The sequence below is a fragment of the Paroedura picta genome, chromosome 13 (genome assembly GCF_049243985.1).
Source record: "Paroedura picta isolate Pp20150507F chromosome 13, Ppicta_v3.0, whole genome shotgun sequence".
NCBI lineage: Eukaryota > Metazoa > Chordata > Lepidosauria > Squamata > Gekkonidae > Paroedura > Paroedura picta.
In genome coordinates, this window is record NC_135381.1 from 21,910,165 (window position 1) to 21,977,513 (window position 67,349).

At 43.3% G+C, this 67,349-nt stretch overlaps 2 protein-coding genes across 5 annotated transcripts; both read left to right on the forward strand.

Moving 5' to 3' along the window:
• Window positions 1-3,435: 3,435 nt before the first annotated feature.
• ADGRG4 (adhesion G protein-coupled receptor G4) lies at window positions 3,436-46,094 on the forward strand. 4 transcript variants are annotated; one of them, XM_077308389.1, is made up of 24 exons: window positions 3,436-3,615; window positions 6,710-6,814; window positions 8,972-9,601; window positions 14,184-14,249; window positions 17,205-17,618; window positions 19,428-19,522; window positions 20,694-20,758; window positions 23,296-23,343; window positions 25,902-26,044; window positions 27,334-27,466; window positions 28,515-28,633; window positions 29,340-29,550; window positions 32,087-32,252; window positions 32,822-32,971; window positions 33,260-33,382; window positions 33,876-33,921; window positions 35,339-35,442; window positions 37,812-37,933; window positions 38,592-38,860; window positions 39,519-39,606; window positions 40,831-41,114; window positions 42,084-42,182; window positions 42,781-42,936; window positions 44,281-46,094. In XM_077308389.1, exons 2-24 carry the CDS (start codon window positions 6,724-6,726, stop codon window positions 44,406-44,408), a joined length of 3,750 nt encoding a protein of 1,249 aa, XP_077164504.1. In that variant the 5' UTR covers window positions 3,436-3,615; window positions 6,710-6,723; the 3' UTR covers window positions 44,409-46,094. The 4 variants fall into 4 exon arrangements, with proteins under 4 accessions (XP_077164504.1, XP_077164506.1, XP_077164507.1 ...); XM_077308391.1 differs by having other exon boundaries at window positions 17,250-17,618; XM_077308390.1 differs by lacking the exon at window positions 3,436-3,615 and adding an exon at window positions 5,407-5,545.
• A 9,262-nt stretch (window positions 46,095-55,356) lies between these two features.
• On the forward strand, window positions 55,357-62,629 carry BRS3 (bombesin receptor subtype 3). The gene is made up of 3 exons (XM_077308983.1): window positions 55,357-56,009; window positions 58,968-59,319; window positions 60,062-62,629. The coding sequence occupies exons 1-3, from the start codon at window positions 55,573-55,575 to the stop codon at window positions 60,455-60,457; spliced, it is 1,185 nt and encodes a 394-aa protein (XP_077165098.1). The 5' UTR covers window positions 55,357-55,572; the 3' UTR covers window positions 60,458-62,629.
• Window positions 62,630-67,349: the final 4,720 nt, after the last annotated feature.

Consider the following 67,349-nt stretch of genomic DNA (forward strand, 5'->3'; position numbering starts at 1 on the left):
AAATGAGTATCCAGCTTGCTGGGGGGTAAAACGGTAAAACGGGGAAGGGAATGGCAAACCACCCTGTATTGAGTCTGCCAAGAAAACGCTAGAGGGCATCACCCCAAGGGTCAGACATGACTCAGTGAAGGACCGTTTGTAATGCACTTGGGGTTGCCAACAGGTCTGGAGAAAAATGCCCTGTCCCTTTAACAGAATCCAAATGTGTGTAGGTGGGCAGTGGAAGCTTTTCATGGAATGGAGGGAAGTATTCTGTAAGTAACATCCTATTAAGTCTCTAAAAGGGGCAGGACATTTTTTGCCAGGTCTGTTAGCAACCAAACTCCAGATGAATCTCCCCCATGAAATGGGAGATTACCTGAAAGGCTCAGCTGTCATTTCAGTCTAGAACTCCAGAGCCATTAGAGCTTGGCACTTTGGCATAAATGGGCTTCCTCTTTCCTTCTTCCTCCCCCCCCCCCCGCCCCCTGATACTATAGGAAAGGCATGACCATTCCCAACTGCATGTAATTCTAGGAGTGGGGGGTAGTGGCAGGTGGAGGGCTAGAAGTGGAGGACTAAGAACTCTTTTACAAGTACCCTTTCCTGCTCTGAATTTACCTGCTTGAGATTACTCTCTAAATTCATTACAGGTAGATAATTTCTGTTCACAGTTGCACATAAGTCCTTGGAAAGTTAAAATGTGGATGCAAATCAACCTTCATGGAAAGTTTTAAGGATTTTAAAAGCCTAAACCATTGATGGTTTTCAATTGACCTGGAGAAAAATGGCCTGTCCTTTTAGCAGAAGCTTAGTGGGATCTTATTTAGAAGATGTTGTTATTTATCTCCATGCTATGAAAGCTTCAGATGCCCATTTCCACACATCAGGTGTGCACACAGGAAAGGACAACGTGCATATACATACATACAACTGCTTCATAACAAGTCAGAACACTGATCTATCAGGATCAGTATAATGTCTAGCTCTCAATTCTCCAGGGCCTCAGGTAGAAATCTTTCACTCCTTGATCCTGGTAATTCTAGAGAGTTATCCTGAGAACGTCTATTTACCATCGAAACTCAGCTGCTCTGTGAGAGGGCATGGGGGATCCTCAAAACCTGGAGTGGAAACTGCTTTAACAGCCACATGGCATATAGAATTGAGCAAACCCCATTCCCCCTTGCATTGATGACTATGCCACATTGACCAAGGGCTCTTCTTTTGGAACTTCAGTCTGCCATTTAATTTTTAAAGATACAGGAGCCCAGTTAGGCGGAAAATACATGGCAACCTCTAAAAGACAGTCAATAAAGTCGTTTCCCCCTTTATGGCAGTGCTCATCTCCCCCTCTCCCTCCTTTATTTACACTAATCTAATCTTTGTAACTGCTCTACAGAGATTAAATTTTATGATCTAATATGTTACTTATCACTGGTATTTCCAGGGTAGTTAAATGCTGTAAAGGTTAATGAACAGAGGTCAGGACTTTCTGAGTTAATTTTATAGAATTAAACAGTTCATACTCTTGCTGAAGCCTCTGCTTTCATTTAGAGTCAAAGATTTAAAGCTTTCCTATGGCTCTTGTGAATAGGGGAGTGGGCTCCAGTGATTAGTGTCAGCAGCCATCCAAATATCTGGGAAAGGCCACATAACCCCTGGGGAGCTCTTGCATAACTCTGCTCTAGTGGTTGATTTGAAATCACTTTATGACCGTTTACGCACTGGGAACTTCACTGCCCCAGCTCCAGTCCAGGAGCACAAATTGGGGGAGGATGAAGTGCACCAGGCCAAATGTTCCCCCACGTGGGTTAAGGAAGAGGTGGGGCAACCTGCCACAACTAAAACTCCAGCCTGCAGCCCGGGATGAAACCTCCAGTGCATAAACGGTCTATGTCTGGCATAAAAAACTGCAGTTTAAAACTTCAGGGAGCTATTTAGGACATATAGAAATGTACTATGGAATTTATCACTAGAGGGAGCAAAACCCTTGTGGAACAGACCTCCCTGCCCCACAATAAAGCAACAGGAACATACAAGCAAGGAAAATTAGAACACAAAAAGCTCATGAGCTGAACTATTGGGTGCTTCCAAATCCCAACCAACAGATTTTCATCTCCAAACACCTCCACAATGTGAAATGATTTAAATTTTCTTGATCGTTCTGGGAAGAAGGATGAAAGCAAATGGTACTATTGGTAAAACCCAGACAGAGATCTCTGCAAGCAGATATTTGCAAAGATTTTATCATATTTGTATAAAGAATGTTAATCCCCAGGGTCTCAGTTAAAGGAGCTGAGGTAGCCATTGTTCGGGGGGGGGGGGCTCTTTGCCTGAGCATCTGGGGGACCTGTTTTACTGGTTGCAGGAGCCATGTTTTGGTGGTGTCATACTTGCTGACATCTCCAGTTCCTGACATCTCCAGTTACAGGAACTCTGATAGTAGTTCTGGAAGGTGTGAAGGAATGAACGTTTTCTACTGGAAAGCTTGGACAGCCGCAGTGAATCAGTGTAGAGAGTAATGAATTAAGCAGATTGACTGTCTGATTCTGTAATTCATACTGAATACCTTATTTTGGAAGTTAATGGGTACAACAGACCTCCCTTCCTCACCACCAATTCTGGGAATCTTTCCCCCCCTCTATATAACAAAATAGAAACTGGAAAAAGTGCCATAAGATGCTGAGAAGACCTGCTAGGAAATTCAACAGCTCTCAAGTTAATACACGTTAGGACATGTTTTCTGAGTTATAGAAAGAGATCCTTGTTTTTCACTCTTCTTCAGTTCTTATAGTATTGGAAGCATTTAAACACTTACTTGGAAATTCCGAGGCAAAAATCTTGTAGTCTGAATATCCAAAGAAGAAGAGTTGGTTCTTATATGCTGCTTTTCTCTACCCAAAGGAGTCTCAAAGGCTAACAACCCCTTTCCCTTTCCTTTCCCCACAACAGACACCCTGTGAGGTGGGTGAGGCTGAGAGAGCCCTAATATTACTGCTTGGTCATAACAGCTTTATCAGCATTGTGACTAGCCCAAGGTCCCCCAGCTGGCTGCATGTGGGGGAGCACGGAATCAAACCTGGCTCGCCAGATTAGATGTCCACACTCCTAACCACTACACCAAACTGGCTTTCAAAGGATTGGATTGTTTGATCTATATGTGGACCTATCAAAATGTTTGATCTATATGTGGATATGCATTGATTATTTTGTGTCCTAATGTTTTCCCCAGTGCTATCAATATTGATTGCATTATTTGAGATACAAGGTTGGGATCAGATTTGTATTTTTAAAAATTCATAGACTACATTAAGCACTGCCCATAAAGCCAAGTCATAATGTGAGCTGTCAAAGAAAGAGCAACGCAAGATCAAGGGCAACAAATCACAGAGAGAAAGTCATAAAAGTCAGAAGGGAAGGGAAGCAGGGCTCATTTACTGCTCTGACATACCTCCAGGCAACTTTTAAGGAGAAGCACTGTAGAATGAGGAAGTCCTGTATGGGACAGCTGCACTCCAAAATCATCCTATCCGGATTATTTCTTCCCCTTTACATTGTATTGGACAGGGTAGAAAATAAAATGGAGTGGAACTGGCAACATTTGATCCCAGATCTTATTAGCAGCCTCCCCATCAGGTAAGCTTTTAATAAGCATCTTCTTTTAATTAAGTTACGGTTTTATAAAAAAAAAATCTTACGCGTTCTCCTATCAGCAGTACCTAATTACCACTATTAGAGATGTCCTCTGTAATTTTTGGGATGTTTCAGTTAATCTAAAATGTTGTATTTGATGAGGAGGATGTAGTAGAGGACTGATTCTTTAGAAACAGCCAAATTAAAAGTAAAATGTTGTATTTGATGAGGAGGATGTAGTAGAGGACTGATTCTTTAGAAACAGTCAAATTAAAAGTAAAATGTTGTATTTGATGAGGAGGATGTAGTAGAGGACTGATTCTTTAGAAACAGCCAAATTAAAAGTAAAATGTTGTATTTGATGAGGAGGATGTAGTAGAGGACTGATTCTTTAGAAACAGTCAAATTAAAAGTAAAATGTTGTATTTGATGAGGAGGATGTAGTAGAGGACTGATTCTTTAGAAACAGCCAAATTAAAAGTAAAATGTTGTATTTGATGAGGAGGATGTAGTAGAGGACTGATTCTTTAGAAACAGTCAAATTAAAAGTAAAATGTTGTATTTGATGAGGAGGATGTAGTAGAGGACTGATTCTTTAGAAACAGCCAAATTAAAAGTAAAATGTTGTATTTGATGAGGAGGATGTAGTAGAGGACTGATTCTTTAGAAACAGCCAAATTAAAAGTAAAATGTTGTATTTGATGAGGAGGATGTAGTAGAGGACTGATTCTTTAGAAACAGCCAAATTAAAATTAGCTGAAATAGGTTCCTATTAGCACTGTTTTATATATATTTCCCAAAATGTGTGCTTCACCTTTCTGCTCTCATAAGAAAATTTGAATCCAGTGGCACTTTTAAGACCAACAAAGATTTATTCAAAAACTCACGCCTTGAATAAATTTTTGTTGGGCATAAAGTTGCCATTGGACTCAAATTATGTTGTGCTACTTCAGACCAACACGGCTACCCACTTGAACCTGCTCTCATAAGGTCTACCAAAGCAGTTTCCCAGTCAAATCAGGGGGGGGGGGGAATCTTTCTAGCAAATGCGGTGAATCTGTAGATGAAGAAATGCTTGATATGTGCTTGTAGGAGAATGTGTATGGCAAAAGCACTTTCCTGCATATGTTGGGCTTCACAGAGCCCGTGTGATGCAGGGGTTAGAATCAGTCAAGGAATAACTCGTCAGCCAAATGACACAAAGAGAAGCTGAAAAAGCCAAGCTGATGATGCAAAGGTTCCATAATATTTATTAAGAATGTACCAGAGTCAAAATGAGTCCTGGATTATATTACTTGTTTTCAATATTGCAATTCGTCTTCTTCAGTCAATATTTGGGGATCAAACAGCAACCAATATCTACACTGGAACTGGAACCATTGTGTTCTTTGAAATTTATTTGATATAAATGTATTATTTCAAAAACACATTGTTTTATTTATTTTATTTATTTTTTGATTTATATACCACCGCTTTTCCTGAGAACCCGTGGCGGTTCACAGAATAAAATGTTAAAAAACAGTAAAACCCCATAAAACTCCCACTTACAATAAATAACAAATGGTGACAACTTCTAATCAATTGGTCCTCTCCCTCCTTGTTCAGCCAGAGGCCAAGTCTTCTTCCACTGGAGAGTGCAGATCTACTAAACCATTCGAAGGGGTCCTAGTTGGAATGCCGGGGTTCTGTCCTAGCTTCAACCATGTGCCTGGCAGAAGAGCTCCCTCTTTCAGGCCCTGTGGAAAGCTGACAAATCCGGCAGGGCCCTTAGCTCTCCCGAGAGCTCATTCCCCCAGGTTGGGGCCAGCACTGAAAAGGCCCTGGCCTGGGTTGAGGCCAGGCAAACATCCTGAGGGCCCGGGACAACTAGTAAATTCATACCCACAGAGTGAAGACCCGTGCAGGAGACATAAGCAACCAAGCAGTCCCGCAGGTAAGTAGGACCCAAGCTGCATATGGCCTTAAAGGTCAATACCAGGACCTTGAACTTTACCCAGAAACAGACTGGTAGCCAGTGCAGATGGCGAAGCACCAGCTGAATATGAGTCTTCCAAGGCTACCTTCATGACCTGTGCCTCCATTGATAGGGAAGCATGCCCAAGTTCCTGCCTCAGGCAAGATAGTGAGTTGCACTCCAGCCAGGGTGGGCAATCACGCTTCCTGATCTAGTCCCTTCCTACCTAGCCACAGGACCTCTATCTTAGAGGGGTTGTGTTTCAGGCAACTGTACTCTAACCATCCAGCTATGGCTTCCAATCATCTGGTGAATGTATCCAGGTGTGGAGTCTGTGTGGCGATCTATCAGAATATATAGCTTGGTGTCATCCACATACTGGTGACAACCCAGCCTGAAGCTCCGAATCAAGAGGACAAATAAAGGTGAGGCTGAACTCAACACTGGAGGCTGGACTCAGACCAGCTAGAGCCTCCTTCAGGCACAGATGAGAAAAGCAATCTGCAAGAGCCATCCTTATTAGGGATGGGTGGTATGAAGCCTCTGAATTGGCCAGGCCTAATATATAGAGCCTCTTGTGGCACAGAGTGGAAAGGCAGCCATCTGAAAGCTTTGCCCATGAGGCTGGGGGTTCAATCCCAGCAGCCGGCTCAAGGTTGACTCAGCCTTCCATCCTTCCGAGGTTGGTAAAATGAGTACCCAGCTTGCTGGGGGGTAAACGGTCATGACTGGGGAAGGCACTGGCAAACCACCCCATATTGAGTCTGCCATGAAAACGCTGGAGGGCGTCACCCCAAGGGTCAGACATGACTTGGTGCTTGCACAGGGGATACCTTTACCTTTTAATATATATTTATTTAGGACATTTAAAACTCGCTTTTCTTTTAAGGTGGACTCAGGCTGACTTCTAATGACCCTGTGGGCCATTAGGCATCAAAACCAAGAAGGGTCTGTAGGTTGGGTTCCGAGGGCCTCCAGATTGTGTGTTGAGTATGGACAGTCATATGCCTAACTTGGTCTTGCTGTTAAGAGATGCCATGAACATCCAACTCTAATTCCTTCTTAGAAGTCTTGTCTTATTTTCAGGGCATTTTTCATTTTCCTTACAGAGAGTACATTATGGAATTTCCTTCTGTCTTTCAGACCATGTTTAGAGAATGAGAAAACGAATGTCGAGTGCGTCTGGTAACTTTCCAGCCAAGATTCTTAGTGGCCTGCTAGTCATTGCTACTTCCTTTCTGCTTTCAGGTATAAACAACTCTGAGTTGAATTTGGGTGGGTGTGCCCTGTGAAAAGAAGGAAATTCATTTGTGTATGATCTATGCATGTAGGTGAATTTTAAAAGCTGTTCCTTTGACTTCCTATGGTGCATCCAGAAGCCATTCTTGTCCTGTTAGAATTAATTTTTAAGGATTAGTTCTGTGGGTTCAGGTTTTATTGTATTGGTTTTAGGGGATTGATTGATTTTATGTGACCCGGCTCAACCCTCCAGGGGGAGGCGGGATATAACTAACTAACTAACTAACTAACTAACTAACTAACTAACTAACTAACTAACTAACTAACTAACTAACTAACTAACTAACTAACTAACTAACTAACTAACTAACTAAATAAATAAATAAATAACAACAACAATGATAATAATGGATGTTAAACCTGGCAAGCATAAAAGCCCTACATTGTTGGGGAATAACAAGATGAGAAAAGTAGAATGCTAATTTATCAGATGGTGGAGAGATACCTAAAAAAAGTGAAGAGCACATTTTTCTAGCTGCTTCATTCAGCATTTGAAATTCAGTATCTAATATTCTGCGTTTTATAGTTTTATATATCGATGTTGCAAGTGCTAAGGCCAGTGAGTCCAAAGAGATGCCAAAGAGATGCCAAGCATTTGGATTTTTCTCTCAATATAATTAAATCAGTTGGAAGTCTGTAGTTCTGAGAGTGGTTCAGAGTCCCACAGTTCAGCTGTAGGTTCATGTTCTGGAATTCCACACTACCTAGGTGTGCATAAACCTGACTAGGGACAAGACTGTTGTGCACTGAGAGACCTCCTCTTAGGGCTGCCAGCTTCCAAGTGAGACACTAAACCCACACCAAACCATGAGCCAGTGCCCGTTACTGAACGGGCACTGAACGCAACGGGATTTACTACTAGTAATTTTATAAATTCTGTCATTATATCCTTTCCTATCTTAATGGTATTCAAGATGTAATTCCCTTCCGTTGTGAGTTTTGTTCATGTCAATAGCAGGCCCAGGCTAGTGGAAGGCACAATCTCAGTTTGCCCTCCCTTCAACATAATTACAGTTGGAGAGGAACCTGCACTGATGTCAAGATTAGGAAAAACAATAATGGAACTGGGTGATTTATGAGAATGCTAAACTTTGACGTTCAGTCATTTTCACTGAAGTCATAAAGGTTGCAACATTCTAAACAAAAGCAACTGCTTTTATCTACTCTGAGGTTTAGATTTAAAAAGTAACAACATTCCCTCATTAACCAATCTATCATTCAAGGCATATCTTCAAATGGAGTTAGAGTACCATGGGTTGTTTCCACAAATATTTGTTGTAACAGCAAACAATACTATTAGATTTACAGGCCTATAAAAAGAGACAGGGGATTTGGTGAGATGGTAATGAAGATACTTAAAGAAACAAGTTAGGAAAACAGCGCATTTCAGGCATTTTTTTAAAAGATTATTTTAATAAAAATAGTTTTCACCTTACGGTCAAAGATTGGTCCCCAAGGCAGATGGAATTATTATTTAAAATAACAATAACATTAAGTTGAAAAACAACCACTGATGAAAACTCACTTGAAAACGGTTATAATCTGGAGGCTGCTTTGGTTGTTCTATTAAAAGAACAGATAAGACATTTTTAGTTACATTTATTGTGGAATTGTTTATTATAGCCTAGGATAGGTTCTTTCTTCTGTTATTATACTCATTTCGAACCGTCCTTTTTTTTCGTGGTGTCACAAAATGTGTGGCAAGTTTCTAGCCCTTGTGGTTGTTTCTACCTGTACATTCAGTGGTGATGTCTCCTGGGCTTTTCTGAAGACCTAAGTAGTGGAAGAAGGCCAGGATTCATTCTTTGCCTGGGAGAAGAGATGCTGGGGGAGAAGTATCAGGGAACAAAACAATGGGCACAGCTGGGAAATCACTGCCCCCAAGATCTTGCCCAACCTGACTACCCTGTGTGTTGTAAATGTTGGAGGTCAAACCTTCTGCACCTAAAACATAGATTCCATCACAGGTCTATCACTCCCCCACAGGTGATGGTGTTTTTCTACATCCAGATGCTTGCTGTTCACAGGTCTTGCTTTCTGTTTGAAAGAAGATAGATTTTTTAAAAATGATACCCTTGTCTTTTTCTCTCTTGACACATGTAATAGAAAACAAGTCTCTGAAAGGGGAATACCTGACTTTACTAGGCCAATCAAATAAATATGCCTCCTTGGATAATCATGAGGTCTCAGAACTCTGTGTGTTTACTGTGTGCATCGATCTGAAGCTGAAGACAGATACGCATTTGAAATGGGCGGCTTTTTCCTATGATACCAGCAGCTCTTCCACAAAGGCTGAACAAGCTGAACTGGCCCTGCTTGGCACACCCAGTAATCTGCAAATACATCTTTTGGGAATTTCACTCCAGTTTGAAAACACATTATTTTCTGGTGAGTTGATTCGACTGTGCTGCATCTGGGACAACAAAACTGGCCTGCTTGAACTTTTCAGCAACGGAAATAAGATGAACAGTTTGACTCTTACTAATACCACTCATAAGTGCCTGAAACCTAATGGGACTTTGGTGATGGGGCATTTGCACAAGAATCAGAATGGTGCAATCATCATACTCTCAGACTGGAGCTTTGTTGGCATTCTGCACTATTTCCAAATGTGGGATCATGTCAGAGATCAGCATCAGATGACAGAGTGCTTCCTGGGGAACATCATTAGCTGGCAAGGTGATTACTGGTTCCTTAGCGATGGCATTACTGCTTCGGCCCTTCATTTTCACTGTGGTAAGTGTCATACAACAGGTAGAGCCAGCAAACACAGTTCCTCTATCTTGTTTCATTGCCATTTTTGAACAACAAATGCCAGAGGATATTCCCTTTGGGCCCTGCCCTGCATAGCCCAGGCTAGCTTGAACTCATCAGATTTTGAAACTTAGCAGGGTCAGCCTTGGTTACTGTTTGGATGGGAAACCATCAAGGGTTATGATGTAGACACAGACAGTGGCAAACCACCTCTGAACATCTCTTGCCTTGAAAACCCTAGGAAATCACCATAAATCAAGCACAGCTTGATGGCACGTTCCACTGCCACCATTCCCTTAGGCATTCCCCATCTCAAATCTTTTTTTCGAACTATAAAACAATAGACCCCATGAACGGGGTCTATTTAAAATGGTGCTCCCCACCCACCCACCGGTTCGCACCCTGGTACCGGGCCACGGAGGCCTCAGTATTGGGCCATGGCGGGGGGAGGGGGGAGGCACGGGCGCCTGCACGCCAGCAAGCGCACCTCCCCACTCCCCCCTGCAGCACATGCTCGCTGCGCTGGGAGTGATCGGCCGCCTCCTGGCTCAGCAAGCACCATGCCGCGGGGGGGGGGGGGCAGGGAGGGCCCGCCTGCTGGTTTGCCTGGGGGTGAAAGTGGGGACGAAGAAGCTCAGAGAAAAAACAGTGCTGGTCAGCAGCCAAAGCAATTGAAAATCTCCCTGTGAAGAAGGTGGGAATTCTATAGCCTGAAGGAAGCATCTTAAAAAGCTGTACCATGAGTATGTGCTGTACATTGTCCTATCCTACCTCCTTTTCTGTTTGTTACAACCATGACAAAGGAACTGTAGCTGTAGGCTAAATTGATTTGTGACCCTGTACAGATAAGAGGTGAGAAATCTATACCAGAGTATATAAAAAGTTCTGTACACTGTGCACTTCCTTCTGGTTTTTTTATAACTCTTCCTGATGAGCCAAAATTTATGAACAACCTATGGTTATGTGGTAATGTTAACATATAATAAGGAATAAAAATCAGACATGAGAAGTAGGAAGAAGTTGATTTATGAGCCTTTTTGTGCAGTCAACTGATGAAGTGTCCATAAAGTGCCCTTTTAAGCTTCATATTGACAGGTTCTGAAGACTGACCTGTACATTCAGGACAAAACTTCCTGTTAATTGGAAACTAGCCTATCAGGGACAATGGCTCTAGCCTGCCATTTTGCCTTATGTGTGCTTGTTTTTCTATAGATAGGAATTCTGCATTAGAGTTTTTAAAAGCATTTTATTTAAAATCTAAACAGAGCCAACTTTATAAGCCTGAGACCAAAGACCCCTAATAGGACCCCTTCCCCTTCCCCGTGGGCTCTTCCAGATGTCCTAATTCCTAGATCCTGGTAGATGCCAGCCCCTGACACTAAGCCTGATTTTAAGGATGGAGAAAAAACTAATTAAAATAAGGATTCAACTATGCAACACCACATCTGTTCAAGAAAGGCTGTAAAGGCAGCTCTTCTGAATGGGTTGACTGGTTAATTGCCTTACTACCTCCTCACTTTTCTTTTCCTGACACTTTACAGAAGCCTCATTGCAACTGCTAGGATTCCTGGAGACACATTTTTTTGTTCACAGGGGTGATCAACCTGTGGTCCTCCAGATGTCCATGGACCACAATTCCCATGAGCCCCTGCTAGCAAACGCTGGCAGGGGCTCATGGGAGTTGTAGTCCATGGACATCTGGAGGACCACAGGTTGACTACCCCTGCACTACATTACTTTTTTTTCAAGGTGGTAAATATACCAAGAAACTTTGTACTGGTTGAGGACCATTTCAACAGTAAACTGAACTGAACTAACAAGAAACTCTCAATAACATTCACCCGCCCCCATTCACTTCCCCAACACAGATCATCAAAGAGAAAACAAAGTAAAACTTGCAGACATTCCAGCAGTTCAGAGTAGAAATTAAGGGGGGAAGGGGAGAGGAGACAATGGAGAAGGGAGGAGAGAGGCGGCAAGGGAGTGGCGGGCTATAAATCTAGTAGTAGTAGTAGTAGTAGTAGTAGTAGTAGTAGTAGTAGTAGTAGTAGTAGTAGTAGTAGTAGTAGTAATAATAATGTGCTTCCAGCTAAACAAGGAGTGGAGATTTATAATTTCTCTAAGAAATACAGGAAATCTTCTCCGATGGAAGTGAAGATTTCGGGAGTTTCTTGTCTGTTGTATGTGATTTTCTCTGTTCTATAGATACCCTGCATATCATTGGCCCAATCATTCACAGATGGAAGAATACAAGATTTCTAGGCCTAGTCTGCACGCAAGAGATAATGCACTTTCAATGCACTTTAGAAGTAGATTTTCCTGTTCTGCACAGGAAAATCCAGCCGCGAAAGCACATTGAAAGTGCATTATCTATTGTATGCAGACTAGGCCCTAGTGATGCAAGATAATTCACTTGAAAACTAAGGTTGCCCTTTGAATTAATAGCAATTGAAGTCTAGGAAGTGCCCATACAGATGGTATATAGCCTAGGGTTATATTTTTAGTTATGAGACATGATTTGGTAGATAATGTAAAATTAGTCTGAGATATGACATCTTGCCAGAAATGTGTGACTTTGAGGCATTCCCAGGGCATATGGGCCAGATTAACTCTGGGGGCCATTTCGCACGGCTTCAAAGTAGCAGAATGGTTGCTATTTGGAAACGCTACTAATTTGACATAACCCACGACGTCGTAGACAATCTGCAACAATCCTGAAACCAATCAGCAAAAAGCGCTTCGTTGTGGCGCTTTCAGGGGAATCCAGAAAAGTGGATTCACCCTCCGGATAGCGATACACTCCTGCAACCAATCTGCAACAGTAGCGCTAAAGATCTGTGCGTTACCATTGTTGCTGGTTCTTCAAAGTCCCTCCCCCTGGCTCTCTCCTCCAAACTTCCGGCGAAGCGATCGCCATTTTTTTTTCTCCGAGCGAGCGGGGATAAACGCACCGGCGAGCCTCTTTCTGTTTAGAGGCTTCCCTGGCTTCAGTCCTTCACCTTTAGTCACTAAGCACAAACAACTGAAAAGCCCGTTTGCTGAAATAAAGTCCCTTTATTTTTTACAAATAAATTCAGCCGAAAATCGTGCCCGTGAGAGGGGGGGGGGATTTTTTTTTTTATCACTCGAGGCAGCGTGCAAATGATCATACAATCAAACGACAGCTCACATTAGGCAGCTGGATGGGTCTCTCCGTAGCAACGAATCTACCTAGATTCATTGCTATGGGTCGTTTTTTTTTTTTAAAAACCTTTCTTAAAGGGAAAGGGGCTGTTTGGGAGCATGCTAACGGCTGCCCATTGGCTGCTTGACGGCCAGGGGCGGGACGAGCTTGGCAATAGCGCTTCCTTTCTAGCGATTTCTGCCGAGACCGGAAGCCTGTGGGAAACGCTAAAAAACGCAACTGATTCCACTACAAAGGCAGGTATGCATAATGACGAATTCCACTATTTTAAATGGCGATTTTTCATTCCGCAAACAATTTGCAACAAAGATCCCTGTGCGAAAAGGCCCTGGGTCTTTGGCTGTGTCAGCAAGTATCCCTCTCAGCAAGATCTAGGTGGCTAAATCTAGGGGAATACTCATGAAAGAGGTTGTTTTTTTTAAAAAAAAAATAAGCCTTCGATGTAAATCCAGGATAGCTGATTTAATGGATTTAAGTATATTTTGCTATTTAGACAACTGGAGTGTTCAGGTTCAGGTTCCATTGAGAATGGGTGGGATCTAGCTTGTGAAACACATTTTATGTTGTCAGATTTAAGGCTTTTCTGCATTTAGAAGAAGAGTTGGTCCTTATATGCTGCTTTTCTCTACCCGATGGAGGCTCAAAGCGGCTTACATTCTCCTTCCCTTTCCTCTCCCCACAACAGACACCCTGTGAGGTAGGTGAAGCTGAGACAGCCCTGAAATTACTGTTCAGTTAGAACACCTTTATCAGTGCTGTGGCGAGCCCAAGGTCACCCAGCTGGCTGCATGTGGGGGAGTAAAAAATCCAGCTCGCCAGATTAGAAGTCCGCACTCCTACCCAGTACATCAAGCTGGAGGGGGTCCCATCTGCTTAGATTTATTTTTGCATACATGTTTGTGCTTTTAGTTCCCCTGCCCCCACTTTTGAGTCCACTTTTACACTGATATTTTTCTGGAAGCCAATTTTGAGTGGTCTTTCCCCTCATATGTAATGTTTCTGCTGGTTTCCTTTGTCCTGCCCAATCCCACCCACCTTCTGCACATTTTAAAATAATGATTTGACTATTGTTATTGACAAACCACTCTCCCACAGAGATTGTGTTTTCTTAAAGCTCTAAAATATTGATATAAGCGTGCACAAAAATTTAAAAGGGTTGTGGTGCTATGATGAAATTGATGATGACAACTGCCCCCTCCCTTGAAAATCCTGATTATTTAAAGCATGTGTTGAAGAAAATAAACTGACTCCATAATTATGAACATGCAGAGGGAAGACAGATGTGCGGAAGAACCATACCCAAATACTTGTAGATTGACTGCCAACGAAATCAAGTGTAAACTGGGTGTGTTGAAAAGCCCTTATTCTCTTTTTCAACAGGTAATGGGGAACTGATTTCTACCGTTCAGCCAACTAAAACTACAGCACGCAATCCTACTGTTTCAGGTATGCCACTGCTTGAAAATTTAGGAATGTATATTGTTGCTTTCTCAAGTATTTACAGCATATGTTTCTGCAGTTTTAATGGAAGAATGTACTGATTAGCATCTTGGATATTGCCTAGGTTCAAAATCTCATTCAGCCATGGTGCTCTGTGTGGTATCGAAATTAACATTTGAACTCAGGCCTGCAGTCAGAAATTTTATAGCAAAGGGGCATGAATACAATGAGACATGTGGGGAAGGTGGCCTGGTCTGCATTATCCCAAACCTAAGACTCATTGGGAAGATTATGATGATGTCATGGATGGGAATTAGTGATGTCATGGGGTAACTGTTGGTTCTGTAGTTCTGCCAAGGATTAAGCTTGGTGGGAAAATCTATTGTGGAGCTTTTGTATATGTTAGGATTGTGTCAGGGATCAGGACAAGCCCTATTAGTAAAGTCTGTGATAAAGGAACGTCCAGGATTTCAAGGCAGGTGAAAATTCAAAGAGTAGCTTTATTAAACAGACAGTACGGAATACAGATGTGCGCCAAGACCCATTGAGCAAAGGTCTTCTTGACAGATACAAAGGCACAATAGACTGAAGTAATGACAGACACAAGGCTTGCTTCTCTCTCTGTGCTAGCTTGCTCTGAAGAAGCTTGGTCTGAAGCTTGCTTGCCTTCTCGAGCAGGCTAGCCTTTTATTTTATTTTCAGCCCAGGAAAGCAGAATTTGCAATATACATTTTAGTCATGAAAGTTTACAGAAGATTTTGGTTGTATACATATTACATTGTTTTCAGAGTGCAAGACATGGCTTAATCTTCACCCAGGAAGGTTTCTTGAGATTAGCTATTTACAGAAATCCCGTCTTTCTGATGATTATACAGAGACCAGAGACTGACCTTTCCTGACCCTGCCCCAACCTGGGTAAACCCAACAGCTAGGAGCAGAGACAAGATTAGACAAATCCATGCAATAGACATTAGGTGATTCTTATAGAGGTGACTCCATAGAGGAGGGGGGCTAAGGTTTAGGCGGGAGAGCAAGAGATACCAAGAGGTGCAAGGTTTCCCAGCCAAGCCAGATGGCTCCGCTTTGATCCTAACAGTTACATTTCTGTTTCGTCTCCACCAGCCCAACAAGGTTGTTGGAATCAGAGAGATAGTGGGGACCCGCAGGGAACTTCAGTGGAATGCAGGGGAGGCTAGGAACCAGGAAAGGATTTATAGTTTTATTATGCTTGGCCTCGGGAAGACCACAGTAAGGGAGGGGGCATGAATCGGGGTTCATGACAGGTTGGTTGTGGGTTTCTTTGGTTCAATTTTGATTCTTGTACCATAATGCTGGGGTCACAATAAAGAGCTGAAATGAACTCCCAGTGTCCTCGGTGGGTTATGCATGTAAGGATTATGCATGTAAAGGTTTTAAATCATCATTTTTTAAAATGGTCATGTTTTTCTGCAAAGATTATGCATTTGAAAGACAGACTTATGAGGGCAAATGGGGGGAGGGGATTCCTCCATTATGCTAGACGCTCATTGACAGGCTATTGTCAGCTGCAATGTCACATGACCACCACTCTGGCACATGCTACTGGCAGGGCCTTATTTGAATTATATTTCATGGACATGGAAACCTCAACATGAAATTTCCATGGGGGCAAACAGTCTTTTGAAAACACTACAACCTTTCCCTCTCAGAGGTATGCTGTTCCTCATACAGAGTGGATTGAAAAGCTTGCAAATGCTTCAGAGGGAATTAATAATTTCTGCTGGTGTAATGTTATCATAGCAGAGGTGAGAGAGGGTCTGTGCCAAACAAGGGGCGGCTCAAGCTCCCATTGGTGGACTAGAGGCTGACCATTTCCTCCATTGGTGTATGGTGACACAGGGGAAGAGATAAAAACATGCTAGCATTTATGCATGCAAAAACAGACGTTTTCATGACCATTGTAAAAGAAAAGTAATTTTAAAGCTAGTTTTAAATACTGCACTAAAAGGATGCAGTGGCTGCTATGAGGCAGGAATGCTGTGCGTAATCAAAAATACTACGGTGGCTTTTCTGTGGTGAAACCAGCTTCACATACAGGAGTACAGAAATATAACCAGCAACATCTTTTTGGGCAGACTTTTTGCAAGGTTTCCTGCTAAGCCCAGCTCTGTATGGGAAGCATCAAAGTAAACCTCCTGTGGGGAAAACAGCTAAAGAAAGGTTTCATTTGGGAAAAGGATGGACAGAATTGGGCTCCCCTTCTCTATTTAATATCGCATTAACATTACCTGGGGGTGAATCTTTCATCTCCAGTTGGGTAGTGACACCAAGTGGGTAAAATCTGCTGATATTATATCAGAACTGTGTACATTCCTTTCTTTTTTGTATCCCAATCAATCACCATTGCATACGGAGCTGGTGTAGAATGCAGTTTAGAGGCTAAGGGAATGAGTTGCGATCTAGCTTCAATTATAAACCAACTAGTTTTATTAGTCCTGTAATTCCCTCTAATCCCAGACCCCTGGGGATAACAGAACTAAGAATTATTGTAATAACTCTTCTCTGCCTCTCTCCTCTCAGCTTTGCACTGGTTTGCTAAATAGGGTTGCCAGTTCTGGGTTGAGAAATCCCTATAGATTTGGGCGGAGCCTGAAGAGGGTAGGTTTGGGGAAGGGAGGGGCTTAAATGGGGGTATAATACCAGAGAGTCAACTTTCTTCAGGTGAACTGATATCTATTGCCTGGAGTTCCAGTCATTACCTGGAAATTTGCAACCCTATTGCTAAAACATGATCACTTCAAATCAAGGTGAGGTGGATAGTGTTTGTTTCTTATTTCTACTGTATAGTCTTGCAAGAAACCGGGCATTTGTGAGGATCAATGAGATCTGAAATTGTACAATACATTTGATGCTGAAAATGAATAACATAGATTCAATACATTTAAGAATTTTCAGATCCTACTATAAATGTTACACCTGCAGGTACTAGTAAAGATCCTACTGAAGAAACCACTATGTTTACTCCAGGATCATATGGGATAACAACATCAAAACACCTAACAACAGAGATCCCTTCAACCTCTTACTCTGATGTAGTTACAATGATACCTCTCTCTTCTTTTCCTGATGGGACTACAACAAAATCCACTGGGACTGTATTGACTTCTCAGTATGATAGGACAACGTCTGAAAAAAGCCGGACTGTGTCCGCATCCAGCTCTAGCCAGGCCACAACCATTTCCAGTAATCGTTTGTCCACTCCACAGCCTACTCCTCACTTTACCAACACAAAGCCTTTGGCAGAAACTTCTAAAGTGACACCAACTACATCTACAGATATAAAGACCACAGTGTGGCTTTCCAACCCTTCACCTACAATGGTTTTTCCAGTTTCAGGTAATAACCTTGGTTTCAATTATAATGTAAATGTTTTTGCTATAGTTATATTTTATTTAAATTTGCAAATTAGGAGCGAAGTTATTGATGTTACCCAACCTACATTGGAACCAAATATTGACCTGTGCAGATTTCAAGACAAATGCAATAGTGAGATTCTATTTTTCTAAGGGAGGTCAAAACCTCCCTGCCGCTATTAAGATTTTTCAAACTATGCTGATTCCAAAACATTTCTATGGTATACCAGTATGGGGTATAGACCTCCTTGCAGGAGTAGAGAGGCTGCAATACGCTTTCCTTCGTGCATTATTAGGCCTCCTCAAATGCATCTCTGCCCTCACAATATACCTGGAGACCGGTGTCACCCAACTGGCCTCTCTAGCCTCGCTCCGTATTTTTCAAATACTGGCTCTGCCTGAACTTTAGAGCCCAAGCTGGGAGCCTAGTCTACCTTATGCTATCTGATAAGTTTCTATCACCCTGGTTTGTGAAGATTAACACCAAACTAAAGTCTATAGGCCTGTCTATTGAGCTCTTGGAAAACCTTGAGGAGAACCAAGCATACAATATCATCAGGCAACGAATTCTGGATATTGACCATCAGAACACTATCAATGGAGCACACAGAACATGCTCTCCCATCTTTTTTGGAATCTATCCCCCAGTAAGAAGGATCCCGGAGTACTTTACATATTTAAATCACCTTCCCTGAAGCGATTTTTTATGCTAGCAAGGCTAAACCTCCTACCCACAGCAGTAACTAAAGGTCAATACGTTAAAATCTGATATGCCAACAGACTCTGCCCATGTCCTGCAAAGAAACCTGAGTCAGTGGAACACATTCTGCTCTTTTGTGAGCAACACAACCATCTCAGAGAACGGTATATATACCCTCTCATGGGGGCGAGCAAGATTCATGGTCCTGCAACAGTAGTGCACTTTCTTTTACTGGATCATAACCCTCAAGTAACCGAAGGCATTCAAAATTCCTCCATGGGATTTTCTCCAAGTGATCTGGGATCTGAATTGACTTATCTTTTATATAGATGTTTCGTTTTGATTATGCCAATAAAGGTATTTGAATTTTGAAAATTTTGTCAGAGTTTGTGCAATAAAATATTTTAAAACCCTAAGGTAAAGGTAAAGGTATCCCCTGTAAAACCCTAAGCTAAAGGTAAAGGTATCCCCTGTGCAAGCACCGAGTCATGTCTGACCCTTGGGGTGACGCCCTCTAGCGTTTTCATGGCAGACTCAATACGGGGTGGTTTGCCAGTGCCTTCCCTAGTCATTACCATTTACCCCCCAGCAAGCTGGGTACTCATTTTACCAACCTCGGAAGGATGGAAGGCTGAGTCAACCTTGAGCCGGCTGCTGGGATCGAACTCCCAGCCTCATGGGCAAAGCTTTCAGACGGCTGCCTTACCACTCTGCGCCACAAGAGGCTCTTTTTAAAACCCTACTTGGTATCAAATTAACAGATAGGAAAAAAGAGGTCCTTTAAATAGAACAGAAACTGCAAACTGGAAGTTGAAAGGTGTTTCCTTACCAGGAATGCAATCCGGTTTGGTACTAACGGTCCTGATGTGATGTCAAGAATCTAAGATCAGTTTCTCCCAATTTGTCATTTAGCCACCAAAAGCAGTCTTAGGAGTGGGCAGTAGGGATCACATGGTCATGGTCCTTCCATTCCTTTCCCTCAGTTGGAAATGGTTTCTATAAACTGCTTTAAGGCATGGTCAGGGGAAGAAAAGCACAGCTTCTTATAGTGTGCCTCTGAACTCCCCTTTCACAATTTTATTCTTGTTACAGTAAACTTTTACAACATCCAGATGAACTTTTCAGTGTCCAATAAACCTCTGAGGACATTTGATTACTATGATGTTAAGGAACTTTCTACAACCTGGGTAAGTTTCCTTCTTCTTGCATTCCTAAAGTTTACAGTTGGGCAAATATTAAAAGAACTTCCGCACAAGGAATATTTTGCAACATAGCCTCTGAATGGGAAGTGGCAGTAGCAGCAGCAAGGCCTCGCAGGGAAGTGTGTGTGTGTGGGGGGGGGGGGGGCAGCAGAGGCAGCGGCAACCACACTTCAGAAATGCTCATGGAGGAAGTGGGCCAAGGCGACTGGGGAAGGGTGAGTGGCAGGCAGGTAGACCAGTGGATGGGGGGAGGAGAGGGGCAGAATGGATGGGGGTTTGGCAGCTTGAGCAGTGAGACAGCCACAGTGGTGGGGGTTACTTAGGACGACTGAAGATAAAGATGGCAGTTGAACTACTGCAAGGGTGGGACTCTGCCCTGCTGTATTTGTGTGTGTGTATCTTGCATAGCAATGCATATGCATTGCCATGCATAGGTTTCAATTTAAAAAAATTCACACTCGGGGAAACTTTGGAGGCACACAAACCTCTGATTGGTTGTCTCCATTGATTGATAGGCTGAGCAGTGGTGACTAAAAGAGCATGTTGCTTTTGCTGGTGCCTTTTTCACTGCCAGTGAGGAGGGGGAAAGGCAAGACGCTGCAGCAGAGTGTAGAGGGGAGAAATGGCTGAATTTATTATCATGCAATCGTGGGTATGATTTTGGTCCATGCGATTTTGGTCCATGTTTGGAAGTGGTAAAAGAGCTCAGGGCCACTGGCACAATTGGAGAACAACAATGCAACCTTATATAAAAGTGGTTTAAGGTTAATAGGGATTATAGACACAAGCGCAGCAGTGGCCAGTTCATCTTCTGTCACCCCCCCCCCCCCAATATGGAAATCTGAATTGTGCAAATATCAAATGATGCAAATCTATAATAGCTACTTCACATATAGCACTTTTCCAATATTGATATTCTTCAAGGTAGGAAGTCACATACAATGCCTGCAAGCAGGCAGATGTAATCACATAGCCTGAAGTGTATGTGTGACCTCAGTTCCCAGGGAGAGTGTAAATTGAGTCAAACCTTGTTTCAAGGGTCTCTGCTAAATACATAATGATTCTTTTAACCATCTTACAGAGAGCCATTACTGTTAAACAGATTCTGGACAGGTTTTTGGCCAGTTTTCCAAACCTTTGCTTCTCTCTTTTGCAGTTTCAGGAGATATTCTTTAATTCTGAATTTATCGTTACAAACCATAACATCAAGTCTAACATGCAGTAAGTACCTGGCTGGGTATGAGAGATGGTTATGACAGTGCTGATGGAAAATTTAAATCAATCAAAATAGAAATCAGAAAAGGTGCAGATTGCTTTTTAAAATATGGACTGAAAGAGGATAGAAAGCCCAGTGCAGATAAGAAATCATATTCCAACACTCTAACCACTACACCACACTGATGGCCTTTTGTTAATTGCTGTTTTTCTTTCTTATTTCAAACTTGCCCCCTCAGCCTGTACCACTCTTAATTGGCCACTGGGGTGCCTCTCCCTGTTCTGTTTCTCCCACAGGGTTGCCGGATGAGGATGGCAACCCAATCACATTTACTCACAGCCTAATTTACTTCACAGGGTTGTTGTGAAAATAAGATGGAGTGAGGAGTGATATGAGGCACTTTGGGTTCCCTCTGGGGAAAAAGTCTAAAATTCTAATAGATAAATTGATTAATTAAATTAAAATAAAAAGGTATGATCTTCAGTTATTCCCTCTCAAACACTGTTTATGTCCAGGTTTTAGCTTTTTCTAAAGTCCAAGCCATCTCACCAAAGGCCTGATCTTGAATAAAAAAGGGGAGGATCATGAATGATATATGCCCTGTTCTTTTCATTATTCTCCTATTCCTTCTGTGCTTTTGCTCTTTATATTTTTTATAAGAAATTATATTTCTTATATTGATGAAAAGTGAACATCCCATATGAAGCGATGCAAACTAGAATGAGGGTATCATATTCCATTATAGTATCATTTGCATTTCACATATTTGATGTAAAATAATCATTTGCATCCCCCCCACCCCAATCCCTTAGTGTTCTTGGGTCTTGTAATTTAGAAATTCAGTTTCACAATTCTTTCTTGATTGGGTTTGAGGCAGAGGAAATTTCCATGGTAGCAGCAGAAAATGTACCATGGTAACCAGTTTGAGGTGATTAATGGAATACTTGTCTTGTACTTGCACATTGGGAAAGCATCAAACTGGACTGATAACAGCCGTCTCTAATAATGTTTCTAGCTGCCTCTCTACTAGGAGCTATTACTATTCGGTGTCCTGTCTTCCCAAAATATATTGCTGTCAATGCTGGACTCTAAGTTGCCAAACCAAAGACAGAGTGGAATCTAAAATCTGAGAAATATCAACGTAAAATGAATTGTTGGTTTTCATAGCTGGAGTCAAGTAGTTGTTGTGGGTGGCTGTGGTCTTGTAGTTTTAGTCCATGACATTTCAGCATTAGTCCCTTGACTAATGGATTTTCTAGTGAACTCCACCCGTACACAGGAAACACTTCCAAATGGATTTGCTAATGAACTCTACCCATACACAAAAAAACACTTCCTAGAGACTCATGGATAAAACAGGAATATGATACATTACCCTCCCCCCCAGAAATGAAATGCCTAGCAACTGTGAGTGGTTTGGAAATGTGGAGTTTGGAGGCCAAGTTGTTTGAGGAAAGATTGAGGGAGCTTGGTCTATTTAGTCTGGAGAGAAGACAACTAAGAGGTGATATGATAACCATCTTCAAATATTTGAAGAAGTTCCGGAAGAAGTTCCTGACAGTTACAGCGGTTCCTCAGTGGAACAGGCTTCCTTGGGAGATGGTGGATTCTTCTACTTTGGAAGTTTTTAAGCAGAGGCTAAATAGTTATTTGACTGAAATGCTGATTTTATGAATTTAGGCAGATTGTGAGTGGGCGGGCAGGGAGAAATGTGCCAGTGCTTGTCTCTTGTTGCCCTTCCTTGAATACCTAGGGAATTGCTGATCGCCACTGTGGGATGGTAGATGAATTTCCTCCAGGCCAGGCTGGATTCTGGAGATTTTTGATGTGTGTTTGTGTGGGATCACTTGGGCATGAAATTGAGGTCACTGTGGGTATGCAATTAGTTGTGAGTTCCTGCATTGTGCATGGGGTTGGACTAGATGACTCTGGAGATCCCTTCTGACTCTGATTCTATGATGCTATTTACACACTCCACACTTTGCCACATAGAGATTCCCATCTTGCCATGCCCTACCTCTGAAGATGATAGCCACAGTACTAGCAAAACATCAGGGATTAAAACTACCAGACCATGACCACACAACCCACAGCAACCAAAGGAATGAAAACTCGTTTTTTTTCCTTTTCCTTTTTTCCTCATGTGCATAAATATTTTGAAGTACTGTTGTCTGCACCAAATGCTACTGTCAAAAGCTTTCCTGTATCCAAGCAACATACAATTGCCTTCAATTGCTTCAAACTTTTATAGAGGGTAGCTAGCTGAATTCCTTCCACCATGGAGTTGAAAAACTGAATAAGGGAATAATCAGAGCACTAAGGAGATGAGCTACAAGTCATCAAAAAGCAGAGTGCCCTTCAAGAGATCTCAAAGCTCAGTATTATTTACAGCCTAGAGGCTGAACGTTGTTAGTAGCATCGAGAAACAAGCATAACAAGTGTAGTAATCAGAAGCTTTGTATATGATCGTCCTTTTCTTATTATCTGCACAAAGCCAGCTTTTCCAATTCCAAATCAGTAACCCTGTTTTTTGTCTCTTTTGGTTTACATCTTGTGAATGGAAGTTGGAGGAAAAGCAGGAATTGCAAAGGTAGGATGCACACTTTCTAAAGTGGAGGTTTATCAAACTTTCTAACTTCAGGGAACATTTTCTACATCAGCTTCTCTGCACAGGATACTTTGTGCTTCTGCCTTGGACCTGTTATGCATTGCAGGAATTTTGAAAGGATGTTCCAACAGGCACCACTCAGGGCAAAGCCTATGCTGCAGGGTCTGCCGCATACACAATGCTCCCAGGTAGCTGCATAGTTTTGGGAGGAACAATTGGTAGTAGAAAAATCTCAGGGTTTCTCAGAACATGCAAATCTTGAACTGGAGGCCTTAACATTGAAAACAGTCAGTATGAATGGTTGCTGACCACAGATATAACGAGGAAGATGTTCTGCAACATAAGAAAAGATAAAACTTACCACTTCCTCTCCTCAACAGAGGGGCTAGAAACATGATTGCTCCCCCCCTTGCCAAGTTGAAAACCACCAGGTTGTTAGAGATTGCAGCAGACATTTGATTTTGGAATGCCTTGTTAAGCATCTTGAGATAGGAAGAAAAGTAGTTGATAAATGTGGTGTGAATAAATAATTGCAGGGCAGGAAGGCAGATTCTGGCAACCAAGGAAACGCAGCACCATAGATATGTTTCGGCGAAAACAGGGCCACAGCTTTTATTGTCTTACAAATTGAGCGTAGGCACGTGGAAGGTGAGGGGGTGAATTCTAACATGCCCCTCCCCTGCCGCGGTCATCAGATGGCAGCCCCACAGGGAGGGAAACCCACCGGCAGGCCCGTCCGCGGAAATGACTGACACACCATCGAGCATTCCCTAACCATCAGGCCTGCTGCCACTTGGGAAGGTAAGCATAGAAGAAGGGCCATGGGCATCACCTCTCTTGGCCCCCTCCCAGCCACCCCGCAGTGTGAGGCAGTCCACCTCCTATTAGAAGCGGCTCCTGCTCACACCTGCACTAAGGAAGCTCGCACTAACAGCTGCCAACCTAGCCTATGGGCCCAGGTTGCGTCCCATAGGATCCAATCCCCAAACAGAACACCACTGAGCAGGAAGGGGAAACCCCCTCCTCCTGCCAATGCTTAAACTCCACTGAGTCCCAACAAAGCAGCCCCAATCTGACAGATGAACCCCATCCTTCTGGAAGAGGGCCACCAAATAGAACTCAATGTCTGGGTGAGGTAAGACCATGCAGACTTTCAACTAGCAGGAGCCCGACACCACCCTGCAGACCTTGCGCCTAGCCAGGTCCACCTTCCTCAGATCATGAGCCCCACGCCAAACCCACTTCTCGAGTAACTCCCACTACAAGATGAAAGTCCCAGGGCACAGTCTTTGCAGGAGCTGCAGATCCTGAAGCATCGATGTGGCGAGATCCAAGCCCAGCGTGGCAGGTAGGTCGTTCCCCCCGAGTTGAATCACAATAACATCCGGGTGCCCATGCTCCTGCAGCAGATATTTGACAAGCGGTAGCAGGGCTGGCCAGCGTATTCCCCGGACTCTATGCTAGAAGATGACAAAATTACGTTCCAAGCGTAGGTCCACTCCCCACCCAGGCCCAGCTGCATATAACTATTCCCAAAAGACCACGCTGTGGCCAATAATCCATACACACTTCTGTCGATCTTGATGACCTCAGGAAGGAATCAAACATCCACATCAGTGTGAACATAGGATTTATAGGCATTGGAACGCCAGCTTCCCAAAGCCCGGATGCTGTCCTGGCTCATGCCATTTGCTGTCGCTTGAGTGGCCGCCCCAATATGGAATGAGTGGGAACTAAAACCTTGGGGAGGCAAGCCCAGTGCCTGGAAGCAAAGGAGCAGCAGCATAACTGCGCAGTGCCATGTCGAGGGGGAGCCCCAGCCATGGCAGCCGCTGGAGAGCACCAAAGGTCAGCCAGCAGCAGAGTGGCAGGGCAGCCCCTGAGGAGGACAAGGAGGAACCACGGCCCGGTACCGAATGATCCACGGACCGGTCCTGGTCCTCGGACCAGGGGTTGGGGACCACTGCCTTAAACCACTCCTAGCGATTGCGTCTTGTTTCCCTGGAAAAATGGTGCTGTCTGCTGTGCCTGTGAGCATGTACTCAAGTCTGCAATTGCAGAAACAATAAGGCCATGGTTGGAAGCCTTGTTTTCTAAAAAAAGAAAGGTATCTTTGGGGGGAAAAATCATTGGACTCCCTGCTGTGCATGGACTTTCGTTTCACTACAATCTTAAACACACTTCTAAGCCCACTTGCTAGTACACCCTACTTCTGTTTAGGATTGCATTGTGTTTTACTCACTGATTAAAGAAATGTGTTTTGCAATTGTTCAAGGACTGTCCGTGGGTGTCAGAGCTGAGCCCTGGTTTTGTAAACAGATCCCAGGGTTAAAACCCTAGGGTAGGGCTAGTCAACCTGTGGTCCTCCAGATGTTCATGGAATACAATTCCCATGAGCCCCTGCCAGCAAATGCTCGCAGGGGCTCATGGGAATTGTAGTCCATGAACATCTGGAGGACCATAGGTTGACTACCCCTGCCCTAGGGAATCCCGGAAGAAATCAGGCCCTCTCAGATTCCTTTGTGTGCTTGTGCTTTCAGCTATTCCTCTAAAACCATCATCAAAGCTACGTCGAACCAAACAGTAGAAGAACAAGAGAAGAACCTCCGTCTCCTCTTGAGCAGTTGTTATATGGGAGGGGACCTGTCTTTGGAGCCTGAAAATTTCACTGTGACTGCCTTTGGTAATAGATGGGATTGATTGGCTGCTAAATCATCAAGGCAAATGTCCTTTGCCAAGGTTTTTGGTTCACCGAGGGAGACTTGAGATGCTGTCCCTTATAGAAACACTTGACGAAGTCAAGGCACATTGCATTTATCTAATGGTTTAGTGTGCTTTGCATGTATTATCTTGTTGCAGTCCCTACAGCCTCCCTATAAGGTAGGCTAGCATTGTTTTCCCCATATTATAAAGGAGAGGGGTGCTGAGTCCAGGAACAGCCATCCTAATGAGCTTGTGGCAGTGGCAAGAGTTGAAATGGGAATTTCCTCGATCACAGCTCATTCCTTTCAGCACTATGCCACACCAGCTCACAGGTATGCGAGGGACGTATTTGCAGTTGCCTGGTAAAATGTTGTTTTTAAATATATAAAATACCAATGAACATGGCACTGTAGTGGTACACTAGATCAGTGGTCCCCAACCCTTTTATCACCAGGGACTGGTCAATACTTGACAATTTTATTGAGGCCCGGGGGGGGGTAGTCTTTTGCCGAGGGACGACGCCACTGCCTGAGCCCCTGCTCCACTTGCTTTTCCGCCGGTGCCCCTGACTTCCTGCCACCCACTGGGGGGCGCTGCCAGCAGCAGCTGCACAGTGCCATGCCGAGGGGGAGCCCCAGCCATAGCGGCTGCTGGAAAGCACCAAAGGTGAGCCAGCGGCAGAGTGGCAGGGCAGCCCACAAGGCAGCAGCCAGGGAGGAGGACGAGGAGGAGCTGCGGCCTGGTATCGAATGACCTACGGACCAGTACCAGTCCCCAGAGTGGGGATTGGGGACCACTGCATTAGATAGCTAAATGGAACCTCCGTGTCCCTATATACATGTCCCTATATCCTGGAAGCCAGCTTGCTGTACTGGTTAAGAGCAGCAGCTTCTAATCTGGGAAGTCGGCTTTGATTCCCCACTCCTCCACATGCTGCCAGTTGGGTGACCTTGGGCCAGTCACAGTCCTGTTAGATCTGTTCTCACACAGCAGTTCTGTTAGAGCTCTTTTAGTCCCATCTACCTCACAGAGAGGAAGGATTGTGTGGAGAGGAAGGGATAGTGATTGGAAGCCCCTTAGAGTTCTTTGGGGAGCGGAAAACGGGGAATAAAAACCAACTCTTCTTCTTCTTCGACATTATGGGCTGGGGTGGGGGAGAAAAGGAAAAGTTGTTGCCTGTTTGTAGGTCTTTTGGGTGGTGAGGATGCTGGATTAAACAGACCTTTGGTGTGATCCAGCAGGTCTCTCACATCCTTCTCTTGCTCTAAGTTCCAGGCACATGCTCTGAATCTATAACTCTGTCTGAAAAAAAAGGGAGATTCATGTGGCCGGAGAGGATTCCTGCTGATGTGGCTTATGCAAGCTGTGAGAAAAATAGACAGCAGTCTGCCAGTAGGGCATGGTAAGTTGATATTATTGTTCGAGTCCTCTGTTTTTATCCAGGGCAGAGTCTGCACTTACTTTGTTTATTCTGTTGTGGATCCTGCTGAATCCAGATCGATTTGAACTCGGGTCTTCCTCTCCCCCCACACTCCCCATTGAAACAGAAAAGTGTTCTGCACATGGTTAGGGAAGCTCAGAAGGGGAGAGGAGAGCCAAGCACAGCAGGAGTCTCTTTCTTTTCTTGAAGGGGGTGGGAGGATTGGAGATAGCAGAGGACGGAGAAAAAAACCAAGAGCTAAGTCTCTACTGAGAGAAGCTTAGGCTTCTGGAGCTTCTGCTGAGAAAAGTTAGGGCTTCTCTTTCAAGGCAAGTTAGGGCTTCCCCTTTAAATCCTGGAAACCAGGAACTGAGACCCTGGCCAATCAGGGCTTCTCTACCACGAGGTTCGGGAACAAATTCGAAACAGGCAGAGCTCTGCATGCTTTCTCATGCTTTCTTAATCCGAGTCTCCAAATATTGAGGGTTATATCCACTCCAGGATATTGCAGGATAAAGGTAGGGTCACTCCAGATCAATCATGCTTGTTGCAGAGGAAAAATTTAAACCAGACAAAATCAAAATGGAAATCGCATTCAGTGGAGATGGCAGGGACTGAATCAACCTGGGATTGGAATAAAAGCTCTGTGCAGACTACACCCAGGTCTCCAGTGTATCGTGCTCTGTGGTATGTCAAGAGGTTTTTCCAAGGAATGATGGGGGCTAAACAGAGTTGCTGCCTTCTGACTTGGAGACATTGCATGTATGAGATGTCGGTTCTCCAGCTCCCTTCCTTCCCTGGTACATTTTTCTGCCATCCCCCCTGCACCTGCAGCAGTTCAATTTTGCCCCACAAACCGAAGAGCCCTGAGTTTAAAAATGGAAGTCAGAGGGGAAACCTTAAGCATGCACAGACTTGCTATCAGATCTGCAAGGATGTTCCAATTCCCTGGCATTAATGTGATAAACCTGTCTGGAAAGCTGTATAATCTTCCTACTAAAGAAATGCATTTCTCTCCCTTGTTTTGAAGCATGATTGATACTGTAAATGGGACAGCTTATTGGAGAAGACCAAATCTGACTGAATGCTGGCTTCTCTATGACCTGCCAAATAATATCATGGCACTAAAGAATGTGACCATCTCTGAGGGTAAGCCTCCTTAGGTTCTATGTTTCTGGTGCTGTCATAATCAACTCTGGTTTCTTGCATGGCAAACAGCACAGGAGTAGCCTCCTTTACTTTGCAAAGTACCCTCAATGGAGGTGAGTTGCTTTGGAGAAAAGAAGGAAGGGAAAGGAATCCTTAGTTCTTCCCCTGATGGTTATTGTCCCTCTCAAACTTTCTCCATAGATTTACTTTGCAAACCCAGGTTTGAAACCTGGGCCTTTTCTGCACACATTGGATAATGCACTTTCAAGGTGCTTTTGCAGCTGGATTTCCCTGTGCAGAACAGGATAATCTACTTCTAAAGTGCATTGAAAGTCCTTTTATCCAACGTGTGCAAAATAGGCCATGGCATGGGTGAAAGTCTTTTATGATGTGTATCTTGACCTTCTTCCAAGGAGCTCAGAGCAGAGGAACCCTTAGAAGCTTTGCTGGGGAAAGACCTCCTGGCTTTTTCTCAAAACACTTGGTGGACACCAGGAAAGGTGTCCATAGATGGCATAGTGCTCTCAGGCACCATGATGGTGAACCACAGAGAAAGCTCTGTCTTGGTTGCCATCCACCTTGATTCAGAAGATGGGGATATGCAGAACAAGGTTTCAAATGCTGATCTTAATCATAAGAAGCAATGCACTCCAGCAGACACACCAGAATTCTTGTTTTCAAGTCACTTTTTGAAAATCTGTTACAGAGAATGCTGAGGAGGTTGCAGACCATATTTTGAAACTGCTAAATTCATCTAAACTGAGTCAAGAAGAAATTGAAGTTCTTGTGGATAAACTCTTTGATATTGCAAACTGTGAAGAGATCAGCTGGGCACTGGCGGAGAAAGCATTAAATATTATCAGTAGCTTAATGGTCATGATAGATCATGGAAATGATCTGCAAACCATGGCCAGCAGGTAAAGAAATCAATCTATTTGTGGGAAAATAGAACCTAAAAGGCACGTGTCCTGACCAGGATAGCCCAGTCTCATAAGGTCTTGGAAGCCAAGCAGGGTCAATCTTGGTTAGTTATTGCATGGAAGACCACCAAGGAAGTGCAGGGTTGCTATGCAAAAGCAGGCAATGGCAAGCCAACTCTCAACATCTCTTGCCTGCGAAACATTATGGGATGGCTATAAGTTGGCTGTGACTCGATGGTTAAAAAAGGGCAAATGTTTCGTTGGTAGGCCAGCGTCATGTCACAAGATGCTGCTTTATATCAAGTCAGTCAGCCATGAACTAGGGTTCACAGTGAGGTCTGAAGATCTCCCAGAATTACAGCTGATTACCGAGATCAGTTCCCCTGGAGAAAATGGCTCCTTTGGAGAGTAGATTGCTTGGCATCATACTCCACTGTGGTCTCTCCTCAAACCCTCTCTAGGCTTTACTCCAAAATCTCCAGGAATTTCCCAATCTGGAGTTGGCTACCCTAGTGGGGTCACAGACTCAACTTGTATACTCTGCAATTTGTGGATTTAAAAAAAAAATAGTTCCCTCATTTTTTTGGTTCAGTTACTCAGCCAGTCTTGATATCTTTTGGCTAATTCTTTTGGCTAATTCTTTTGGCTAATTCTTGTATTATTAGAACAGATGGATTTAAAAACACAACAATGAGCCTCCTTGTTTTTTCCCGTTATTGATGCTGCTGTTTTTAATTTAGAATATTTTTCTGTTTTCTATTTTTTAATCTGTCTCCTCTATTGTTGAAGATCATATTGTCATATATATTGGTTTTTGTATCATTGGCTTTAAAATCTTTGTTATTTTTTTATGTGATGCCATGAGCCATCACAGAATAATATTTTTTAAGAGTTCAGAGTATCTGTAACTTCTTGGTGAGTGGTATCATACTTGGTTAAGGGCCTGGGGGGTGGAGAGTGGGCAGGTCTGGTCCGGGTAAGGCCCTCACCAGAACAGGCCAGAGTTCTAGCTAGCTGGGAGGAACAAAATGCCTCCTGACCTACCCCCCACCCGCAGAGCCTAAGGGTTAAGTGGGCGATTGGCCCAATCATTGGGCCAAAGTTCTGACAGGGCCTGCCCACCCGGCCCAGCCAGGGGCAATCTAGAGATATCACTGCCAGTCAGCCCTTGACCATCGCAGAGAGAGGAGGTCAGTAGGGCTGCCAAGGGGGATGAGAACAGAGGTTTGGACAGGCTGCGCCAGCCCTTTTCGCCCCAAGGCTGTCCTAACTGTCGTGTCCAACTGTAACTTCCTTCAGTTTGCCTCGGAACACTGACAATACCAACTTGTCACAATTACTTCACTGCCACAGAGTGTACACTGAGTGTAGCCACCTTTCCATACAAAATCTAGAGGGATAGCGAGGACATTAAAGCAATGACTTGATCAATCAACTTTTAAAAACAGCTTTCTTTCTATTACAAGTGAAAATGTGGGGACAAGTTATTTCTTACGGAATCTTTCATTGAATCTGAGTTATTGGTGGGTCCAGGTTTTATGGGCCAGAATCAGAATTTAGGCCATACCCCTAACCTAAATCAATCTAATATCGGAGTGGGATCAGAGGGTTTTGTATAAAAATACCACGGTCCTTCATCGTAGGGTTTCTCTCCCTCCCTCTATCTCTTTTTAAATGTAGGAATCAAAAGTGGAGAAGGAGATGCCCAAAATAGCCTGTAGATTTAAAAAAAATAACACTGGGATGTGTCGTGATTTCTCCAAAGCGCTTTCCTCCCACAAAAGCCTCCCGAGCTGCAGATCAGAGTGGCAGCTCTGTGTAGTGCTGTCTGTCCTTTCAAATCAAGGATGACCCAACCAAATAGGTAGGCTGCCAGGGGCAGCAGCATCTCTAGGGCTCTGGGCTCTGCAGAAAGTATCTTAGGGCAGGGGTAGTCAACGTGTGGTCCTCCAGATGTCCATGGACTACAAAGCGTTTGCTGGCAGGGGCTCATGGGAATTGTAGTCCATGGACATCTGGAGGACCACACGTTGACTACCCCTGTCTTAGGGGAACCATCATTCATCCTTTGTCCTCTGGCCCAAGAGGGAGTGCAAGTAGAGGCCACAGTGCAGCTAAAATGCTTTTTCGCTTGTACAGAGACAAGGGAGTTGTGATGATAAACAAATGTCAGGGGAAACATACAAACTGCATCCAGGAGGCTGTGCAGCAGCAAATCAATTGTCACCCAGGAATGCAAAATAGCTTGGTTTTGCAACAAATTAGCATAGCAAAATAAGGCTTTTTCCAACTCCAGAACCCAGATAGTGGGATTGCATGCGCTCTCTCTCTCTCTTAGCTGCACCTCCTTGTTGTGTGATTTTGTGTAAGAAATGGTGTGAAAAACTGTGATCGCAATGCAGCTTTCCCCCAGGCAGAATTCCTAATGGAATGTTACCACCATCCCTCCACTCCATTAGCGCGATTCCACTGGACTAGTTGTCAGAGACTGGCATGGAAGGATGTTCATATGTCTGTGTCCTTTGATATGCAGCATCTTTAGGATAATGGAAAAAATAGGTTTCAAGATGGACTTCAGCGGGAGAAATGCGTCCATCATAATGCCCAGGCTGGCTTTGGCTCTGATACGTCCGGATCCCATCAGCTTCCGTGGAGTTGCTTTCGGGGTCACTTCCTATGAGCTACCCATGGATCCAGAGGTGAGGGCCCCTATTTACCATACCTTCCCACCCGTCCAATTCTGGAGTGAATTACTTGTCAAGAGATCAAAGTCTCTTGGAAGGAGCTTCTTTGTGGTGAAAAAGTGAGCAACATTGACTTTGCTCTCTGGATTGAGGCCCCCATAGACAATCAGTCAGATTTATTGCCTATAGCCAAAGGCCATTGCAAACATACAAACAAGCAATCAATCATCTCAACAACTCAACAAACTCTACAGTTTGAAGATACAATATAAAATCGCTATTATTATGTTTTGTGTCCCCCATAGAAACAGAACAGTGAGTTCTGTAAAACAGGGGTAGTCAACCTGTGGTCCTCCAAGATGGCCATGGACTACAATTCCCATGAGCCCCTGCCAGAAAACGCTGGCAGGGGCTCGTGGGGATTGTAGTCCATGGACATCTGGAGGACCACAGGTTGACTACCCCTACTGTAAAACACCCTTGAAAAGGATTTATGTGGATGTGTGTTTCAGGTTTTTGTTTGTTTGTTTGTTTTTCTGCATGAGGATGACTTCAGCTTTCCAAGTGGCTTTTCTTCCCTGCAGATCAATATACGTGAAATTGCCTTCCAAAATGCCCTAGCTGCCGTATTTCTACCAGGATCGCTGAGGGATTACTTAGGAGCCCAGTCTTTTGATCCAAAAGATCACACAAAAATCCAGTTCAGTTTCTTTGGCAGCTCTGGACTGTTTAAGGTAAAATGGCTTTCATTGAATAGCATAGCCATTGTGTTGTGGCAGTTTGCGTGTCTGATCTGGGGGACGTTTGGGTTGAAGACTCTGCTCAGCCATAAAGCACCCTGGGCAACCAAGAGCCTGTCACTCTTGTTAAGTCTGACATACCTCACAAGGTTGTTGTGAGGATATAATGGGGGAAGTGAGTGTCATTTATGCTACTCTGAGGCAGGGTGGGGTAAAACTATGACTTAAAAACAGATAGTAAGAAAAAAGGGGGTTGAATGTAGATCTGTGTTTCTCTTCTAGGATAGCAAACCTGAGGAAAAAAGATTGAACACTTATATTGTGGGGGCCAGCATTCAAAATGTGTCTGTCCAAAACCTTGAGGATCCTGTGAATATTATTTTGCAGCACATAGAGGAAAACATGGTATAGTATCATCGCCGGTTCTTTAGTATTACTTGGAAAGCATTAAAGTGCATTGCTTTCTTTCTTGACTTTGCTCCTTGGAGATAAGAAGGCAGTTCTTCAGACGGCGCATCCTTAATAGGCAGGACATGTTCCGCCAGGTCTACGGTTGAAGCCGGGCGGCAAGGGAGAGCAGGGCCCCCCAAGGAAGTGGCAGTAGCAAAGCCAATCAGCACCCTCTTCACTGTCCCCTCTAGGTGGTGAAGATTCGGGGGTTTGGCTAGCAGTTTTTTGCCATTTCATCTTGGTTTTATGGAGAAGGATATTTGTATATGTACTGGTTTTTATATTGTTTTATTGGATTGTATTCTGGGGTTTTTATGGAGTAACCCGCCTCAAGCCTTTGAGGGGAGGCGGGTAATAAATAAGATGATGATGATGATGATGATGATGATGATGATGATGATGATGATGATGATGATGATAAAGGCAGCGCATCCCATTTCCATTCCAGAATAATACTCCTGTGATCTGTGTCTTTTGGGACTTTCTAAAGAACAGTGAGTATCTGTTGTAAATGCACCATATCATTTGCAGCATCCCTTTCTTGGATAGGTCAGCCTAGCTCCAGACCATTTCCTCCAGCCAGAGAGCAGCTAGACATTATCCTGGCACCCACGTTTCTTCGAGCTTAGTCCTGCTGATTTTTGTTTGATTTAAACATGGATCTTGCCAGAGATCTACAACAATTATTTCCCCCAACTGGAAAAAGCATCAACCCACCTGCTGTAATTTGTGCCCAAATAGACTCTTCTCCCTGGTAATCGGAAAAACCAGTTTCTGCAGGGGCTGCTCTCCTGGACTTTTTTCTCCTCCCTCCCTTAGTTTGACTGGTCTGTTGATTGGTCTCTGCTGATTGGTTGGTTTCCAGCAGGAGCTGCCTCTTTAACTTCTAGTGGTTTCACTGAATACTTCCCCCTTAAGTGATCTGATAAGCATTAATATCAGGAGTAAAGACCAGCTCTTCTTACCTTGAGCTGTTTATTCCTTCACAGGCTTTGTTTTGGTGGGGGTGGGAATGGGGGTTGGGAGGGGAGACCAGCTTTAAAAGTCCAGTGCAGATAAGCCCCTGGTTGGTCAGGCTGTCAATCCATTGAGGCCACTCCCATTGGCTGGAGCTCTCCTAAGCAGAGGCTCTTCTGCTTGAGATGATATTAACTGGAAATTCTGGAGGCTGACCATCAGAGGAATCAAGGGAGATTTGTGATTGGATCTCTCAATGTATTGTTTTTAACCTTACAAAACAGGCATAAGGATGGAGGATTCGGATTTGGGGCTATAGGGCTAGGAATGGCATTTGAACCCTCCCCCACTGATTTTCTATGTCTAATCTGTAGCATTTGGAAGAAGATGGTTTCCCATCTACCCCCCCCCCTCCATTTTTTAATTCCCAAAGGAATTGCAGAGAGCTTATTTGCTAATGTGGAATAAACATGGAATAAATCAAGACACCCATTTTCTATGTGAAAATTCAGCTGCTCTCAAGTTTACTGCAAAAGCTGCAAAATTAAAAGCAAAGTGGTGGGCAGTAAATCCAAACAAATGTTTGGGTTAGTCTCAGACCTGCATATTTTAATTTAAAATTCCAAAATGACTGTTCTGGTTAGCTGGAAAGCTTTTCTTGTACTTTTTAGAAAATGATGGCTCTGTCTTTTTAAAGGGGATTCAGCCAAGTAAACAACAATTTTTAATCTCTCTCCCACTCACACATTTCACAATGCATGTACTCTAACTGGGCAACTTCGCCCAAACAAATTCTGGGAGTGTGAAAAATGTATCTCCCCCACGGGGGATGTTTCTGAGCCCCCTGTCAGCCTTAGCCTGTGTTCAGCTTCACACCTCCCGAAGTTTTGGCAAGCTATAAATGGCTAGGAACGGTTAACCACAGATCAAATATTCCACTCCTGTGCTGTGCAGATGGAAATGGCGGATGGAATACAGCTGGGTGTGAAATGAAATTTACGGCTACCAATTACACAATCTGCAACTGTAATCATCTGACCCACTTTGGAGTTCTTCTGGTAAGTTACTCCAATACACAGACAAAGCTTCCTCCTCTTGAATCAGATAACACAGTGGCCCCCAACCACTGGTCCAGAGACCGGTCCCGGTCCATGGATCAGTTGGTACCGGGCCGCAGCTCCTCTTTGTCCTCCTCCCCAGCTGCTGCCTCGGGGGCTGCCCTGCCACTCTGCTGCTGGCTCACTTTTGGTGCTCTCCAGCGGCCGCCATGGCTGGGGCTCCCCCTTGGTGTGGCACTGTGCAGCTGATGCTGGCAGCGCCCCCCAGCAGGCGGCGGGAAGTCAGGGGCGCTGGCGGGAAAGCAAGTGGAGCAGGGGCTCAGGTGGCAGCAACGTCCCTCGGCAAAAGACTACCCCCCCCCCCCGAGTCTCAGTAAAATCGTCAAGCGTTGGCCGGTCCCTGGTGATAAAAAGGTTGGGGACCACTGAGATAGCAGATCTAACTCCATGCTGCCTTTGACTGGCAACAGCTTCTGGGCAGAGAAGTGTTTCAAACAGCTGCTACTTCTGAGTCCTACATGGCAGGGTAAACTGATTGGGTCCAGGATTCCTATCCTGGATTACAGTCACATGAGAGCTGTTAATGAAGTGGTTTGCAATTCAAATATCATGCCAGACTATTATTTCTCAAGCAAGGCTCCCAAACTGTTATTTGGGGATAATAATAGCGTTCTACTATATAGGTTTGTTGCTCAGATAACATGAAAAGGTTTGATTGCACATAGTCAATGACAAATGGTTTTAACACCCTGCACATAACTGTGATATTATATCAACAATCTGTTATGTCTGAAAAGGTGTTGTCATGTTAACTTGGAAAAAGTCTGTATCTTAGTCCCTTTTCATCCACTGTGCCTGAAACACCAAGATTCACTTGAATAGACTCAAAACTATGACATACCCTGGACTCAACAAGGACATAGGTTTTTAATCTCACCATTCATGCTAACCTTGTTCAATTTGTGTATTCATATTCCTTACAATTTATTGTATTTGTGATAATGTGACTGTAAGGTAATAGCAATGGAATGGAATTTTGAGTTTTGCTTCCTGGCCTTGGGATAAGATAGTTACCAGCAATTCCCTTGTAGGAGCGTTTCATAGTTGTATGGACACAGATGGGGCAAGCAGCATATAGTGAGGTGAGAGCTGACACAGGCAGTTTTATTTCTCCTATGTCTTTGTGAACTACAACTGAATTCCAGGGTATTGATTGGCTGTTTTGGCAAATAATTATCATTGGCTGTATTTGGATGTATGACACAGTTTACTAATGTAACAGAATTAATTTTTGCTACATATTCCCACTGTCATGTAAGGAATGCATAGTCTGAGGAAGAGTGCTTGCACTCGAAAGCTCATGCCCTGAATAAATCTGAGTTGGTCTTAAAGGTGCTACTGCACTCTGATTTTACCATCCACTTCACTTTGGCACTGTCATAGATAGAATCATAGAGTTGGAAAGGATCTCCAGGGTAATCTAGTCCAACCCCCTGCAAACTGCAGGAACTAACAACTACCTGCCTACCCATAATGACCCCAATTTCATGCCCAAGTGATTTCCCCCCTCCCCCCAAAAAATCTCCAGGATCCAACCTGGCCTGGAAAAAATTCACCTGTCAGAACACCGTGTGAAAAGCTGTCAGCCTGAGTGCCAAATTGGGCATTAACTTGGCATCCCAGACTCATGTCTGCTGAGATATAGATAGGTCGGAAGGCAAAAGGAATAGGTATTTAACCCTTCCCCCATTCCCACTGAATTCCTCCCTGGGCAGTTTTCTTCCCAGTTGTTTAACTTTGGCTTTGGCATCTGGCTAGGGGAAAAAATAATTTAAAACTACTTTGCAGCGGAGAATTGGTGTGTAAAGGAAGGTTCTCTTTGGAGATGTTTCATGGACATCATGCCAGAAAAAGAGAAGCTGCTGGAAAATGTTTATCTACTGTTATCTCAGCTAATTCCCCATTTCTCAAATGCTTGGAGAAAGAGTGAGATACACACCTGTGGTGTTCCACTAATATCTCCCTTGGGCTTGGTATGACACTAAGGCTTAGCATTCCAAACTCTCCTTGCGTATCTCCTGTCCAGAAGGTACCTCCGGAATTCCCAGCCATCAGAGTCTGGCTTCTGGTCACGGGGGTGAGGGTATTGTGGAGGCAGGCTCTGAGAACACTTTTTAGAGTTTGGGGCCCTCTGTTACTTTCAGCAAGAAAAGTAGGGGAGAAATTGGATGGAGTAGGGGGAGAGGTGTATCTTTTCCATGGCATCAAGAACTATAACCTTTTGTCATGAGTAATTAGTTGTTCTGATAAAGGAGTTCTGTCTGTTTTTTCGGCAAATTCTGAGGGAAATTTAAATACTTTTTCCCTAGGATTTATCTCGGAGTCCAGTCAATGATGCAGATGATTGGAGTTTGACGTTGGTCTCATATGTGGGCTGTGGCATTTCCTCCATTTTCCTGGGTTTGGCATTAGTGTTATATCTTTCCATTGAGTGAGTAGATTTATCTGCAATGTGCATGTTTCTAGATGCTGGATTGATGTTCTTGCCAATAAAGAAAATAATGGCTCATGTGCAGATGCTACATTCCAACATTTGCAAAATTGTGAACCCTGACCATTGTAACGTCAACCCAAATTTTGGAATGACATGAATGATTTCTGGGGCGCAGGTGCTCCCTCCTCCCCTTCCTTCCCCTTTCGCATTTCCAGTCCCCTCCCAAACTTTTTCGTTCTCAGCAAACCAAAGGATCACTTGATGAGAACATCAAAAGCAGCCCCTCTGCTTCTTTTCCTGATAAGTGAAACTATTGCCAATTAAGATACACCCATGCACACACAATTACATTTGTTAAAGCCACCCAGGGATAGATAGTCACTTTAAGGGCTACCTGATGCCACCCTAAGTCAAATTGCTAGAGCTTCCTGCCATTTAGTTCCATAGCATTTCTATACCCAGGGCCAGGGGTAGTCAAACTGCGGCCCTCCAGATGTCCATGGACTACAATTGAATTGAAGTCCAGGGGCATCTGGAGGGCTGCAGTTTGACTACTCCTGCCCAGGGCCAATGGAAGATTTCCAATCCTGACAACAACAAGTGCTTCATTGCAATGATAGTGCAGGAGGGCAACAGCTTTTCCTTTCCATTACAGCAAGCTGCGTGAGGACTACCCTTCCAAAATCCTCATCAACCTCTGCCTGGCACTGCTTATGCTCAACCTCCTATTCCTGGTGAATTCGTGGCTGGCCTCCTTCCACAACCATGGCCTCTGTATTGCTGTTGGTGCTTTTCTCCATTACTTCTTGCTGGTAGCCTTCACCTGGATGGGCTTGGAAGCCATCCACATGTACTATGCGCTCATCAAGGTCTTCAATACTTATATTCCTAACTACATACTTAAGTTTTCCATTGCTGGCTGGGGTAAGTAAATGGGGATGGGATCTCGTACTTCAGTCTTGGGTAACTTTGTGCTGGCATCCCAGAGAATCCTTAGCTCTGCTTATGAAAGGGTAAAGGCCAAAGGTCTAGAAACAGATGTCGCAGATAATTGTCAAACATGAATAAGCTATGGAACAGATGCATACAAACATAACTGTTCTCAAACACCTAATGGATTTATAGCACATTTCACACACCTGATCCCTTGGTGCACTGTGGTACAAAAACTAAACATTTGTTTGTTTGTTTGTTTTGCTTGCTTGCTTACTGACTTACTTATTTCTGGAGAGGCAGACACACAGTAGAGAAGGAAAGCAAGAGTCAAGAGGCTGGCGCACGTGGTGGGAAATCCTACTGGATACAACTTTTGTTCTATTCATCCACTATCGTCCCAGTTAATGAGCGCTTTTGGCCTTCTCTGGCTTGTGCTCCTGGAAGACTTCTATTAAAATCTGGCCTTTGTCACAAACTCATTTGGTAGCCTTAGACTGGTCACTCTCTCAAACATACTATAGAGAAATTAATAATCCTCTATCTCGTATTGTTGTTGCAAAAGTTGTAGAAAGACAATGTGTACCGCACATTGACATGCAAAGTGCTTTCTAAACACTGAATGCAGTTTTCTCTCCTATGCCATTAGGAATACCAGCAGTTATTGTTACGATTGTCCTCAGTATCAGAACAGACTTCTATGGGAGCAGAAGCAACAGCAGCTCACTCACACTTTTGTAAGTCTGTTTCACAAACCTTGACTTGTTCCATTCTCCTTTAAAGAACAAAGAAATTGACCAGCAGGAAAGAAAGGGTTATTGCCCCAATATTCTGTCTTTAATATTTATATCCATCTTTACCATTTCAATTTTACTCTTTGTATCTGATTAATAGATGGGCCAGCTGTTTGCATTTACTTTCCTCAACAGCACATGTTTGCATTGGGAAAAGCACAATCACCCTAGATCTTCAGTGCCATCTTTTTCATGAGTCATAGTGGTTAAGATCATCAATAATTATTTGTTTGTAGCTGTCAGGACTGATCTCCTACATAACAGGCTCTTTCAAATGGGTAGCCATGTTGGTCTGAAGTAGCACAACAAAATCAGTCCAGTAGCACCTTTAAGACCAGCAAAGATCTTTGTTGGTCATAACAGACTCTTGGAATCATCTCTTGGTTTCCATGGTGGCACACCTGACATCTACTGTGGTCTTTTAGACAAATTTAGATGAAAGGGTTAGACAAATTCATGGAGGAGAGATCCATCAGTGGCTATCAGCCTATGAAGGCTAATGCTCAGAAGCATTGTACCCCTGAATACCAGTTGCCCATGGGTCAACAATGAGGAAATGCTTTGATAATTGTGTGTGTGAGGTGTCTCAATGGGATATTTGTGGTTGCTGATACCTGTATTATTGTGTGATTGTTATTTAGTAGTTTTGTGAGGCAACCTGATGGGGATAAGACAAGAGCAGGTCCTCCCTACCAGATCTTGGAAATCAGGGAGACTCAGAAAAGAGAGTGCATTCCTTAAGAGGCCCAGGGCTCAGCAGCTCTCTCAGGATGGACAAAAAGAGATACTACTTTACAAAGAGAGTAATTAAAATGTGGGGATTCACTACCAGAAGATGTAGTGAATCCCCACAGGAATAAACAGCTTTAAAGGGGAAGGACAAGTCTATCAATGGCTAATACCTATGGTGATTAAAGGAAACCTCTACTAAACCTCTGAATCCCAGAACCGAGAGAGGCCTTTATGCCCTATTGTTGGCCGTCCAAAGGAAGTAGCTGTGAGATAGGATGCTGGACTAGATGGACCATTGGTCTGATCCAGCAGGGCTCTTCTTATGTTCTTAACATGCACCTGGCTTCATTCAGGATTTATTCATACCAACCTAGTCTTTTATGCTTGCTTACTGGATCTCAGCTTTATATGTTTCCTCCTTCTCATCTTCTGCAGCTGCTGGATTCAGAATGACACAGTTTTCTACATTTCCGTGGTAGCCTATTTCTGCCTGGTGTTCCTGATAGATCTTGCGATGTTCATCACTATCCTTCTGCAGATCCGTGTCATGAAGAATCAAGGGCGGGCTGACAGTTGGAGCCATGGCTTTCTCCATGACATAAAGCGTGTGGCCAGCTTGACTTTTTTACTTGGCTTAACATGGGGCTTTGCTTTTTTTGCATGGGGACCGGTTAGGATTTTTTTCTTCTACCTGTTTGCCATTTGCAACAGTCTTCAAGGTACGCATGAAATATTTCAGTGAGTATATTTGCACATGCTTGCTTGAGCTGCATGCTGTATTCAGCTGTGTGTGGGCCTATGGAAGTTTGACCCTTGAAATCAACCAGCATTCTGGCTTCTAAAATTTCCTCAGATACTGCCCACATACTTTGCAAGTTCATCTTTCGCAATCCCTTATGGTCTAGAAATTTGCGAGAAAGAGATAAGGAAAATGAGAAAGAAAAAAGGGGAGAAAATAGGAAGAGAAAGCAAGGAAGCTGTGTCAGGATCCTGAATTATCCCCCTGCTTGGACAAAGAGGTCCAAATGATGAATGTCAAGTCATCTGGGGTGTTCTTGTGGAATGGCCCGCCTGCAACGCTGTTTTTAATTCACCTACATGCTATTGTCTCCAATTGGAGATGCTGATGTGAATGAAATTGATGGAGAAGTCCTTATTCTACTCCTGACTGCTTGGGGTTCAATGAACTACAGGCGGTTCAGACTCCAGTGAAAGCTTAAGCAGCAGGGCTGAGAAAGACCACCTCTTGACACTCTGGGGAGTTGGTAAAACTGGCCTGGATGGATTATTTGAACATACAAAACTACCTTCTACTGAGTCTGGAGACAACTGGTCCATCAGAATCAGTATTGTCAGATCTTCAGGGTGTCAGGCTGAGGCCTTTCACAAAGCCTGACATCTGATCCTTTTCCATTATTGAACCTGGGACCTTCTGTATTCAAAGCAGGCTCTATGCCAGGGGCAATCAACCCCTGGTAGCATTTGCTGGCAGGGGCTCATGGGAATTGTAGTCCATGAACATCTGGAGGACCACAGGTTGACTACCCCTGCTCTATGCCACTGAGACACAGCACACAGAAGTTAACCTTCTGTGTTCATGTGCTGTGTGTGAAATTGAAGAGAACAGCAGCATTTGGGCTGAGGGCAGAGAGAATGAGAAGTACCACTCTGTGTTCTCTTCCCTTTAGGGTTCTTCCTTTTCTTATTCCACTGTCTCTTGAAGGAGAACATGAGGAAGCAGTGCCAAATGCACTTCTGCTGTGGGAGGTTTAGTCTCCATTATTCTGGTGAGACAGTTTTGTGAGTTCTCTCCTCCTTCCCCTAAAATGAATTTTGCAGGGACGAAGCCACCGTCATGGTATCAAGTCCCTGTAGCAAGACTGCTCTGGGTTATAGGGGAATGGTTGTCACTCTATAGTGACAGGATGGGAGCTAGTGGAGTTATAGAGCAAAACAGAGTTGCTCCTGAAGTTCACAGCCACACTCTTTCCACTCCAGCATCTCCATGATGATTCTGATTCTGGGAGGGAGGGAGGGATGATTGGAATCCTGCCCCCTCTGCCAGGCTCTGGCTCCTCAGTCCTGCCCAACATTCCCAGTTGTCTTAGTTCAACAGGGGAGGGCATCAATAGGCAACTCTTCCACCTCCTACCTGCGAAAGCCTGAAGCCTCCTCAGTGGCTGGGTGCAACCTGAGGAGGGTGGGCTTTGGGATGGGGAGGGAGTTCAATGGGGTTTAATGCCATATAGTCCCCCTTCCAAAGTAGCCATTCTTTCCAGGGGAGTTTTGCCTCAAGTTCAGTTGAAATATCAGGAGATCTCTAGCCATGACCTGGAGGCTGGCAACAGTATTCCTTGGCCTCCTTACTCTCCCATCTGATTTCAGAATGGAGTGGCTCCAGCACACATCTGAGATACCAGCATCCACAAAACCCTGAGCGGAAACCATCATCCCATTCTTCACAGTCTGATGGGACCAATTCAACATCGAACAGCTCAGGATCTTTAGCAGGGGCTAGCCCAGATGCTCATGTTGAAACTGGTGAGTGGAAGCAAAGTGTGAGATCTGAGACATTTTAAAATTTAAGAGGCTTGGGCTGGGCTGGACTGCTAACAAGGAAGGGTAGCCACAGAAATGTGGCCTGGAGCAGACAAGAAGAGAAGGGAAGAACTGAGCCTGGTTCTTGGTTCCCAGCTTGAGGGGGGTCTGGGACTCCAGGTCCCTCAGGCTTCAGACGTGGAAGGAAGGAGTTCATGCTCACCTAGACCCTCCTCCTGTCAAGATGCTGCTTGTTTGTCCCTTCTGGCCCTCTCTCTATACAATTTCTGAGTCAAAAGCAGCCCCCAGCCACTTCTTCCTCCTTGGCCTAAGGATTTGTGCTTTTAAATAAACCCTCGCAGCATTTACATGTTCCCTACCCCTATTACTGGCCAATCAGCCCTTAGAGGCCCCATTTACTTCCCTCCAGCTGGGACCTTACCCCTTCAACCTCCTGGCCAATGCTGCCTGGGTTGGGACCTTGTTGTGCCTTATGTGCATTCTTGTTAAGCTACAGAGGTGTGATTGACATGGCCACATCTTTTAGCCGAACCTCCGTCGGTCTGATGGGCAGAAACCGGCTCACAAATGAAAGTTTGTGATGAATTTTGGCTAGTTCATCCTTTGTGAAAGTTTGTGGCTGGTCATCCATCATGAACTTTCCACAGATTCCGAGCAATTTATATAAGTTCCTGCTGGTTATTTCATATCTGGAGACATTCCCAGAAAAGGTTGAGGAAGCTTCGTCTGTTTAGCCTGGAGAGGAGACGACTGAGAGGGGATCAGATAACCATCTTCAAGTATTTAAAAGGCCGCCATATGGAGGATGGAGCAGAGTTGTTCTCTCTTGCCCCAGAGGGACAGACCAGAATGAATGGGATGAAATGAATTCAAAAGAAATTCCATCTAAACATCCGGAAGAAGTTCCTGACAGTTCGAGTGGTTTCTCAGTGGAACAGGCTTCCTCGGGAGGTGGTGGGTTCTCCATCTTTGGAAATGTTTGAACAGAGGCCATATGACAGAGAGGCTGATTCTGTGAAGGTCCAAGGGGGTGGCAGGTTATAGTGGATGAGCGATAGTGTTGTGAGTGCCCTGCATAGTGCAGGGGGTTGGACTAGATGACCCAGGAGGTACCTTCTTCCAACTCTATGATTCTATGATTCTATTTCTTAATATCCATCTCTGAAGGAAAAACTCTTAGCATACAGGAAAGTAATACTTTAGAGAGTTAAGAGAGATAACTGAGATATCAGACCAACTACATTCCTGCCTGATAGTCGGTGTGATATCTCAGTTGAACCCTTTGGTATGTGATTGAAAATGACCCTCTGTATATTTATTTTCCAGACCAAATACACTGCAGAACTGAGAGCGCATATTGGTCTTGTCAGCCTTCCAGGCTTCCTCGTGCAAGAAGAATATCACCGGTGGATCTTGAAGTGCATTGCCTTCAGAAAACCAGGTTTTGGCCTTGAGGCCCCAGTGTGGGCCTCCCTGGACGATAGCTTATTTCCAGCCTGGAGACAGTGAATGCTTTAGAGCCAGGGTCATCAACCCCCGGTCTTCGGCCCGGTGGCGGGCCGCAAAGGCCACGGTACCGGGCCGCCGCCAGCCATGCCTGCCTTCCCCCGCTGGCAGCAAGAAGGAAGGGAAGAGGCAGGCGCAGCCACCGGCATGGCGGTGACGCAAACGCGCACGCGCGCTGTTGCCGAGCATGCGCGTTAGCGCCCCCTAGTGGCAAAAACGTGCACACGCGGTTGCCACGCATGTGCATTAGCGCCACCTGGTGGCGAAAACACGCATGCGCGACAATTGCGCGTGCACGTTTTCACAGCACCCGGGCCGTCGGCTCTTCCCTCACTCCGGAGGTGGTCCCTGACCTGAGAAAGGTTGGGGCCCGCTACTTTAGAGGATGGAATGTACGACATTATACTCTACTGAGATCCCTGTTTTCCCTATGGTCCATCCCCAAATCTCCAGGTGTTTCCCAGCCTAGGTCTGGCAACTCTATCCCCCCTTCCTGCTGGTGGCCAGAGGGAATCTATCAACTCCGCTTTTGTGGCTTGTTGGACAGCTGTTCAGTTCTTTTGGCTTCAGCAAATGCTTCCTTTAAAGAACCTAGCTTAGAAACCAGTCAGTCAGAAGTGAAGCAACACAATTAATAAATTATAGCATCAGTGACAGAGGAGCACATTGGTAGAATGGACAGCCTGCTTGGCCCAGCTTCAGAGACATGACCTGGTCTGGTCCATCAAGTTTAGTGTCCTATGGTCTGTCCAATGCCCCTAAAACATTGATGTGCACAACATGCGACTCACCATGTGGCACACAGGCAACAGGGGAGGTCCAGTAGGTTCCAGTAACACTCCTTATGCTGGGAACTGCTGGGAACTCGTGCATGCAAAAAGGGAATTATTTGCAGTTCCAAGCAGGCGGCTAGTGGCCTGTTTTTGCTATGGACTGCCAGCCAGGAGATGGAAACCAAGACCCAAAGGGCCAAGAGTCAGGAGCCAGAAATCACTAGCCAAGAATCAGGCCCTGAAGAGAGACTCCTTTTGTCCTGGCAAAGTGCCAGCCAGGCCTAGAAACTTTATAGACTTTCTTAGTTGAGAGAGACAGTGATCAGGCTGGGTGGGCAGAGGAACTCAAGAGCACTAGAACACTTGGCAGGTCAGAGTGAATGGGGAGGGGGGCTCTTGAGGCTTCTGCTACATCCCTTGCTGCTCCCCATCCTTGACATGAAACAAGGTGGTAGAGGGGCTACAGCCATCCAGGTCCTCCCCCTTCTTATAGAGCCAGCCCTGCTGTAACGCCAGTATCTCACATCCCAGGCACACAGATCATCGGGCTCTTGGCAGTAGACCCCACATGGGCTGACTGTTGGTTTGAAGGTTTGCCTTGTATTCTAGAACAATAGGAATACAAAGCAAGAAAACTTTGCTGTATCCCAGGTTCAGTGTTGTCCTTCAGAAAGGCATGATGTCAGCTGTGAGATGCGTGCATATTTGGTACATTGTAGAATCATGGTGGAAGATCCATGGTGGGGGGATGTCAGATAAAGGCTATCCCTTATAAGATCAGAGTTTTCCCTGTTTCAATCATTTGGTGAAAATAATAAAGATGGCTTTGCTTTCTGTAAGCAAGGAATTCTCACATTTGCATTTTTGTGTGTTTTTAGTTATCTTTTATCTAGTAGAAATAGTCACTTCCCTTTAAGTTCCCAAAGCGTGTATGGAAGCATTGCCGTATGCATATGCCTGCAAGTTCAGCCATGTAATTAAGTGTTCAAACTTAGGCAGGCAATTTATCTGACAGGCCTGGTTTGCAGATGTGCAAATTAAGGCTGAAAGATAACTATTTTGGTGCTGGGACACACCTTCATAATCCCATTTCATGTGTGTCATCTCATGATTCATGAAGGGAAAAATATTTAAGTTTCAAAATTATATTAGTAGGCCCTAACTAGATAAGAGGATTGCAGGGCCCCAGTTAAGCCTGGTCCCAGTGCAAATGAACAGGTGAAACATATAGAAGACAAGTTTTTATACCCTGTTTTTCACTGCCAGAAGGAGTCTGAAAGCGGCTTACAATCGCCTTCCCTTCCTCTCCCCACAACAGATGGCCTGTGAGGGATCTGAGGCTGTGAGAGCCCTGATATTACTGCTCGGTCAGAACAACTTTATCAGGACTGTGACTAGCCCAAGGTCACCCAGTTGGCTGCCTGTGAAGGAGTAGGGAATCAAACCCAGCTCACCAGATTAGAAGCTGCCACTCTTAACCACTACACCAAGCAGGGCCCTTGAGTTTAATTTTCTCTGCAATCACACCATTGAGGGGTTTCCAGTGTGGGATGGAAACTGATTCAGTATTGAATTGAATGAGGCTTAAGGATCAGCAAATGATCTTCTTTGCAGGCCAAAATATAGAGGCAAAGAACTTCTATCTTGCCTAATGGGAACAACAGTTTGCTGTCAGGCCTCCTGCTCTGGGAGAAGCCGTCTTGCCAAACAGTTTTGATTCCCTGATTTTGATTCCCTGATTACCAGTACAGCTGTGGGGAAAATATGAAGAAAATATCAATTGCCATCCTCCAGGTGGTGATGGGAGATCTCTTGGAACTGCAACATTGCCATGGACATCAGTCTGATGACTCTCAAATTACACAGGGAAATCAAGCAACAGATTACTGACCTAAGAAAACTGCCCTATACTCTCCTGTTAATAGTACCACCTGCTCCCTGGTTATGGTAGAACCAGACGCTGTCCTGCCAGCCCTATATGAAATGAAGGATCCCAGAGGGAGAGTGGGAGCATGGTTGGTGGATAGTGAAAGGAAAAATCCAGCAGCCTAGACATGTCGTTTCCCCCCTTATTCAGCACACTGATCCATCTACCTATCTGGAAGAGCTCTGGAGCCTTGGCAGCAGCTGATCCTTCAGTCCATGGACATCTGGAGGACCACAGGTTGACTATCCCTGATTTAGAGGCTCGTGCCTACTGGCGCCCATCATCTGCCACCTCCCAGGGTTGCCCCCAGCTGGCTGACTGAGTGTACATCTAGCTGCAAGGTGGGCCACTGGGAACAGAATTCCCAGCAGACTGCCAGAAGACAGCTCCATGCTATGCACTGCTCCTGCATATTAAAAAGCTGTGGTCTTTTATCCCACTGACCGTGCCTGAGTATTCTTTTTGGCCTACACATGCCCTCCCTGTTATGCAATGCAAACTAAGTGATGAGAAGACAGCAGTTTTTTTGAAAGAAAAACAAAAGTTCCAACCCTTTGGAGGAGTAATTGTGGATGAACAGGTACCAAAAGTTTGGGGGAAAGTTTGGGAGCTATTATACCCTCACCAAAAAATATGCTATTAAGCATCATGCTCAGTCCTAAAACTGAACCCCCATTTTGCATTTCAGTGTCTCATCCAACATTATTACCAACCTATGAAGTTTGATGATTGTTCTTTGGTACTTTTTCAAACAATGACAAAACTGTGCAAGGAGTGTGACGGAGCAAGCACAAAACACTCTTTTATTCAAGTGAATGACTCCCACACAGCAATTAACCAGGTTGGAGGTGGTGAAGGCAAGCAGCTGAATATTTCAGAATGCATCTTTCTCTGAAATGAAGCTGATTTATCTCCAAATTGGTCCATGTGATGGGACTAACAGCTTGGCCAGGGCAGGAAACTAACAAGTTTCATGGATTTATTCAAAGAAATTCATATTGTCACAAGTATATAAAAAAAAGGCTTCTAAGCATGATTTGTGTAATTGTTTTTTAGTTCTGCACGAGTCAGGTAGCACCATATAGACCAGGCGTAGTCAAATTGCGGCCCTCCAGATATCCATGGACTACAATTCCCAGGAGCCCCTGCCAGAGAATTGTAGTCCATGGACATCTGGAGGGCCACAGTTTGACTACCCCTGATATAGACTAACTACATTTATTTCACTGTAAGTACTTCTTCAGATGCATGATGTATAAGAGCATAATAAAAGACATGTTGGATCAAGCCATTGCCCATCCAGTGCAATACTCTGTGTCACACAGTGCCCGAAAACCCTGTGCCATCAGGAGGTCCCCCAGTGGGGCCAGAACTCCAGAAGCATTCCCATTGTTGCCCCCCAAATACAGAGCATTGCTGCCCTTGACAAAGTGTTCCATCTGTACCTTATGACTAATAGCCACGGATGGACCTCTGTTCTAGACGTTTATCCAATGCCCTCTTGAAGCTATCTATACCTGTAACCACCACCTCTTGTGGTAATGAATTCCACAAGTTAATTACTCTTTGAGTGAAGAAGAATTTCCTTTTATTTATTTATATTCATACTTCTATACTGCCCCTCATGACGGGTTGTCTCGGAGCAGTTAAGCATAAAACCAGTAAAAATACAGCCTAAAAGCCCATAAAAACTATTTATTTATTTTATTTATTTATTGGGATTTTTATACCGCCCATTCTTTACAGCTTTGGGTGGTTTACATGGAACATTATGAAATTATTATAATAATTTAGTCTATAACACACAGTTTCAATACATCATAACAATCAAGTAACAATTTATAACACAACATAAATAACAACAACACTGGGGAGATGAAATTAGTTCAGTCATGGAAGGGCGTCTGAGGGGGGCCTAGCAGATGTTCTCAGTCGGTCAGCCTCAAGCGAATGCCTGGTGGAATTATTCAAAAACGAAGAATAACACCAAGAGAAAGATGACGGCATAATTTCTTCAGCCCAGTAACTGTTCCAGCCAGATCAGCGCGGATGTTCCTATAATCCTGTCTATCCAGAGCTGCTCATACATATGGGGAGGGATCCACAGATGTCATTTCCGTTCTATTAGAAAACTGTATCCACTTCCATTCCTCCTACTCTCCTGGTCCCCCCACCATATCTCACTGGTGTATCATTTATGCTTCAAATGCTGCATTGTTTAAATTGTCAGCAGGGATGAAGGCATATAATTTCATTATGGACATGAATATTATCTCTTGATCCAGTCTCTGTATATTTGTTCTCCCATAATGCTGACATCCTTTTGAAAATGGTGAGAGATGCTGCTGGATGGATGGTGGGGGGTGGGGGTGGGGTGGCAGGGGAGAGAAAAGTACAAAAGCAAAGTGGAATTGAAATGTCTTCTGAATACGTGAGTCACTTGCTGATGGCAAGTGAAAGAGCTTCAATCAAAATCAAAAGTAGGAATAAAACAGAAGTGATCAGATGGGGATATCAATGCATTGTTTAGCAGTGTCTGAGGATGTGTTTACAATGGGGCTGAGTTTCAGTAAAAGGTGTACTGAGGGCCATTCCGCACAACTGGTAGAAAACCGTGATCAGCGCTGTATTATCCAGCACTATGTTTTGTATTGTCTCATGGTTATTCCACACAGGACAAAATACTCCATTCTCCTAGCGCTACTGTTTCTTCTCCAGCGTTCCTCACCAACTTCCGGTTCTTGACGTGGAACAATGAAAACACCATAAACTTGCCTTACTGCCCCCACCTTGAGCATGCCAATCAACTGGACAACCAATCAGCTTCGCCAAGTTACATACTGCCTGTTGGACCCCCCTAAAAAACAACACAGAATTAAGAGTTGCAACGCAATTTCATTTATTCACAGCAGCGTAGGTGATCTGTCACAGCTCTATTTTCAAGTTTTGAAAATTTCCTAGCGCAGACTTATTTTTAGAGACTACTCGCACCCACACGACACCCAAAAGGAGGGGGGGAGGTCCTACGCTCTCATCAAAATCTTTTTAGATATCAACACACCCTGCACTTTCAAGCCATTTGGGGGGGGGACAAGGGTGTGTGTGCTGGTTGATCTCAGTTAAAAACAGAAGGCGGGGAGGGGGACAGGTTCCCGTAGAGATCACAGGATTAGGCGAGATTCTGGTGAGACAAGCGAGTCTGCATTTCTATGCGACATTTGCCATTTTTAAGAAACAGTCTTGTCCCGTCCCGGAAGCTCTGGAGGCAGGAACAAGGGCGGGACAGCTTCCTAGCTGGGAGGGGGCAGGAGGCTGACAGTGTCATCTGAAACCCTGAATTTGAAGTGTCTGCAGTAGGTAATGATTGTGCTGCATTTCCCTTGTGCGGAATGGCTCTGAATTATATTTAAATGGCATGTTTATTGCTTTGACTGTAAACCAAAGCGAAAAAATATTCCTCGCTAAATCATTTCATGTGTAGCTCCTAAAGGCATGAGGATCCATGAAAAAGGATTGTTCAGTGCCCAAGGAGATATGCGAGAGACTTAATGGATATAGGGATGACATCTCTTGCTCTTTCTGGGATGTGTGCACCCCCAGAGGCAGGCCCAAGGAAGGGGCACAAATCGGGACTGAAGGAAGCGAAATCCTAATCAGAAAGTGTCATCTTGGAGGAACCTCTCTGCATGTTCCTGATGTTGAATGTATGATGAGTGGCTAGAACTGGAAGGGTATTCTGTGGTAGCAATGGTACAATTATAAAATCTACCACTATGGTTCACCTGGCTTTCCATCTATTAAGTTTTGAAAACAAACCACCCGTACACCTAGAATACCCCACAGAGCCCTTTGCATTTCAACAAATAGATGTGGAAAGCATTTCCCTTGGGTAGAGTTTTTGAAAAATGGCTGCTCAAATGACCCAGTCTCTTCTATGGCTTTAAAAGGCAGTTGTATGCAGTGGTTGAATGCAAAGTAATTGTCTGAGAGTCTGCTCAGAAGTTCTAAAGTGCACGTCAAACTGTGATGCACATGCAACACAGCATAATGGTAATTGTTAAACTGTAGACTCCTTCAGATGTTTTCAACTTAAGAGGTACTTAGCACATAATGGCATGGTTTTAAGATGGCACATGAAACAAAGTCTCCCAATGGTGCTGCTGATAATGGAATTTCCCAGGAGTGTAATTTCAGTCGGTGAGCTGTCTTCCTGCACAACCTTTTCTCATCTCAGTGACTCAAACATTGTGAATATTAATATATACCAGTGAAGAATCGTTCCAAGAGATGTTCAGTTCAAACTTTATTACAGTCGTTCAGACCAAGTTGTATGAAGTTAATAGATAAAAGGCAAAAAGAATACGGTCATTTGATATAATGCAATTTAAAACAGTTCATAAAATAGAACTTAAAATTATGCTACTTTAGAGCATCGGATTTTTATGGCGGCGGCAGAAAATTTAGCCAGCTGAGTTGTCACCTGGGGGGACTCATCACTTAGCAGCCTCTTTGCTCGATCTACATCATGATGTTCTGGCAACTTTTTAAGGAATGGTTCAATCAAGTTGCTACGAATGTCTACATAAGCAGGGCAGTGGAACAATATATGCTCTCTTGTATCAGTTTCACCACTCCCACAAAAACATTGTCTCAGTGTAAGGGGAATGTTCTTATAGTGACCCTCTACAAGAGCTGAAGGCAAGATGGAGCATCTTGCAAGGGTAAATACCCTTCTTTGCTTACTTATTACCAACTGAGACAGATAAGTGGCAGGGGCCGGAACTGATTGTTGGTCAAATACAAGAGATGTAGATTAACCTTCTGGTAAAGTTTTTAATATTACTTTTTCCTGCACTGGCATATCTTATAGAGGCTGTATGTCATGTGTAAAGCATCTTGCCCTGGAAATGGATTAGTATTCTTTATCACTTCAACCCCTTCACCAAAGAATTGGAAGAGTTCTTGGGGATCTAATTACCATATTTTAAAATTGCTCTAAATAGCATCTGTGGAGAGGGTAGGAATTTTAAACTGGGACTGCATAGTTGGGTGGGGAAAGGATGTAGACCCCTTATTTTTGCCCAATTCTCATTGGAGCAAACAGCAGCTTCCATGTTTACCAGGAAACCGGTGTATACAGAAGCCCCCACCCCACTCCCACCCCCACCTGACTGCTGTGGTTGTGATCCACATCCCTCCCCCATGGCTGCTACTTAGAACAGACAAAAAAAGACACTATAGAGATCCCCAACCTTTTAAAGCTTGCAAGCACATTTGGAATTCAAAAGGTCTGTCACAGGATGGTAAAGCCAGCCACAAAATGATCACCATAACTTAACTTCAGTAACACAGTGCAGATTTTGGTGCTGTGGTGGCAGCTGCTGCCAAAGCAAAACATTTTTTTAAAATCTGCACAGCCAATCAAATCTCCAATAATCAGTCAGAAGCCTTGCTATACAAAAGCTCTACCTGGTTCTGCCACCTCTTAAAAACACTTGGCGGACTCGAGAAAAGGTATTGGCTGGCAGTCATGGGCATCACACTGGGGGACTCTTCCAACATCTCATATAGCTAGCCCCTCATACAGTGGAGATGAGGAGCAATGGAACAACCCATCTGGAACCTCCTCATAACTGGGGCATCGTGAATTTAGGTTACAGTGCTGGAGAAGGAGTGGTTAATTTTTCCCTTCTGTCATTTCCGTGATTAAAAATACCACCCAGGCTGCTTGAAACCCCAGTACGGTCAAAAGACAGACACAATATGGATGCCTGTCTTTTTCCCTAACAAAGCTAATGGAGGCATTTTCAACTGAGAAAATGGATTGGGCTGGAGGAGAGCACTCCTTCCCACACATGGCTACTTTTTAGGGCACGAAGCATGATGGAGGAAGTGGGGGAGAGCTATTCCCACCCTGCTTACTGCTGTTGCTGTAATGGGAGCACATTTTCACATGCCCATGTAGAAACAGTCCCATTCTGCAGAGTCCATAGATGGGTGGACACACATGATTATTCTAAGAATATCACCCAGGGAAATACTTAAAAAGGGACACACATGTGCAATTATGTCCAAACGTATAGTACGCACCATGTACCAAATACATTTATTTCTCTAAATGACTAACATAAAATACTGGTCACTTATGAAACAATTATGTTGAAATAAAGGTAAAGGTAAAGGTATCCCCTGTGCAAGCATTGGGTCATGCCTGACTCTTGGGGTGACGCCGTCTAGCGTTTTCATGGCAGACTCAATACGGGGTGGTTTGCCAGTGCCTTCCCCAGTCATTACCGTTTACCTCCCAGGAAGCTGGGTACTCATTTTACCGATCTCGGAAGGATGGAAGGCTGAGTCAACCTTGAGCTGGCTGCTGGGATTGAACTCCCAGCCTCATAGGCAGAGCTTTCAGACTGCATGTCTGCTGCCTTACCACTGTGTGCCAATTAACCTTCAGTAATTTTACAGAAGGAATCAAAGCCATTTATAGCAAGCACAACCTTCTCTTATCTCAGTGACTCAAATATGGTGAATATTAATATATACCAGTGACGAATCATTCCAGGAGATGTAGATCCAAATGAATATAGTAGTCATTTAAGTCAGTGGTCCCCAACCCCCGGTCTGGAGACCGGTCCTGGTCCGTAGATCAGTTGGTATCGGGCCGTGGATCCTCATAGTCCTCCAGACCGGCTGCTGCCTCGGGGACTGCCCTGCCACTCTACCGCCAGCTCACATTTGGTGCTCTCCAGCGGCAACAATGGCTAGGGCTCCTCCTTGGTGTGGCACTGCACAGCTGCTGCTGGCAATGCCCCCCAGGGGGCAGCAGGAAGTCAGGGACACCAGCGGGAAAGCAAGTGGAGCAGGGGCTCAGGCAGCGGTGGCAACGTCCCTCAGAAAAAGAATACTCCCCCCTGAGCCTCAGTAAAATGGTCAAGCATTGACTGTTCCCCGGCGATAAAAAGGTTTGGGACCACTGATTTAAGTGATCCAGTGTGGTGCCAATATAAAGCTTTTAAAATCAGTCAAATTCAAAACAAATTATTCTGCCTTTTCCACTTCCTCCAAGAAGCAAGAACTTCAAGAGGCAGCATTGCAGAGCTAGGTTTCCTTTGCAGAAAAAGAACATTTAAAACAAGGTGTCTTTTAAATATTGCTCTGGTGGAATGGCTAAGGGTGGTAGTGGTTGAGAGTGTTAGTGAGAATGGGGCCGGAGGGAATGGGGCATGGGAGGACCCTGTCTGGGAAGGGGAAGTTCTGTCAGGGGTATCAGACTCCCTTTGGTGAGGACCTCCTTGTAAGGGGGCTAGCTATGAATGCAGCTGACCCTGGTTGGGGAAGACAAATTTGGCTTGCAGGGCCGGGTGGCCTGGGGTGGACCAATAGAGGACTATGCCTCCAGTGGCACTCCAGGTGGTCACTTCCCTAGAGAAAGAACTCAGCAGCAAGGGAATCTGTGGCTTGGCAATGGGTCAGCATGGACTCACCAGGTCATTGCTGATGTTGGGTTAGGGTGCTCGGCTGACCACGGGCACAGGCTCTCACCTCCATTCTTGGCCAACACTCTTCATGTTATGCTAATAAAGCACTGGCTTTTATGCTAGGCCAGCAAATTTGTGTCTGCATCATCCTTGAACCCAGGGTGCCCAGCCTGCAAGTCAACCACTCTTTGGGTGCTTATGCTGGGTTTCTAATGCCAGTTTTAAAAAACATTGTTAGTGTTTAGACCTTTTATTGTAGTTTTTAGGGGGGGAATTGTTTTATTTTGCAAGATGCCATGAGCAGGTTTGCTGGAGATGTTACATAACATTTTTCTAAATAAACAAACAGATCTATGCGACACAATAAAATCAGAGTCCAGTAGGACCTTTAAGACCAACAAAGATTTATTCGAGGCGTGAGCTTTCGAGTGCAAATCTATGTGACATGTTATCAACACTGTAGACCACTACAGAAATGACAGGATCATTAAGATCTTATCTCTTTTCTGTATCTCTGCAAATTTATGTATATTTTGAGATAATCTCAGAAGGAGAGATTATCAAGCATTTAGTAAGCAAACGTGTGGTTTTACACCAATTACGGCTGAAATGATAATTTAAAAAATCAAAATATTATTCAGGGTGACATGGTGACTGAAAGCAAAGCTGTCTCCCCCTCCCTCTTCTTCTCTGCTTTCTCCCACAGTAGCGGTAAGGCATATTTTTAAAAGTTCCCCACCTCCCACTCAGTTCACTAGTGAATCTGCATGCATCTCTCCATCCCGATCCTGCTTTGATTCTTCAGTCCTGAGGAACTGCATTTCCAGTGAGCTGATCTGCCTCTCATCTTTTCCCTTGTTTATTCTTTTAATGACATGCTGCCAGAGGAACATTGTTTCTGACCAACTGAATGTCAACCTGAGCAGACAGAATGTCTCAGGCACCTTTGCTGGCAGTGAATGCAATGCTGCATCCTTTTGCAAATGCTACTGAGCACCTGATTTCTATTGCCAACAATGAACCTGTAGCAGAGGAAAGGTGGTCTGAAGATGCCCCTCTTGGGTCGGAAATACTCTGCGCAATTTATGCGACATATGCCACCATCATTTCAGTGGGTCTTCTCGGAAATGTCATCCTCATTAAAGTCTTTTTCAAGATCAAGTCAATGCAGACGGTTCCCAATATTTTCATCACGAGCCTGGCTTTTGGGGATTTGTTGCTGCTGCTGACTTGTGTTCCTGTAGATGCTGCTTGCTACATTGTGGATACCTGGCTGTTTGGAAGGATCGGCTGCAAGCTACTGTCCTTTATCCAGAGAACTTCTGTAGGAGTGTCCGTGTTCACTTTGACGGTACTCAGCGCAGACAGGTAAGTTTCAAGAAATTTACTTGACTGGGAACTATTTGTGTATAATATGTGATGAAGAACCACCATATCTCAGACTGGCCAATTCAGCCCAGGCACCTTGACAATGGTCAAACTAGGTTGTTCTAATCAAAGTGCTGTTGATTCCTGACCTCCACCTATTTAAGATGATGGATGCCTCTGAAATGAATAAAAACTGCTGTCAATGAGATTTTGATCCTTCTTTTCACCCAAGATTTAAACACGCTGTTTAGAATACTGTACTTTGAGGTTGAAAACTGATCTATGATCACTAACAGTTACCTTTTTACAATTCCTTTTTTTTTTTAAGTTCTCCCTCATTTTTCAGTAGGAAAAGTGAAAGAAGAGCCAGGGCGGTATAGTGGTTAACATGGGATTAAATTGGAAGTTCAGAGTTCAAATCCTCACTTTGTCCTGAAGACCAGGGGTAGTCAACCTGTGGTCCTCCAGATGTCCATGGACTACAATTCCCATGAGCCCCTGCCAGCATTTGCTGGCAGGGGCTCATGAGAATTGTAGTCCATGGACATCTGGAGGACCACAGGTTGACTACCCCTGCTGAAGACCACTGGGTGATCTTGGGTAACTCTCACCCCATCTAACATATTTCCAGGACCGTTAAGATCAAAAATGATACATATGTGAAGCAAATTGCAAATGTTAAAGGGCAACTGTATCTGTGAAACACCCCCCCCCCCGGGCAGTTATACAAACAAAAATGTAATTCCTTAAAGGAGAAGGGAAGGGGAGGGGGAGCTATATATTGGTGCTACCTAGTGGTGCATTTAGGCAATTCATGGAGATCAAAAATAGAACTGTGACCAACTGAAAGCTTGGAAACGTATTTTCAGTTTTCAACAAGGCTATTACTTCATAAGCTTTCATAAGCTTTTTTCTTCATGGCTAAAATCGACTGCTACTTAAGAGACTATGGTTGTTTCTACACAGGGGTGATTCCCCACTGTTTTACAAAAAGCTGCCAAAAGTCTGCTGTTGGTGATGGTGGGATTGCGGTAAGTGAGGGGAAATGACACTGGAATGGTCAGTCAGAAATCTGCACCTTTCTATTGTTTGATTCAGATATAGGTGTACACTTAAGAAATACTAGGCATCTAGTTAGCTTTCCCATACCAGATCATTTAACTTCTAGTCAGAGGTACACCTCAGTAACATTATATATAGTCTTGTTCTCAGTATAGCACACAAGTGCTATTTGAGAGTCTCTGCTTAGATTTTAAGCTTTTTATTAAAGCATAACTATTGCATTCTTAATATAAACTAAGTCAGCAAAGTGTTATACCATCCACCCATTCTTGTTATGTTGATAATTAAAGGAGAGCAATTACATGAGTCCATAAGACTTACCCCAAAGGTAAGGAGGGGTCCTGGGCAAGGAACACCTTCTGAGAAGAAGCTCTCGATCAATTCAGCCTCCCATGTTTTGGGATTTAAGAATCAACTAAAAATAGCTAACAGTCCCATTTGGTATATTCTTAATAAACTCATTATCTTATGACTTCAAACACCACAGAACGTTATCTACGAAAATAACCTGTTAGAGTATATACCATATTTTAATTCATTTTCGCTGCTTTTTGTCTTAGCAAAATGTATTTTAAAATAATGATTACATATTTCTTATACATATGAGTATTTTTTGGTACTTTGCTTCTTTGGAGTTAGACATTCTTGCAATTCTTAGACGTTTCTGCCCTCAGGCCTAAACAAATTGTACCAAATTGATAATTACTTAGATGCCTTCTAATATATACAAAGAGCCTCTTGTGGCGCAGAGTGGTAAGGCAGCCGTCTGAAAGCTTTGCCCATAAGACTGGGAGTTCAATCCCAGCAGCCGGCTCAAGGTTGACTCAGCCTTCCATCCTTCCGAGGTCGGTAAAATGAGTACCCAGCTTGCTGGGGGGTAAACGGTAATGACTGGGGAAGGCACTGGCAAACCACCCCGTATTGAGTCTTGCCATGAAAACGCTAGAGGGCGTCACCCCAAGGGTCAGACATGACTCGGTGCTTGCACAGGGGATACCTTTACCTTTTAATATATACCAGGCCATTTAATTGTTGCCACTCTGTCTTGCTCTTACTAATGTTCAAGACTATTTTTCTGGGTCTCTAGACTCTTCTTTGCAGAATCCCGGACAGGCCAGGTTTGTCCTGACGATCTGTGCCTCATCTTCTATGGTCAAGTCTAGCAACTGTTATTTCTGGCCAAATTGACATAGCTTAAATACATCCCCAAATCAATTTGAGTACTATCTTTCCGAAAAGACTATACAAAAGCAAGTTTTGGAAATATGAGAGAGAAGCAGAGGAAAACCTGGATGGCAGGTAACTGTATGACAATGTTGCTTGATAGCTCCCCTCCCCCCACAAAATAATTACCGTGGAGGAGACATGGAGCAAAACTTCTATGTGGAAGCTACCTGGGTCACATCATTAATTTTTTAAATCATTTTTCCTCAAAGGAACCCCCTCCTTGCTGTTTTAGCATGGCAACAGCCTTGTGAAGCAGGTTAAATGAAAGAAGCTCACTGGCTCAAGGTCAACTAGTGAGCTTCATGGCTAAATGGCCAAATAAACCCACTTCTCTATGGTCATCATATGACACTTGTACATAAGCTCTTACCTCATCAACAAACGTGTTTAAATTTATTCCCAGATCAATTTCACCTACAAAAAAAAAGGGAATTAATTACAGAATTTTACAAAGTAGAGGCTACTAGTCTACCTATCTGCCCAGCATCTACATTTCCTTTAACCAGAGATGGCAGGGACTGTAACTCAGCCTTCCTGAAAGGAAAGCAAATGCTTTGTCACTGAATCACAGCCTAGACTGGAGCAAAGGTACAGCTGATACTTAAAAAAAAAAGCCTCTTCCCTGATATTCCAATTATTCTAATGTTGTGACATTAATTGTGGCTATAGGTACAAGGCCATTGTTAAACCCTTGGAACTCCAGAGGGCTGACGCAGTTCTGAAGACCTGCTTCAAAGCTGCCTGTGTCTGGATCACCTCGATGTTGTTAGCTGTCCCAGAAGCTGTATCCTCGGATCTATATTCCTTCCATGTCCCAGAGAAAAATGGCTCCTTTGAAACCTGCGCACCTTACCCAGTGTCTGAAAGAATCCTGCAGGAAGCTCATTCTTTAATTTGTTTCTTGATGTTCTATATCATACCACTAGCAATTATTTCTGTATATTATTTTCTTATTGCCAAAACGCTATACAAAAGCACATCCAACATGCCGGCAGAAGAACACAGCCATGCTCGTAAGCAGGTAGGTGATGAACTACAATTTGGGCTCTTTAAGACCATGGTGATTGACACAAGATCCCTTCGTTTTGCATCAGTGCATGCAAGAATAGGAAAAATATGGAAAACATTTTAAAATCAAACCTGTCCCCAAATTAATCATTAATCTTAATTAACTAAGCTAATTTAGATGCGTTTGTGTTGACCTGACAGTAGTTGTCTTTTGCTTCTTAACCCCTGATTCTTAAGTTCAGCCTTTTGCCCATACGTGGACAGCATTGTTTTCTCCTTCTTTCTCTAGCCATCTAGACATTTATTTTTCTTAGTAGTGAGCATCCAATTTATCATGGATGGGCTATGCCTAGTTTCTGATAAACAACAGAAAACAAAGCAACCGATACTTTCCTGAATGTGAGAGGCTGGGAGTGGGTTTCTTCAGGATTGACATAAAAATGCATGAGAAGTTCTCCTGAAAAACTAGCCCAAATCAAACTGTTGGCCTGCAATGACTGTCCAAGAGTCTTTTTATTTATTTTATAATTTAACGTATATACCACTCTTCACTCTGACGTCTTGGGGTGGTGTACGTGAAAGAGTAGAACAAGAAAGTACACACAGACATTTGCAACAATATGTGTCCATCTCTGCTTTATTGAGCCTTCTACTCAACAGAGAAACATTTTGAATCTTGGTTTGTTTCATTTTCTTAAATTAAAGAAGCAAATATACTAAATGAAAATGATTATATACAATTATTTTTCCCTTAGATTGAATCGCGCAAGAGAGTTGCCAAGACTGTCCTGGTTTTAGTGGCCTTGTTTGCTTTCTGCTGGCTCCCTAATCACATCCTTTACCTGTATCGCTCATTCACCTATCACGCCTCAATTGATACATCTGCCTTCCACCTTGTAGCTACTATATTTTCCCGGGCTTTGGCCTTCAGCAATTCTTGCGTCAACCCCTTTGCTCTCTACTGGCTGAGCAAAAGTTTCCGTCAACAATTTAAGAAGGAAGTCCTGTGTTGCAAAAGGAAAATACCCACTCGACGATCCAGTATTACTCAGATTAATACCCCCACCAGAGCAATGTCAGTGACAGGCTCAGAAATCAGTGTGACTTTGCTTACTGATTACAGTATCACAAAAGAAGAGGAGAGTGTTTAATTCTTCCCAGTTTTGAGCATATTGTGTGTAAAAAAATCTCTTAGGAGTAAAGCGCATCATGATTTAGAAAGCAGTTGGAAGTTCACCAACGTTTCTTTTTAACCGAAGTGATAACATTTCAGTAGAGCACATCCTACAGCATTCAAATCCAGGCATGAAAAGAAAGTTTATGTTGGAGAGGACATCAGTCTGTTGTTCATGTGCAAGCTTCTTCCACCAAGTGGCTGCTTCAGTCCTGTTCCCCACAGACACATGTGAACAAATGAATCCATACAGGCTCAATAAATGGTTTACTGAAAAAAACCTCCTAATTGGAAGTACCAAAGTTCAACACAATTTTCAACAATACAATATTAAACAAACAGGTCCTTGTGAGATGCCCTTGTTTCAATATACTTTGTCAGTGTATAATACAATCTGCATCAACATTTTAAAAGATAATGAATATTACACCATTTGCAAAAAGTCTAAAGAAATGGAAAATATGTAGATATCACTAACGATACTAAATTTCTCTCCAACAGAGATTACAAACCTCACAATGGATGAAAAGAGATATAATTGGAAAATGATCTGTCTATATGAACGTGCAGCGGCAATTGTTCATGCCATTCAAACTACAATACCAATTTACAAATTTAAATTGCAAGCAAACAGGCAGTCATATGTAAACAGTCCGGAAAGAGCTCAGTTTAACAAAGCAAAGAGCTTGTATAAAAATTTTAATGGGCAGTCCATTAATGCAGAGTCTTACAAAAAAATATAAAACCAGTCAGTACAAGAAACCATCTATACAAAACATTCAAGGTCCCAAGCTGAATTTAAACCAGAAGATGACAATGTCTGCAATATGTGTATTAAAAAATCCCTCTTTTTGCAGGTGTTGAGTCTTAATGTCCAGTCTGTTAAAATGGTGCAGTTTGTGAAGCCAAATTACAGTGAACTTGATATCATTTTCATTATGGCCAGCTTCTAAATAATGGCTAACCAAAGGAGACTCAAGCTGCTTGTTCCTGGTTTTGGAGCGATGCTCACAAGTTCTAGTTCTTATGGCACATATGCTGGTGCCAATATAACACTTGGGTGGACGGCAAGGGCATTCTATACAATATACAGTTCTCTTCGTGGTACAGTTACTGACATGATCAAATAGTATATTGAAATTTAACTCAGCAACTTCAACATTTTTAGTGTCCTGTGTAAACCTACAACAGACACACCTATCACATCTAAAATGTCCCTTGACAGAGAAATCCATCTCCTGGTGAAACATGACAGAACACATCAAAAAATTCCTTAGTCCTCTTAAAGCCAGTGAGAGGCTTGTCTTCACAACCAGGAATATCAGATATAATGTGTCAATGCCTAAGAATGCTTTGTTTAGTGATGTTAGATAATGGGTTATATGTAAAGAAACAGATGAACTGGTTAGTATATTAGTCCTGTTTCTCCATAAAAAGTTGTTCTCTAGGATTCATATTGACTCTATTGATGGCCTAGGAAATAACTGTCATAGGATATCCACCTCTCATTGGCTTTAAGAGAACTAAGGCATTAAGGAATTTTTTGACATATTCTGACGTTTCACCAGGTGGATTTCTCTGTCAAAGGACATTGTAGATATGGTAGGTGTGTCAGTTTAAGTGCACACTTACTTTGCAGTCAGTTTCATTAAAGTCTGTGAAACTTCTGTAAAAATATAGGCAGACAGGGTCAGGTCCTGAAGAACGGAGGCAAATTTTCACTTAATCCGATGCCAGATGATCAGAGGCGGGCAAATGTTATCCCCATCTTCAAGAAAGGAAAAAAGGAGGATCTGGGTAACTACCTACCCGTCAGCTTGACATCTGTAGCTGGCAAAATTTTGGAAGATATCATCAAGATATTTTGATGAGCAGCTCGAACCGAGAGCTGTGATTTCTAAGACTCAGCACGGGATTTGCAAGAACAAATCATGTCAGACCAACCTTATCTCTTTTTTTGAGAAAATGACTACCTTTGCTGGATCAGGGGAATGCTGTAGACATAGTTTATCTGGATTTCAGTAAAGCTTTTGGTAAGGTTCCACATGATATTCTTGTTCATAAGCTGGTAAAATGTGGTATGGATCCTAATTCTATCAGGTGGATTGATAACTGTTTGACAGATCATACCCAAAGGGTACCTGTTAATGGGTCAGCATCCTCTTGAAGAAGAGTAACCAGTGGAGTACCCCAAGGATCTGTCCTGGAGGCTGTGATCTGGGATGGCTGGTAAAATTCTCATGTCATAAATACAAACAGAACTCATTAGTTGGTAGAAAGAAATATGGTACAGGGATGTTCACACTGACACTCTGCTATTAAAAATCAGAAGTGTTTTGATCTTCATTCCCTTCCCTATGTAGCAGCAGACATCTCAGCTTAGAATGGTATACTTGTTTGCTGTATGTAAGCTAACTCTTGCCATTGATTGGCTTTTCTGAGTATCCTGTAAGAAGCTAACTAGGTTTCAGAAATTGTTTGGCCAGATCTGCGCACAGCCACATGTATGCCTCTTAAATATTTGCTTTGCAACATTGACAGCGCAAAATACAACCGGGCTGCTAACAGGAAGAAGTGTAAACATATAAAAGAAAAATGTTTTAAGTATTTTCATTCATTCTTAATGGCAAAAACTAGACGGACAACATCATCATTCTTTATGAGAGTCTTTAGTATTATGGCTAAATCTCCATGTGATCCATTGACAAGGTTGACAATGTAACATATAAAACCGCTCTATTTGCTTTGGCTGCAAGGAAAACAAAGGCCAACATTACAACCGCCAAGGCAGCCTCTTAATACTCTTGCACTGTGTAGTCATGTATGCTGCTTCAGTTCTTTGGTCTCAAATTTTATATTTTTATACAGTTCCTTTTATTCTATTTTACTGTTTGTAAATTTGTATTTTATATTTTGTAAAGGCCTATGGCTATATACAAATAAATGTATCTATCATTCTTAATGAGATGTTTTAATAAAGGAAGTCGGAACTCAGAAGTTGAGCTGTACAATAAAATACTATAAAAATGCTGATTATTTATTACAGTGCGGAATTAAAAACAGAATAAAGACTACATAAAAACTATTCAGAACTAACAGCACATAAGACCAAATGCGTTTCGACCCTACTGGGTCTTCCTCAGTGGTCAGAACTGTGACAATACACTCTATATAAAATATTTATACTAAACTCATTATAAAGTGTAGCTGAGTGGTTGAATGGGATCTGTAAATTATGGCTCCAACCAATATATGTAAATTTTAGATTTTTTGGAGACCATCTCCTATGACATTTGCCTAGGGTCACCACTCTTCGCTATTATATAATTCTGTGCTGAGAGTGTATCTCATGTGCGTCAGAAAAAAAAGCTATATACACATTTACTGAGAGATTTGATCTCCTAGTTCATGCTGTATACAAAGTCAGGAACAAGACCTCAACATAAGGACCCTGAGTCTCCCACAGCAATCTGCCTTTCTCCATTATGTTTCTGTCCAGCTCAGTTGTATTAGATCAGTATTGCTCTTCTGCTTTCTATTGATGCCTTTTTCTTAATGACGCAAGTCTACAGGCCTATCTATGTGTCATCTGAGCTGGTTTTATAATTTCCTGTACCGTACTTGTTTCTGTGCCTCTATTCTGTGGTTTAAACTGCTTATTTAATAAAGTTAGCACTTTCAATCAAGGCGTGAGATGAGGACTGCACAATATTTTTTGGATACCAAAAAGTGTGATAGGCACAGAAATACTGTGCACTTTCACGTATTAGAAAACAGGCACCTACCAGTTTGGGGGACACTGCCTCCAATCTAGCCCAACTGAGTTGCGAGGTGGTTTAAGTCCTATTAAAAGTAATGAACCAAATTAATTCTCATTAGGATTGCAATCATATGTACACTAATCCTATATGGAACCCTATAGAACTTAGAGAAATAAACATGCGCAGGATCAAGCTGTAGTTTTCAATCCCATTACTTTCTACTGGGCTAACATCATAGCTACTGTTAGCTGGCTTGGGACCCACACCTTACATTGCAAAATAATGCTAAATCCCCTGCATTGTTCCAGCCTTGTTATTAAACCAATATGACTGATTTGAAGCAGGGCACATGGATGTGAGATTTTCTGTTCTTGTTTCAATCTTGATCTGCTTAACTTGTTTTACCAGATTTTTGTTGAAACAATATGAAAAATTCAGTTAGCAACAATGAAAAGAACAACCCTGGCAAACGGATGTCTCAAAATATCATTAACTCAGATGCTTCTTGTGCCATCATATTGCATGGCTGATTGGAGTAACAATCTTTGGACCAATAGTGCCATAACACTTCCCCCAAAAATCACTGAAGAATTAAGATGGCTCCGACTGAACTGTGCCCATTTCAGCACAGCAAGCAAAGGTTACTAACAATCTATATTTACAACTCCAGCAGTCTCATGTGACAGCTTGTTGACCAGCCCATTAACGACTCTCTCCTCCCACAGCTTTATAAGAGCCAGGTTTTCTTTTTTTTATTATCATTCCATTGTGTCTGACAGTAAGATAAATTTACTCTCAGGATATTGATTTCCAAAAGGCTTCCAAGCTTCATGCCTTACCCACCACAGGACTAGCTTAGCCCTGTAAAGACATTTGAAACACGTACAGATTGAATGCACCACAGACAAGTTTATGTCTATTGCTCTCTTCCCCCTGCTTCAGTCTCCATGCTTGAGGATCCATGTGCACATATCCCAAACAAGTGTGCGTATATGTGTTTAGTATCCTTTGTTTTGGTACAGGATGGGTGCTACCAGAGGTATTATCCACACTAGGACTGTTTTATATTGCTCACAGATAATTCTATAAGTATAATCAAAAATAGGGTTCAACAGGATACAATAATAAAGTGCTTATATTCCATATAAAAACCCAGTAATGTTTGTCCCCACAAATAAATTCTGCAACATGTTTAGTTGGAAATAAACCTTCAGAAAAAGTTCTGCTAATCCCTGCTATTTCCTTTTTGTTCCTTTGTTTTAGAGTTTAGAGCTTAATTCATGTCTGGTTTCTCCACAACTCACTATAACATTAATGAATAAAGTTGCCTTACTTTCCTCACACTTCACAACAAGCACATATATATCACAATATTTCCTTATTCTACACATTTGTTTAGAGTTGTAGACCTAATAGTTCGGTAATAGTTTGATTACCACTTTCCCCTGACTGCTTTGTGTTGCTCCATGTGATGCACTCTATATGGTATAAAAAATGCAAAATGAAACATGGTTTCCGACATCCACCTGAGCAGTTGCCATTATAAAGAATGTTTTGTTTCAGCTGTTGTTATTCCTGTCTAGGAAGCTGCATGATGATACATAGGGCCATTCATCTTCAGCTAAATCAAGATGGAACCCAGCCAGCTCACAGACTTATACTTGTAGGGGGAAAAAGATAACTCTGATAACAGAGACTAAATTATTTCAACTACTGCAATGAGCTGAAAATATCTGATGAGATAATGCTGTTGTTGGGGAAATATTGCTTGGAGACATGGTAGTGTCAAAATTATAAGGCAATAAATTAAATATTTCAGAAACCATAAAACATGGATTACACCCAGTGTTTCTAGAAACTACCACCAGCTGCACATGCTGCCAGACAAAGTGATGCTCTGTTTAAACCTCACTCTTCTACTCTTCACGTTATAATTATAATAAAAATTGGTGTATCTTTCTAAAGAGAAATAAGCAGAGCTGGCCTCAAGTGCTAGGCAACACCACAAGTGAGTCTGAAATTGTACACAGGTGCATACGGCATTACATGTGGGCACCTACAGGATGCTATATTTCTATGGGCCAAAAAGTTACACCTCATGGGCTATATATAACCTTAGTGTTCAGACACCTGCATTACTACTGTCCCTTGGAAGGTAAAGAATAGAGCTGCCAATCTTCAGGTAATTTCTGGAATTCTAACTGATCTCCTGGCTACAAATACTGACTTCCCTGGAAAAGATGGCTGTTGTGGAGAGTGAATTCCATGGCATAGTGAGATCTCTCCACTTCCTAAAACTCTTCCTTTCCAGGCTCCATACAAAATCTCCATGGAATTGTTTGATCAGGGATTGGCAATCCCATACAAATCTAATCTTCATACATGAAGGCTTTAGTATAATTGGCCTAATCAATAAGTTAATTGACCAAAATATTAACAAGGACTAATTGTAACCAGTGGATACTTATTTATTATCTGCAGCTACAGATGCATCTTCATGTTCCTATAACAAGGAATTTATAAAGGAGCAGCAGTGTTTGCATGTTGTGTTAATAAATGTATTTTGATGCTGCTTTTAAGGCAACCATTGGCTCAAAATATCTTATAGCAATTTGTAGATAAATATATTAACAGACAACCAGATCTTAATGGCCTGGGACAATGGAGTGGTTTTCTGGCATTCAGAATATTAATCTGCCAACTATTTATTTATTATATTTCTACTAGGGGGAAAGCCCATTTTATTTTAAAATAAAATGGGCTCTAGGCCCCCATCCCTGGCTAAGCCTTCACAGGGTGAAGGCTTCCCGGGGTGTGGCGGTCCCACGGCTGGAGGCAGATATTGTTCCATTGGTGAAGCGAATATTAGTTAGTACTTCACTGAGAATGCCAGATAATCCCCCCTCCCCGGAGGTTGGGATCTCTAGCAATGACTGAAAGTCAAATGTAGATTTGATACGTCAATTCTGGTGACATAGGAAGAGGCCTAGCAAACTCACTTCCTGTGAAATTGGACTGGTTTTTTGAAGTCACATCTGGTGGAGTGGCTGGGTGATGTCACTTCCAATGATGTATAACTTCCAGGGGTGTGACCAGATGACATCACTT

What these genes read in the sequence shown, in the direction of transcription:
- ADGRG4 (XM_077308389.1), top strand. Translation starts at nt 6,724, where the DNA reads ATGAGAAAACGAATGTCGAGTGCGTCTGGTAACTTTCCAGCCAAGATT. An exon ending in AACATCAAGTCTAACATGCA is followed by an intron (nt 20,759 to 23,295) that starts GTAAGTACCTGG and finishes TTGTCTCTTTTG; the next exon opens with GTTTACATCTTGTGAATGGA. An exon ending in AGCAGCTCACTCACACTTTT is followed by an intron (nt 39,607 to 40,830) that starts GTAAGTCTGTTT and finishes CATCTTCTGCAG; the next exon opens with CTGCTGGATTCAGAATGACA.
- BRS3 (XM_077308983.1), top strand. Translation starts at nt 55,573, where the DNA reads ATGTCTCAGGCACCTTTGCTGGCAGTGAATGCAATGCTGCATCCTTTT. An exon ending in ACGGTACTCAGCGCAGACAG is followed by an intron (nt 56,010 to 58,967) that starts GTAAGTTTCAAG and finishes TTGTGGCTATAG; the next exon opens with GTACAAGGCCATTGTTAAAC. An exon ending in ACAGCCATGCTCGTAAGCAG is followed by an intron (nt 59,320 to 60,061) that starts GTAGGTGATGAA and finishes TTTTTCCCTTAG; the next exon opens with ATTGAATCGCGCAAGAGAGT.